General features: G+C 40.7%; 3 protein-coding genes across 7 annotated transcripts in view; 1 reads left to right on the top strand and 2 right to left on the bottom strand.

Moving 5' to 3' along the window:
* The window catches only part of g6pd (glucose-6-phosphate dehydrogenase), a 17,599-nt gene extending 9,802 nt beyond the window's left edge, over nucleotides 1–7,797 (bottom strand). The window contains exons 1-4 of one of the 2 annotated variants that reach the window (XM_049580044.1): nucleotides 7,740–7,797; nucleotides 5,060–5,184; nucleotides 1,890–1,927; nucleotides 1,664–1,772 (exon numbers count right to left, since the gene is read on the bottom strand). In XM_049580044.1, the coding sequence (XP_049436001.1) occupies nucleotides 1,664–1,772; nucleotides 1,890–1,927; nucleotides 5,060–5,184; nucleotides 7,740–7,761 (294 nt within the window). In that variant the 5' untranslated portion in view covers nucleotides 7,762–7,797. Of the gene's footprint in view, nucleotides 1–1,663; nucleotides 1,773–1,889; nucleotides 1,928–5,059; nucleotides 5,185–7,540; nucleotides 7,703–7,739 lie in introns of those variants that run through there. The other variant, XM_049580045.1, reaches the window with a different exon arrangement.
* A 6,671-nt stretch (nucleotides 7,798–14,468) lies between these two features.
* Nucleotides 14,469–32,482, top strand: LOC125891084 (testis-expressed protein 49-like). 3 transcript variants are annotated; one of them, XM_049580043.1, is made up of 4 exons: nucleotides 14,469–14,668; nucleotides 16,567–16,737; nucleotides 16,844–16,967; nucleotides 32,459–32,482. In XM_049580043.1, the coding sequence occupies exons 1-4, from the start codon at nucleotides 14,578–14,580 to the stop codon at nucleotides 32,463–32,465; spliced, it is 393 nt and encodes a 130-aa protein (XP_049436000.1). In that variant the 5' UTR covers nucleotides 14,469–14,577; the 3' UTR covers nucleotides 32,466–32,482. The 3 variants fall into 3 exon arrangements, with proteins under 3 accessions (XP_049436000.1, XP_049435999.1, XP_049435998.1); XM_049580042.1 differs by lacking the exon at nucleotides 32,459–32,482 and adding an exon at nucleotides 27,020–27,157; XM_049580041.1 differs by lacking the exon at nucleotides 32,459–32,482 and adding an exon at nucleotides 17,049–19,259.
* LOC125891083 (adenylate cyclase type 6-like) lies at nucleotides 22,699–71,542 on the bottom strand. 2 transcript variants are annotated; one of them, XM_049580039.1, is made up of 24 exons: nucleotides 71,323–71,542; nucleotides 66,542–66,810; nucleotides 65,514–66,453; nucleotides 38,220–38,369; nucleotides 35,377–35,498; nucleotides 34,557–34,668; nucleotides 32,775–32,902; nucleotides 32,487–32,645; nucleotides 31,837–31,978; nucleotides 29,452–29,580; nucleotides 29,345–29,373; nucleotides 29,109–29,256; nucleotides 28,893–28,990; nucleotides 27,524–27,611; nucleotides 27,317–27,433; nucleotides 27,069–27,227; nucleotides 26,714–26,889; nucleotides 25,504–25,530; nucleotides 25,357–25,386; nucleotides 25,134–25,266; nucleotides 24,659–24,922; nucleotides 24,346–24,550; nucleotides 24,127–24,251; nucleotides 22,699–23,210 (listed from the first exon to the last, which is right to left on the bottom strand). In XM_049580039.1, the coding sequence occupies exons 2-24, from the start codon at nucleotides 66,559–66,561 to the stop codon at nucleotides 23,082–23,084; spliced, it is 3,630 nt and encodes a 1,209-aa protein (XP_049435996.1). In that variant the 5' UTR covers nucleotides 66,562–66,810; nucleotides 71,323–71,542; the 3' UTR covers nucleotides 22,699–23,081. The 2 variants fall into 2 exon arrangements, with proteins under 2 accessions (XP_049435996.1, XP_049435997.1); XM_049580040.1 differs by lacking the exon at nucleotides 71,323–71,542 and adding an exon at nucleotides 69,631–69,805.
* Between the last annotated feature and the right edge of the window lie 547 nt (nucleotides 71,543–72,089).

The following is a 72,089-nucleotide window of genomic DNA, read 5'->3' as shown; positions in this document are numbered from 1 at the left end:
GTGGTCTGGGATGTATGCCCACATTCTTTCAGCAGTGTGTACGTTAATGTGTCCTGGGCCACATTTAAGGACTCAGCTGCATCGCCGAAGGACGGACTCCAGAGCTACTCTTTTCCCAGCAAACATTCAGTTCAATATCTGCCTGTTTAGCACAAACTCACACCAACACCAAAACAGCCCAGCTCTGTCATTATACCCGTTAATACTGTCTGGTTCTCCTCAGGAAACAACAACTCTATGAGAGACTGCTGGTAACCTTCTACTGCTGCTCTGTGTTTGGTTTGCCAGCTGCGCAGCTGCAGACAGGTGAGCACTCCAGAAAGTCATCAACACTGCCCAGAAGATCATCGGCTGCCCTCTCCCCTCACTGGAAGAACTGTACAGTTCCCGATGCCTCAGTAAAGCCAGGAACATACTGAGGGACTCATCTCACCCTGGGCACCCTCTGTTCGAACTGCTGCCATCAGGCAGGAGATACAGGACTCACAATTCAAAAACAAACAGACTAAAGAACAGTTTTTATCCCAGAGCCATTGTTGCCCTGAATAATGCTGAATAATGTAATACCTTCGAACCTGCTAAGAACTTGCGCAACAGCTGCAGGACGGTTGTTTGTGTGTGTGTGTGTGTGTGTGTGTGTGTGTGTGTGTGTAAGATGTATTTTTAGTATTAAGTCTAGTACTTATGTACTTTTATTTATTGCACCATGATTGCACTTAATTTTGTTGTACTCATACAATGACAATAAAGATTCTATTCTATTCTATTCTATTCTATTCACACTAGCCATGATGCTAACAGTTAGCTCTCTCACTGTGTGTGTGCGGGCCGACTCTCACCAACTGTCCCTGCCATGGGGCTCACACTCAAGCAGCAGTAGTTTCCTAGTAGTGGGTAATGAGGCGGAGCAACATCAGGGTGCACTGGCTTATCTCATCTCAACACAAATGGCCTTTGCAAACACATATAATGTAGCCTACATGTTTATTTGCATACAGAGCAGGGAAGAGATCTGATCATGAGTGCTCACTTGAGACGCATGTGAGGACACAGTGTAATGCCAGGTGTGAGCTGACAAAGCTGTCCACTTGTGATGTATCACCCAAGAAAGGCTCGTAGTGTTAACCTGCAATAGGTGATTTTTTTTTCGTCCACTTGGGGGCCAAAAACAACACTGACACATAGTCACCTTTTAAGTTGACATGACATTGTTAGCTCTTTTATAATTTAGCCACTACAATAAAGGCCTTTTAATACATCCTTTCTGTGTGAACTTTTTAGACCATTTTGGCTGAATAAAGCTGCTTGCTGTTAACCAAACTAGTAAAGTTGCTGGCCAGACAGCTAAACAATGAGCTGAATCTCACTATAAAGCTCCGTAAAGCCAGGTGGAGCTGCAGATTAAGGTGATAATTCTCCGTAGGTTCAACACTTCACAGATTAAGCCACTGGCAGAGGGAAGAGGAGCGGAGGGGATGGGATGGAGGAATGATGGATGGACGAGCACACTATTTTCTTGCTTTGAGATGTTTTTATTTACATAGTTTGTATATTAGTTTGCTACTATCTGCTGTGAATGCCTCCATCTGCCCTCCAAAATAATAATAGTAATAAAAATCAGTCTGATATTTAATCTGTCAAAATCTCAAAGATCCAGTTTTACCTTCAGGTAAGGCATGCAGTTCTTCCGGATGGCATCAACTGTCAAGTCAGAGCGAGCAAACCCAACAAAATATGTCTGCTCAGGGAGGAGGCCGTCTCTGTACAACCACCTGAGAGAGCAGAGGAACATATGGTTCAAACCTCAGAGGCCCCAGTCCCGATCTTTCCTCAGCCTTTGCTGTGTTACTGATATAAAAGCCTTTCAGCCAGGTCAGAAGTTCACTCACCATAGAGTTGGGTAGATTTTCTTCTTAGCCAGATCCCCCTGCAGGTGCAAACACACAGTCAGAAATATGATTCCACCTCAAAAATACAGGTCACAAACACAATCATTAAGTGCTGACGCTGTGTTTTGGAGTTACTGTGCAGCTTATTTATCCTGTGCACTGCCAGAGTGGTAATTATTTTCCATGACACAAGATGCTGCAGGTCACTCCGTCTGGCAACAGGTAAGAAGGCTGCTTTGGCTGAATTGCGCAACCTTAGTGGTAATCCCATTGAGATCAAGTGCCAACCCCCAACACACAGAGTGGAGACAATAACGCTGTTCTGTAAATCATGCTGAAGAACCTGTTGCTTAGTGCCTTAACTGTGACAGCTAACAGATTCAGCTTCTGAGAGTGTTTGACACGTTTAACAAGACAACACAAGGCCATGTAGACATTGTGACATTGTGAGAAGGAGCTCAGAAATAAAAAATGACCTTAGGTAAACCTCAAATCAATACTAAGGACAACAAGGGACATTAGCAGTCAACTTAATTAAAAGTAATTCCCATAACAGTATCCTGTGGCCTAAATCACAATCTGACGTCTCCCCTTAAGACACTATTCCTCAGCTGGGAGTTCAACTCAAGTTATAACCCTGCGTCTTTGTTTAAGATTGTGTGTTATAAATAACTCTAAGTGAAATATACTGAGCAGAAATGTGTCTTTAATGTCACACTTTAGATAAGAAGTTGGTCATTCATTTAATCTGGTGCCACGCACAATGTCCTCTAACCGAAGCAAAGGACAAACCCGTTAAACAAACCTTTTGTATCATCATGAAGCTGAACAGCCCTCACTGTTGAATTAGTAGCGGTAAGTAAATGTTTTTAAAATTTGGCATGACTGTATGTATTCAAATGAAAGAGCTGTTTTAAAAAATAAAAGCTTGCAGCAAGCCCGTTTAATCAGCTGCAGCTACACACACACATGCACACATATCAATGAAACCAGTATAACCAGAGTGAGACTGCACAAAGCCCAGCCCTTCCCACTGACCTGGCTGTGTATCACACTGAAAGAAAAACGCTGACAGTCAGTGACACTGCAAAAATCAGCAACAGCGCCACACTCTCTTTTCCCCAGAGCAAACAGTGCAAGAGAAAGAGGGACACAGCCAGTAAATGACTGTAGCCTGGCTACATGTTCAAAAAAAAAAACAGAACCAACACCATCTGTTTTGCACAAATGATGACAAAAAAAGATAAGAAAGTGGTTCTTTTGGAAACATATTTTGCAGGAAATATTGTTTGAGCAGTGAAAGCATTTACATTTTCTCATACATACAGCCATGTTTCTGTAAAATGTTTTCATTTATGATTCTGATAGGCACCTCTTATTTAAATTAAAGAAACAAATGAAAGAGAAAAGACACATTTGGATAGACTGCAGCCCTGGTAGAAAAGGAGAAGGCAAAAAGAGACACATTATGTAAAAAAAAGAAATGAGGAAACAAGTCTATAAAGTTTCAGAAAGCCTGAAATGGTTTTAGTTCCTGAACTTGACACCTGACCAGTATGAGGAAACAGTGAAGCAGTGAAAAGGGTAATTTCTTTTGAAATTACTGCGGTGGATCGACTTATTATTCAGTTTATTGTAGCAGTAAAAGAAATGAACTTTGATTAAGATGAGGCATGTGCATCACCAATAATTTTCAAGAAATAACTGAAATGATTTTACCACTGTAAACTGTACTGTTCAACTGTCTGCAGCTAATCTTGCAAACCATTCAGCCTAATATTTTGTGTGCACATTTCTGACTATTTGCTCAAGGATCTCTCGTAGTTGCGATGATTCACAATTGTTGAAAAATTTTATATCGTCACAGACCGCTGACTCCTCATTGCTTTTAACTGGCCAGTGGGAGGCGCAAGTTTTTCAGAAATCGGCTAAGCTAAAAACAAGAAGCCTTACCCTCTATCATGGCTCAAAAACTGACGTCCATAGAAAAGTTTGGTCTTATTTTGAACCAGAGCATTGGCAGATTAATTTCATACCCAACAGTTCCTGTTTTTTTAGCTTCTCCACCATCTTTACTGTAAAGGAGTCGGGAGGGACAGCTCTCTGTGCTCTCCAGTTTTGTTCTGTTCGCCACATATGTCATAGTAGCCTATACTGGGAGCATTTTAGAAGTGGAGGGTTTTGCCTGACAGATTTTGGGATTTTTTATCATCATTTTTCATTAATATTTGTGTTCCTACCTTAAGTAAGTAAGTAGGCAGTTAAATGTTTTCTTTCTGTGTCTGTTTTAGTTGTACTTCTTTTTTTATTCCTCCTTTGTTGTGCCGTAGCCTACACACAAAGTAAATACAGTCCAAAGTCCAGTTATGATGACATGGATCAATGATTTGTGGTTTTGTTTTAGTCATTAAAAGTACATTCACCCTCATAATTATGGTGTATCTATATTTCACATACAGTGCCTGTTATCAGGAAATGCACCTGCTCCGTGCAATATGCAACAACTTTGTCAAAAATGGACAAGGCGTGTATTTTTATTAGCCTCTAAAACGTGTGCGTCTGCTGATATTGCCAGTATTGCAATCAGCTCAGGTGGCTGCCTGGCAGAGACTTGCACTCAACTGAGAGCACTTTTCTGGTTCTCTACTGTTTTTCCAGTTAAGCAAAGCTGTCACACACAACTGGAGGGATGTGTTTTATTCATTAAATAAACACAATTATGTTTCTGATTATACAAAGTAAGGTCTTAAGCCAGTCAAAGGTATCGCACACTATTGAAATGATAAGCAAAGAGGAACCTTGGATCAATTTAGCCTCAATTTAAGGCTTAAGCTCGGATGACTGAGAGGTTTGAGTGCTTGTTTGCAGAAGCTTGGTGAAATCAGTTTCAACATTTCCTCAAATCACACACATCGTGTGCAATTATTGCAGTACTTTTAAAGATTTCAACACACTTTCTGTGTAATTATGGCCAACCGTTATTGCCTCAGTGACCTGCACTGTAAATGTGCCAAATATAATGATAAGGGAACACAGAGAAACTTACATGCTGAATCATTTTCTGATTCATGTATTACAGTTTGTGTCATCCAAACCATTGGCTTTCATTTCATTCTCAAGTGTACTTTGCATTATCAGTTACAATTTTTACAACCCTCCCCTGCTCTCACCGAGGCTCCCATGATGATGAAGACGTGAGCGTCGGACTGACGGAACTCTTTGTCTTCATGCAGCTCCTTCCTCAGCTCCCCAAAAACCTCCGAGCGAGAGAGGGGGATGTTTGACGTCATCTTCTCTAAAGGGCAGACAAAATAAAAGTCCAAAAAAAGAGACATTTAACAATATTCTTTTACATGTTAACCAAAAGGTCAAAGGTTAAGAAGACAAATACAGAATTCATCCTACCTAACAGGTATTTCCCAGTTCCTCCAGGCCTGCTTAACAATTAGTATGCAACACAACAGGAAACTAACAAACATTTGGCTGGCGGAGGGACTATGTTGCATACAATAACAACAATTACAACAATGTGAAGTTTTAGTAATATTTTGGCTGACCTTTGTCAAATACATGTTTTACAGTTTTAGTGTTTTGGATACATCTTTCCTTCTGTTCAAGGGAGCTATTGATTTCTGTTTACTTCTGTATATTAAGAAAATCTGTTAACATCCTATTAAAGGTTGTAATGATTTAATAAAAACTGAATGCTGCTTAGATTAGAAGATTAATCAGTTAAATGACAGACAAGACAACAAATAAAGCATCACAGATTTTGATAACTGATTCATCATTTCAGTGTTTATTTTTCAAGCAACAAAAATTCCTGGTTTTAGCCTCGCAAGTTTGAGTATTTGCAGCTTTTCTCTGTTTTACAAAATTGTGAATTGAATATTTTTGGGTTTAAAAAACATTTTCTGATATTTTAAAGACATAAATACACTGCCAATTTTTTATTTAAGTGATTAATCAAAAAAATGATAATTTACTGATTATTAACTGATTTACCTGGACCTGCAATGATTAGTCGATTAAACAGAAATTAATTGTTTTTAAGTCTTTTTTTTTTTCTCTTAAGAAAAAAAATACCAAAGTTCTCTGGTTCCAGCTTCATATACATGAATATTTGCTGGTTTCCTTATTCTTCTACGATTGTAAACTGAATATCTTTTCCATTCTGGAAAAAAAACAAAAAAACTTGAGAAAATTGGTATGGACTTTCTTTTTCTTTTTTTCTTTTTTTTTTTTTACCATTTTCTGATATATTACACACAAAGAAATTAATTGAGAAAACAATCGGAAGAAATAATAAAAAATATAAAAAATAGTTAGTGGCATCACTACAATGTAAACCAATGCATGCCTGAAGACGAAGTATTATATTTTATTTCATTTTTTAAATGAAAAAATGAAATAAAATATTTCATTCCTGTATTTACCTTATACATTATGTTTTATGCCTTCTATCTTGTATCTGTTTAACTTGCATGTTTTTATTATATTTTTTTTAAACATTTTGCAGTATCATCATTGAAGTGAGCCTGAGAATAAGAATTTAACTGCCAACAACTGCTCCCCTGTTGTTATTGTGCATATGACAAAAGCCTTGAAACCTGAAACACAGCATGACTGTTTAAAAAGGGTCAGCTGTGATGTAAAGCACTTGTGATTTTTTTCTAAATGGGCCGTAACAGGAACAGCCACTGGCACTGGTCCTGTACTTCCTCCATTACCCAAGATCCAAAGATAAGGAGCAACAGATCTCAGACTTAGATTTCCTTGTGACTCATTTAATGTGGTGAATGAGCCAGGAAATCAGGAAGAACTTCGTTTTTTCAGTGCTTTCACAACTGACCTCTTAATTTTCATATTTACTGTATAACTAAGCCTTCAGGCTGCACTGATGATGACACATTTCTGACAAGCTCTATGACAATTAACAAATATTCAGAGATAGAAATTAACTTTTTGTCCACCTGCCACTGTGGCTGATGATGGTGCCCAAAATCTACAGCCACTCACAGATCAACACAGATTTTCATTTTGGTTGATGAGTGGAGCAAACCTAGCAGCCACCAGCATATTTTATCAGCATCTGACTGGTTGCTGCACACAGTCATGACAGGTTAAGGTTACAGACACATGCCATCACTGCCATAAAACAACAACACTCAGAGGAAAAGCACGTGGATTTCTGTCAGATGGTCACTAGCTCCCAGACCCGGCCTGACCCACAACAAACCATAATGATATTAGTCAAATCCTCCACTAAACCCTGTATTTAGAGGGCTAATCATTACTGCAGAGCACCGTGATCAAGCTAAATACGTTCGGCTAACGCATCAATATAACACGGGCTGACATTTTGTTGTTCATGGACAGTTAGCCACCAACATACAGGGTGAAACATCTCGCATAATGCTACTTTTAAACTGAGCTACAGCAGCTTTTATCCTCGCTGCATGCACACTGGGCTAACTAACACTAAAACCGCCCTGTCTTCAGCACTTAGCTTCACAGGCTGTTGTGCCAACATGACTTGACAAGCAGCAAACTGCCGCTTCACAGCAGCTAGCAAACAGCACCTAGCTAACATAGCTACATGTAACCAACGGTAAAGTTAGCGCCACAAAGGTAAAACTGCTGCTACTCACAAAGTCCGTTAACGAGAGGAGATAAACCCGGCGGTTAAACCCTGGACCAAACCCGACGACAGGGTACAGCCTTTACACACACACTCACAGCAGACAACAGTGGAGGCTGTGTGTGTGAGCCCTGCCTACTAGCGTTACTTCCCTGTTCAAGTGACAACGAAGAAACCGAGAGATTTTTATTGGTTTGGGAGAAACTCACCAGCGCTCGCTCGAGTTCCCATCACTGTCGAGTCCAGTGACGTCACGGAGTCTGCAGGTGGGCGTGGCTTAACTGTACGCACCCCCTCACGCACAGCGCCACACCGGAACACAATGAGGAAGAGTATGAGGAAACAAAGTGAGGAATGAGGAAGGAAACAAACAAAAAAAACCTTTTTCTTTTCTTTATTTAAAACCTACAGTCTCTCAGTTTGTGACTCTTTTCCATTTGATAATAAACGCATAAAAAGTACTTTAAAAAATTATAGGTTCATACAGTTTTGAGTCTGTTTTAAAGGAAAATGCTCGTGATCATCTGTATCCAGTGGTGGAAAAAGTATTCTGATCCTTTACTCCATCTTGTGAAGGGCTCATTGCATAAGTGAAGTATACTCTAAATCAAAAAAGTATAAAATGCAAGTTTCTTTCAAAAGCAGTCCAAGACACACTTAGGGTTTGTGCAATCCTGAGTCCTGACTCTGAGACCCTGTGTCCTCATACGTGGACATCACATTTTGGGTTTACTTGACCCTATACTTCATTCTACTTAAAGGATAACTTTGGCATTTTTCAACCTGCGCCCTATTTCCCCATGTGTATGTGTGCGTATGATTCATAGGTACAACTCGTTTTAAAACTGGTTCAGTATTGAGGGAGGTGGATGCAACCGGGAGTCGCGAAACGAGCTAAAACGGTAACGGGGGCAAATGCGTCCCATATAAGTTTGCACGTTAAAAGTGCTTTTTTTTCGCCACTGACCGGTTCAGATCACCAGTGCTATCTCTGTAAATAGCATAGTAAACATTTCCCTTACCTCTGGGCTGTGTGACGTCATCTCGCGAGAGCTTTGCTCCACTGTGTCTGTAGCTCTCTCTACTCGTGGGACAGCCATTTTCTTGAGGAAGAGGTGTTTCCAGATTGGATGTCTTCTCTTGTTCGACTGGCAGTAGTCATCTTGGGAGAAATGAGCACTGCAGACCTGATGGTCTGCGCTAACTCATACGGGACGCATTTGCCCCTGTTACTGTTTTAGCTCGTTTTGCGGCTGCCGGCTGCATCTGCCTCCCTCAATACTGAACCAATTTTTTTTTTTTAAGATATTTTTTGGGGGTATTTTCAGCCTTTAATGGATAGGACAGACAAGTGTGAAGGGGAGAGAGAGAGAGAGGGAGTGACATGCAGCAAAGGGCCACAGGCTGGAGTCAAACCCGGGCTGCTGCGGCAACAGCCTTGTACATGGGGCGCCTGCTCTACCACTAAGCCACCGACGCCCCCTGAACCAATTTTAAAATGAGTTGTAGCCTACCTATGAATCATATGCACACATACACATGGGGAAATAGAGCCCAGGTTGAAAAATACCGAAGTTATCCTTTAACTTAGACCTGTTGTCCTTGTTCGTGGACACTTGATGTGCCATTAGTCGTGTCTGCAGCTGATCCCGACACAAAAGTGGACAAGGTCCAAAAGCTGATCACATTTTATTGTTGAAACTTGTTTATTTGTGATTAATAATGTTTGTAGTTTGATATGGCAGCAAATTTGATTAATTATAGCAACAGTAAGAAGCTAAGGCACTTAATTAGTAAGTACTCGTTTGAAGACATTGGGACTTTATCACTGTTGACAGTGTTTAGGTTTTTATACTTATCGGATCCTACTGATCTCAAATAGCGAGGAGAAATTAAAAATGCATACCAAAAAAAAAGTTTGGGTCTCAGGAGGATAAAGATTAAAAAGACCAACAAATTGCAATTCACAGATGTTTCCTTTTTATATGCTTTGATTGATGGATGGAGCTCTATGACACAGAGGAACATGATATATCAGGCTTTGTTTATGCAGGATATGAAGTGCAGCAGACGTTTATTTGTAGGCTAACACAGAAGTTAGCATCGCCCTGGTTCCCTCTACAAAAATTTGGTTAGTGCAGAAAATAACTTCTGTGGCAAACAAAACTTCCATGTTTTGCTCAGCAACATATTCATAACAAATAAAAAACACTTTTATGATTTTTGAAGCATTGATGCAATTGCCAGAAGTTAAAAGCTAACATCAGGCTATAAACAGTCTACACTGGTCACATCACTTCATGGCCACCTGTTCAGTGTGATGTCATCCTGTAGTCTCATTTAGCCACTTATTAGCAACTCCCTTTTTTTAAGACACACAAACGCTTCAAAATTCACGTGTGGGGCATTTACTGATGTATTTTATGTCATAGTAGAAAAAGAGAAAGTCTCTTAAGCATGTGTCAACCACAGACCTTATTTTAGGCATCTAACCAAACCCATTCAAAAAACTCCTGACACTGGGATGAGGGAACCTGGAATGCTAAAATGCCAGCTCATCTCTTTTCAGGACTCATTTCTGCAGCACTCTACAGGTAGTAGTGGTAGAATCTTTGTTGGTTTGAAAAATTGTATACCTACAGCCTCAAATGTACACTGAAAGCAAGAGTTATTGGGCGCTGTAATGATTCCTCCTGTTGATATTGACTGTAAAATGATGCCCTCTTAGTGTGACTCATCCATTCTGTGTAAAAATGCCTATTCAAGTTCAGCCGACACTAATATGAGGCCACGGTAGTCTGAGCTAGTCAGACCCTGAGGGTATTTTACATAAAGTGACAAAATCCCTTCTTTGTGTTTAGACAGAGGTTCTTTTGTCAGTTGCGGCAGAGGGACGTTAACACAGAGAGGAAAGATATAATTTAATCTCACACTGCTGAAGGCTCATATTATCTTTGGCTGAACTTTAACTGGTGTTTTTGAGGACAGTGGATTAATTTCCCATCTTTTACCTTAAGAGGTACACCAGGAGGGATTCCTTCACAACTAGTATGGACGGGGGGAACAATTACAAGGACCAATAACTCTTTGAATGCACTTAAGGGCAAGTGAGAATTGTATTGAGATAGATTTGTAATAATCTAAAGTCAACATATAGAAAATCTTGACTAGAGTCAGATAAAGCTTAGCTGACTTTTGTGGATTTGCAGGCACATTTCCTTCTGTTTTCTTCTGATGATGACAGACACAGATGGTTTGTCAGAGAAGAACAATATAAACTCTGTGATACACATCTTCTGTAAAGCAAACTTAGAGGTACAGTGACAAGAATGAGGAAATGGAAATGTATTTCCGTGTGCAGCTGGGGCGGTGTTGTAACATGAGTTGCTGCAGAGTTTGAGTTGATGTGGAAATATATGTTGTACCTGTCTGGTGAAGATCCACGTTTGCTCAGGTGCTGCTTCCCCCTTCAATCGGCAGCATTCAGGACATACCAGGGGTTGCATGTATACACAAGTCAAGGCTGGGCTGTACTTCTTGCTAGAATATGTACTTAAAATACTACAGTGTCAAAGAAAACACATTGTGTTTTTAAGATGGGGTAAAATAATACCTGATCACATGACCCTAATTTCACCTTTATTGTAGTTTATCATGTTCAGCTAACACAGTGACTCTCAGCCTTACTGGCTTCCCTGTCAGATTGTTGCATTTGAAGAATATATAGTCCTGAGAGGCTGAAAGTATTGTGTATTTTAACAAGAAAAGAACAAAAATTTGGAGAAAAATCTGGAAAATAGAAATCATTATGTATAACAGAAGACAACTGACGATTAGGTTGGGAACAACTGTTGTAAGACAAGTTAGCGTACCTGTGCACCACTGATCACTACATATGAGTGAGTACATATAGGTTGGGAAAACTGGACTCAGCAACCGCTGGCTGGTTAGCTTAGCTTAGCACAAAGACAGGAAACAGGAGGAAGTCCAGAAACCCCATACAGAAATATTCCTGAATGTAACCCTTGTAAAAGAGAAAGTATACAGACTTGAAAGCAGTGTCAGTCTTCTGATCTTACTCTTAGTAAGAAAGCAAATGAGCGTATTTCCCAAGATGATAAACTATTTTGTTTCCACACATTTAAAGGGAATTTAGAAGATAAAAAAGGCTGTGGGTCCACAATGCACTGCATAAAAAGCCCTTATATTACTAGTCATGATAATGGTATGCTCCAAAAATCATGTTTGACATCATCCAGTCTGCATGATTATCAATCACTATGTGTATCTGATTTGTATGTATAGCCTACTTATATCTAGCTACCTGATAGAATATGTCCCATTCTTCTTTTGCCTCTTCCCCTCTTTGAGAAATGAGCTCCCATCCAAACTTGAGCAGCCAGTCAAAGGGCCTCAGCAGGAATGTTGGAGGCAGGAGCGACATTTGTCTGTCAGTAAAAATAGTCTTCACAGCCAGGGGTGTAACTCGGAGGTTAACAGTCAAATGTAGTGATTACAGGCCCTCTGATTGTTTCTTAATTGTTCCCTTCCATCATGTACTTTAATTGTGTGCTGAACCCTCAGAAAAAGACAACACTGTTACTCATTTCAGGCACTATCATCATCATTTTCACCTGTTTGAAACAACCAACTGATTCCTCAACCCAAGGCAGGAGCTTTTTTTTTTTTTTTTTTTTGCATAATGTTGCTTTAACCTGTAGCTACAGCCATGTTGGTGTCCTTAACTGTTCAAACCAGCTTGTGAACTCAATCCTCAGCTGTAATAAACCGGCCAGGCTACATCGCATTACACATCACATTAATTATTCACATTAAGGGTAAGATTTCCAAGTGGCAGCCATGACATACACCCCTCCCATTTTTGCAAATAATTCATTATATCTTTTCATGGGACAACACTATAGAAATGACACTTTGATATAACTTAAAGTAGTCAGTGTACAGCTTGCATCATAGTATAGATTTACCTTCCTCTGAAAATTACTCAAAACACAGCCATCAACATCTAAACAGCTGGCAACATAAGTGAGTACACTCCACAGTGAACATGTCCAAACTGTGCCTAAAGTGTCAATATTTTGTGTGCCAACCATTATCTAGCACTGCCTTAACCCTTTTGGGCATGGAATTCACCAGAGCTCACAGGTTGCTTCAGGAATCCTCTCCCACTCCTCCATGATGACATCATGGAGCAGATGGATGTGAAGACACCTTGCGCTCCTCCACCTTCAGCTTGAGGATGGCTCACAGGTGCACAGGTGAGTTTAGGGCTGGATACATACTTGGCCAGTCCATCACCTTCACCTTCAGCTTCCTCAGCAAGGCAGTTGTCATCTACTAGGTGTGTTTTGGGTCATTATCATGTTGGAAAACGGCATTGTGGCTCAGTTTCCGAAGAGGGGCGATCATGCTCTGCTTGGAATTCATGTTTCCCTAAATGAACCGAGCTCCCCAGAGCCGGCAGCACTCATGCAGCCCCAAACCATGATGCTGCCACCACTATACTTGACTGTAGACAAGGGACAGTTGTCTTGGTACTCTTCACCAAGGTGCCACACATGCTGAAAGAGCACCAAGACAACTGTCCACTGTTTTCATTATCAAGTTTTCCAACATGATAATGACCCAAAACACACCTAGTAGATGACAACTGCCTTGCTGAGGAAGCTGAAGGTGAAGGTGATGGACTGGCCAAGTATGTACCCAGCCCTAAACTCACCTGTGCACCTGTGGGGCATCCTCAAGCTGAAGGTGGAGGAGCGCAAGGTGTCTTCACATCCATTTGCTCCATGATGTCATCATGGAGGAGTGGGAGAGGATTCCTGAAGCAACCTGTGAGCTCTGGTGAATTCCATGCCCAAAAGGGTTAAGGCAGTGCTAGATAATGGTTGGCACATAAAATATTGACACTTGAGGCACAGTTTGGACATGTTCACTGTGGGGTGTACTCACTTATGTTGCCAGCTGTTTAGATGTTGATGGCTGTGTTTTGAGTAATTTTCAGAGGAAGGTAAATCTATACTACTATACAAGCTGTACACTGACTACTTTAGTTATATCAAAGTGTCATTTCTATAGTGTTGTCCCATGAAAAGATATAATAAAATATTTCCAAAAATGGGAGGGGTGTACTCACTTATGTGAGATACTGTAAGTAAAATCAGCGATAGCATAAGCTGTCACATTTGATTAGGTTGCTATAGTAATGGTAGTGTAAGCTGGGAAAAAAACCCACTTTGGAGTGACTATATCTTTTGCTCTGTATGGTTTAAAAACATTAAATGTGGTTTTTTTTTATTTCAGTTTAATTAAATGGTTTGATTGTGCCCTGTTTTTCTTTTATTAGTATATATTTTATTTTTGTATTTTTCATTTGTTGTTTTATTTTCATCATTTTGTATCTGGTTATTATACTTTTTTTGCTCAACCTAAGGCAGGGGCTATTTGATGAAGAGGACTTGAAAATGTGCCTTGATTGGTTTATCATAAAGAAAAAAAAACAAAATAAAATAAAATGTGTGTGTGTGTGTGTGTGTGTACTCGTGTCTATTTTATTTATTTATTTATTTATTTATTTATTCATTCATTCATTCATTCATTTATTGTCTGGTTTTGTATGATAACATCTATGAAGTTTGTTCTTGTTTGTCACATTAGTTTAATTTGTAATTTTTGGTCATTGCTTTCCACATTATATACAAACTGAATGTATTGACCACTACATGCATTGTATTGAAACTGTTATACACTGATAAATAGAATAAAATAAAATACAACAAATTAAATTACATTAAAATAAATTAGATTACATTAAATATATAAATAAGTTGGTTTGTCTGTGTATGTTTTTAGTTCCAGTTGAGTTTTCAACAGTTCCCTCGAGACACCGCGGTGGGCGGGGCTTGTTGCCACGGTTACACCTAAACCAAAAGTTGTGATTTATTTACAGGCTGTCTGTCTCACTGTTTCTGGTGTGTCCGTCTCTGTCTCGACTGTTATAATCTCGTTTATCGGATCTTCGGCACCATGGCCTTCTTCGGTTTAACACACCTGGGCTATCAGAACCCAGTGGGCGATAAACTGAGAGTGAGTCCCAGAGGAGCGTCTCATCGCCGGGGTAAGAGGAGCTGGACTCTCCCTTAGCTCGTCACTGACCGTTTGTCGGTTATATTTCACCTTACTAACCTTTAGCTACACCCTCAGTGAAAAAAGAGCCTTTAGCTTGTTTATTGCTGACAGGAACACTTATTCAATCCCTCAAAAGTCTGCAGGTTTTAATAATACCAAGCTACATGTAGCTAACGTTAACTAGTAGTAGCCTAGGACAGTCCAGCTAGTTAATGTTTGCTAATATGAGCTAGCAAGTTGCTGTTAGTTGCTCTGGATGGGCCTTTACAACATGTGAACACCTCAAATAAAATTAACCTTGTAATATTTAACTTTATTTAGTCTTAATATCTTTTTCAAGAGAGCAAGCAGCATGAAAAGCAGTGGTCGACTCAGAAAAGTACATTTACTGGAGTAGTTACTGTACAATTTTGAGGAGTATTTCAATTGTATGCCACCCTGTGCTTGTACTCCACTGCAGATATTGTACTTGTTACTCCACTGCATTTATTTGATACTTGTAGTAACTAATTACTTTGCAGCTTTACAAAAAATAAATTATGATATACAAATAAAATTAAACTACCCAGCAGTATTTAAGGCTAATTATAAGTAGCCCCCACCTTTACTAGCTGCCACATTTAAGTGATGTAGACATATGCATCACTGCATAAAATCCAATAACATGATATCAGTGCATGGACTTGCTGGCTTTCCTCCTTCTCTGGTATCTGGATGAACTCCTCTTCATGGATAGAGAAAAAGACCTGGGACAAGCTGCGCAAAACACCTTCTGTTAAGATTTTCCTCTAAGTCCTAGTTAAGGTTTCCTCAAAATAAAATTGGTTGCACAAAACACACCTAAGGCTTCCCCTTAAGGTTTCCTGACAGTAGTCACTCAAGTATTTAGACAAGACTGTAGCAACCAAAGCAAGGTAAAATAAAACTTAGGTACCCCTGACTCTATCTTAACTGCAACATGACCAAGTTTATGGTGATAAATGGAAAAACTAAACACACCCAGAGAAAAGTGTTCTGCGTCCAGGGCAACCCAGTGAATACGCTTTTGATTTTACACTTTAGATTTGACTGAATTAATTTTTGTTGTGATTTCTTCCTACAGTCGTTTTCTGTTTTCTAGTATTTGGGGATCAAATTTACTTTGTAGTTTGTGATTTCTATGATTGTATTCCTCCAGAAGTATAATCTTTTCCTCCTTTGACCAATATGGTTTTCTTGTCTTCTTTTCTTCCTCCATTTTTTCTCTAACTATAAGCCAACATTGTAACGACGACGATAACAGGCGTCTCAAAACGTGGGTCTAAACAATCATCAACAATCTCCTTAATTTCCTTAAGGGATTCTGTGCAACTGTGTAGGTCCCTCAGCTAAAGAGAAATAAAGCCTTAAGTGTCAAACTTAAGGAGAAAACCCTGGATCTGTACCTGGGTCCTGATCTTTTACCAAGACTTTTGTATTTCTTCTGATACTTCTTCCATGAATAAATACAAGAGCTACATGTGTAGGGCAACAAAACAAGTTCATAAAAACAATCACAAGAGTCATCATATAGTGGAGCTTTAAAGGGAGAGGAAATAATCCAGCTGAATCCATATAACTTAAATGAACTTCTGCAACTAGTCCAATGCACAAAACCTTTCTTTATTTGGTGTTACCATACATAAACCCATCCAATATTAGGATGTTGTGTTCAAATGCATGTCTTTTAGGGCCTTAATACTGTATAAAAATACAGTATTTTAGTATTTTTATAAAATCTCAAGCATGGTAAAATACTAGCACACAAGTTTTAAAATGAGTTTCTTGTATCTTTTGTAGTAGCCACAGATTTATTAAAATAATCAAAATAATGATCTTTTTATACTGAAGTAACATATCCCTTTACAGACGGTGAGATAAGCAACAGAGCGGGATCATCTCTTCAAGAACAACAGGGATCCCTCAGATGTACTGACACATGCAACGTTTACCATCAGCCTTTTCCCTGCAGCACTGACATCCACCATGGGAGTCATGAGCGATACAAAGAGATGGTCAAACGGGTTCAAACACCCAGATGTAAGTAGACATGGAAAAACTACACATTAAGGGTCTGATGGACTATATTGGATCCAAATCACAGATGTACTCCTGGTGATAGGTGTCTGTCTCCTCTCGTCTTCAGCCCCTGACCAGCTGTACATAATGCCTCTGACAGACAACCAGCAGTACGGATGGGTGACGTCCAGGTGTCCTGAACCATGGACCCAAGCCAAACGGTTTCCCCGAAAGAACAGTGAGATGACAAAGTAGGCAAAACCTCCATATTCAATTTTGTATTTTTTTCATAATAGATCTCTGTGAGCTTAATCCACCTGTTGCTTTCACAGGTTTGTTGAAAAAATGTCAGTGACAGACCCAGAGTTCAGCCTGTTCTGACCAACAGCCCTTTCTTCAGTTATCACACACACACACACACACACACACACACACACACACACACACACACACACACACACACACCAGAGGCAGCGCCACTTCTGAGGAGATTAAACTGACAGTAGATCCACTTTTTGCCTCTCACTAATGTTTTTTAATGTAGTTTTTATGGTAGTTTTATCTAGAAATATAGGTTTCAACCTCTTTAGCTCACAACTTTTATAAAGGAAGTCTGAAGGTGTCGATATACAAAACATTTAAATGCACAATATTTTCTGTCGTTAGGGGTCTCTCAGCCAAAACAATGACAAACTGAGGAATAACTTCATTGCAGTTAGTTTCTCCCAGTTAGGATTTCTTCAGTGTTCAATGTTTTGAAGATTTTTACCAAGAGCTGAATTATCAGCAGAGGTCTCTTCCTCTCCAAAACAAACAGACCAGGTGATTTAAACAGGTAAAAACACAAAATAAAGCAGTTTTGTGTTAAAAATCTGTGCTTGTTTCTCTGATAATTTCAGATCCAGACATCTGATAACTAAAATCATTCATGTGTACAATGTATATAGTTAAAAATGATCAAGATATAAGAAGCGTATTGTAAAATTTTGGTTCTAAACTGGTTAAAAAGTCAATGTATGACAGCGATATGATGCCACTGTCAGGTGATAGCAACAATTACACACAGTTAGATCGTGTCCTTGATTTCTCTGGGTTTGATCGTTGTTGGATACTTTTGGGAAAATGTGATTGCACAACTCATCAAAATATAGAACACAGGTGTAATCACTTTAAGACATTTAAATGTGGAAACGTTACACATATCTCTAAGGCTGCTGAATGGGATAAAAATGTCTGTATTAAACAAGCAAAAAACAATTTTCCCAAAAAATTCAAAACTGATTTCTGCATTTATATTTTGCATCATAAGATAAAAGTCATCGTACCACCTCTCTTCTGCAGGTTCAAAGGCACTAATGGACTGGTTCATAGAGAGAGAGTGAGATCCTACTGCCCTCTAGAGGAAGTAAAAATAATTACGTCGGAATTTTGGATGATAGTGGTCTGCATGTGATTAGTTGAAAACAGAGTTTAGTAACTGGGCCATGAGGAGGTCTTTATTAGAGTCACAGCAGGTGTCCTGATTTTCTAAATTAGGAAACATAACACTGTTTGCAGATGGTTGCTCACACTTATAAGCAGCAGGAATCGAGAAACGTTGAGCTGTTCAGGAACATTTCATCACTCAGCAGCAAAAACAATGTTACATTATTGTTCCTGAAGAAATCTGTCACTAATATTTCAGTGCAGAAGGAATGAATTCTGAGGAGGTCATTAAGAACACAGGCTCGTTTTCTCAGGTCATCAAGGTAACACAAGAAGTCAAAGGTGATCAAGCTGGATTTGAACACTAACCCTCACCCTTCAAAAGGCATAAAATGTCCCAGAAAGTACTTCATAGGCTTCATTCAGAACAACAGAAACGTCAGATTAGTGTGTCAAAACACCAAAGGCTGTTACTTACCATAACTTGCCTGTAGATGGTGCAAAGTGACACATGTATATCTGTGGTACTGCTGGTCCTGCAGCTCTGCAGTTGAACACCATTGATTTGGTTTGGTCTCAGGGGACTTCCACCAGTGACAGCGTCCTTGTTTTGATGGTCCATTAATGTGGCATGTAGTCCAACCCTCCATAAGTCCAAACAAGGTGGTGACCCTGCCAAAAGAGGTTATGAGGTCTGTTTCTTTCGCAGTAAAACTGGAGACTAGTGAACAGGGAATCTTATGTTTCTTACAATTACTGTCATCTACCTTGAAGAATACATCTGTTTACAGGGTCACTGGATATTCAGTATAATGATATAATTATTAAAGGGACAGTTCACCCCCAAATCAAAACTACAGTTGTTTCCTCGTACCTGTAGCACTATTTATCAGTCTGGATTGTTTTGGTGTGAGTTGCCAAGTGCTGGAGATATTTGCCGTAGAGATGTCTGCCTTCTCTCGGATATAACAGAAGGCAGCACTCAGCTTGGGGTGCTCAAAGCATCTAAAAATACATTTGAATAACTCAACAGCAATGTCTTTTTCCAGAAATCTCAACCCCGTTATTCAAGATAATCCATAGACCTTGTTGTGAGCAGTTTCTGTTGGAACTATTTTCTATCTACTGAAATACACCCACCAACTGAAGCACTGCGCAGAGGGAAGTGTGCATCAACTGCTAGCTCACGTAGCACCACTGTGCTAGCTAATGTTATAGCTTAGTAGAAGCTTCCTTCTGTGCAGTGATTCAGTTGGCAGGTGTAGTTTGGTTGAAAGAAGATTCCTACATGTACTGCTGACAACAAGGTCTGTGGGTTATCTTGAGTAACCAGATGATTCCTAAAAGTCCAGTGTGCAGGATTTCCGGGGATATATTTGCTGAAATTGAATCAAAGTATGCTTTTTATTAGTTCATATCTCCTGAAAATAAGAATCGTGTTTTTGTTACTTTAGAAATGGGTCGTTTATATCAACACAGGGAGCAGGTTCTTGTCCATGGAGATCGCCATGTTGCACCACCATGTTTCTACCGTAGCCCAGAACAGACAAACCAAACACTGTCTGTGGATAGGACCATTTCCCATTCATTCATGAAACTGCTTTATTCTGTGTCTTTACTGATTTTATTAACCTTGCTTGTTTTTTGGGGGGAGCACAAGACCTATTTGGATAATTTGGTCCTGGTAAAAACCTCCTGAATGTCTGGATCAACAAAAAGCAGAGCACACACCAAGTTATCAGAGAAAGTAGTTAGCACACAAGACCAGGTGCTGGGCAAACGGCCCCTATGAGATGTGCCAAACAGCATTTGAGAAATGCTGATTTTATAACATGAAACTGCTTCATTCAGCATTTTTACCGGTTGAAATCACCTGGTTGGTTTGCTTTGGAGAGGAAGAGACCTCAGCAAGTAATTCGGCTCCCGGTAAAAACCTCCTGAATAATTAACACTGAAGGAATCCTGACCAGGAGTTCACGCTTGGCACATGGGACAAGTTTCAGCTGGTTGCAATCTGCAATCCTCACCGCTAGATGTCACTAAATCTTCCTAAATTTTATACACTGTTCCTTTAAGTACGTTTATATTAGCAGGTAAACCACTAACTTGTCCTGTAAATATGAGGAATAAGTTATTGAGTTATTTATGATGGGCCTGTTCCTATAAAAACATATCAGCAGTACATCTAACAACATTAATGAATATATGAACACACAAAACAGCCATTGATTTTTTTTATTTTTTTCTTCAAGGGGAAATGTTATTTTTCTCTTTGTCATAGTCCTCAACTCTTCTTGTCCTTCAGCTTTGCAAAACACTCCCCTTTCAACTCCTCCAACTCAGGGAAAATACAAATAAAACAAAAACAAATACGGAAGGATTCATCAGGCCTGAGCAAAACACTGTTTCAGTAGTATGGGGGACAACCCTCCTCCCCTCTCCTGTTCCCCCCGAAACATCCCAAGAGTTAACAATCAACACAAGTCTATGGACAGCCAATAGAAATAGAATACATACAATGCACATTTTTATAAACTCATGTCCGTTCTATAAACCCTTTGCTTATATGAATCACTCTTCATTGGTCACAGTTCACTTGATAGTTGGTGATCTCCATTACATTACTGTCCTCTGGTGCTCCCACCACGCCCCGAGGCCTAATATCATTGCACGGGAGGGGACCAATAGCACAAGGCTGCGTGAGCTGGCTTTGGTACAAACATGATCAACTGTTGGTTGCCAGTGTTGTGTGTGGCGGAAGAGCTAAATCAGGGCTGATTCTCCCTATTAGAGAAGTTTAAGTCGGAGAAACCGAGACTGTTTCGACGATGTTCACTGGGAATTATTCTCGACGAGCCTTTATCCCTTTCTCTCCATCCAAACATCAGCAGTCCAGACAGGGCAAGCAGGCACTGTTCCTGTTCAGTGTTATTCTATGATTCGTTTAGTTTAACTTAAGGCAATCAAACTCAGCTATTAGTACTTCCACTGAGTTGGGGGGAAAATAATACAGGAAATATATGTGTGAGTTTATTAATTCTATCCGTTTCACATGGTGTAACACCAGAGATGTCATTTGTTACTACTGAGAAGTGAATGTGTGGGAGGGAGAGGTCACCTTAAAGCCTGACTGAGATTTACAATACTGCAGTAGTGGCATAAATAAAAAAAAGCACAGTGAATCATCTGTATATGTGTGTGTTTACTGCTATGCTTATGTGAGCATACACCCCTCGGGCTCTGCTGCAAAGGCAGCTAATGGTTATTACTTACTATACATGATCACACCTATCGCCAGCTGAAATACTGTATTGTACATCAAGGTTGAACAGCAGAATTCATTGGCTGCAGTTGATCAGTTGGTACCAGTGAGCTTGAGCTTTTAACAACTGGCATTTTACAAGAAAGCGTGCTGGTCTTTGATCCTTTTTCACTGGAATGGAATCATCATAATAAGCATAATAATTAATCAGAATCATCATAATAATAATAATAATAATAATAATAATAACAACATTAAGAATATACAAATGATGGATACAGAAGTGATACAAAATACCCTACGTTAAAACAAACAGAAATGAAAACAGGATACCACAATCAGACATGCTTCAAAGCGGTTATGTTTGGCAAGAAAGCAGTTTTTGTTGTATCATAAAAACCTCACAGTGAAAATAGTTATGCCCCTTCAGGATTACAAAGCACAGTATTCAGTCAAAATCAATATATATTTCTTTCCTTCATCTATTTCTTCTTCATAGAAGAATCAGGCTGTGTGGTACCACTGCGATGAAATCCGAGGTTTCCCCCCCGATGGCTCTGGATCTAAGTTCCTTCATTTCCGTTTGCACCAAAAAATACTTCTCTGAAAGGGAAGGAGCAGTCGATGACACGATACTGTAACAGCAGATCAGCTGCACACTGGCTGCTCAAGCTCTAAGAAATCAATCTGACATGAAATGAGGATGAAGAGGATCCTAATCCCAGCTGGAGCTACTTCTACTCCTCACAGATAAAAATATAGATTTCAGATATCACCATCTTATAACATCCTTAGTCGTCTTTAGTAATTTTGTTTAGAGGTTGAGGGTAACGTCATAATTTAGAGTTAAAGTGATCAGCTCGTTGCTGCCTGGGTGACAGACATAATAAATTAAATGTACATATTTTATGAAAACAACGAAGCAGCCTGTGCTGCCAGCAGTTGGCCAAAAAGACAGAGGGTTCGGGCCTTCTGCCGAAAAACCAGAGGCGGTGATCATTGCTGACTTTAGCGAGAACATATCAAACATGTCTTGCCTTGCTTTTAGTAAATACTTTAGTCTTTGGTCAATATATTCCTCCTCAGTTTATACATATATTCATACACACACAAATATGCATGTACATACACACTTATAAACGTGTAATAAACTGGATATTTGTGCACGTATGTATTCACACTTTTTCATAAAGGACCTTTTGCACAAAACATCAAGATCAAAATAAATAATTAATCCAGAAACAAAATATGAGTACCTGTTCATAATTCATGTGAATTAAAAAAAATATACTGGGAAAAAAAAAAAAAACACAAAGTAAAAATAAAAAGTAGCCTTATGTACAGCGTTAATCTTCTTTTGACACAGGCTAAAAGGCGTTGTTTTAAATAAACAGACTTTGCATCTTTCAAGAAGCCTGAGAGAGAGGCTAGACATGAGAAAAACACGTGTCCTTCAACATGTATGTGAGCCAAAATGGCTGCCGAACGAGAACATTTTCCTCTCATCAAGAACACTTTCCTTTTTGAAGTCTTTAAAGTTTATTTTTTCCTCTTTACTTGGGATTCAAGTGATGGCATCTCAAGTTTTTTAGCCATTCGCTCACACTGTGAGTCCTTGCTCACTGGTGCTGTGTCCTTGCAGTGGGGATCGTCCCGACATCTGCTGCTGCCACGGCTGCTAACTGTTGGGCGGTCCATCGTTCAGGAAGTAGGTCGTCATTTCCCCTTTACCTTTGACCTTAACCACCCCGCGACACTCCAGCACGTACCCTTTGTTTGCAAGCACCTGGTACAGGTCTGTAGTCACCTGAGAGCAGAACGGAAAAAGATTTGTATGAAACTGGATCAATATTTAGCTAATGAAACTGTTACGTTGTTATGCTGTGTTATATTTAGAGATGTTTCAATAATATTCTCTCCCCCTCAATATAATGTCATCCAATACACCATCTTTAACTACGGCCTTAGTAATAAACATAGAATTTAATTTACAGAGATCACCAATCAACAAAACTCAACATTGTGAACTTCATAAAGAATTAAAGCTGTTGCATTTAACAGCAACAAATTTCACAGGTGTACCTAATAAAGTGGCCACTGAATGTAATGTTTTTCAAACACTGGGCCTCATGCAGGAAGCGATACATGAACAAATGTTCTTTTATTTTTGTTTGTATCCACAATTGTTCTTATTTTGTTACTACACACTGATTTCTGAGATTCACCAATAGTTGGGAGCACTCTCACCAAGATAAGTTTTATATCGTCATTAACAGCCACGCCTCTTTCACATAAATGTGCTCGTGGCTGGATAGGAAAATCCAGAGTTGACAGAACTGGTTGATAACCAGCTTTGTAGTACCAGTTATCCATATGGACAATCTTAGGGTTAGTCAAACCAGAGAATGAAAAGATATCCTGGGTAAGTTGAACTGGCCTCTCAGAACAGGCCTCTGGTAAGAGCAGATTTAAATGGTTAAGGATGTTTAGTGTGTCTGGAATTGATGTCTCTTATTTATTTTTACAGAAGATTAAGAGAAAATATGAGATTTAACAGCATGTTGCTGCATGAGGCCTCATGTTTCATAAATATTATTGCAATCTTTTTTTAATACTTAAGTATGTCCATTTTAAATCTTTACATAAAACCCGTCTACTGACAGCTCGACTTCAACTTAAAAACCTGTTTTGACTGAATTACATTAGCTGTTACAGACGCCTACCTGTATGCAGTCAGGTACACCTGTGCTGTCCATACGACTGGCCACATTGACTGTGTTTCCCCAGATGTCATATTGAGGCTTCCGCGCACCAATAACCCCTGCTACCACCGGTCCAATGTTCAGACCTGAGAATTAGAGACAAAAACATTTTACGGAATCAACACAGCTGCTTCAAACTTTTAAATCTTGAGCTGGAAATTCAACATGCTGTCTCCGTACCTATCTTCATCTGGAAGTTGTTGAAGGAATGCTCGTTGATGTACTTCATCTGCTCCCTCAGCCTCATGGCGTAGTCGGCCAGTGCAGTAATGTGTGAGCGGCCCTCCTTGTCATAGGTAGAGTCATTGAGACCGGAGGCCGCCATGTAGGTGGAACCAATGGTCTTGATCTTCTCTAGCTGCCTGTACTTCTCTTCACTGATGATCTGAGAACAGGAAGTGATCACATTTGAGCAACTCAGACATTTCTCTTTAAAGTTAGCTGTGAGCAAAGGTAAAAGGTACGACACACTGAGCTTTACAACAGACTTTACCTCATCGAAGTCAGCGATGATCTCGTTGAGCAGTCGGAGACACTCCACTCCCTCGTTGTTGGCCTCCAGCTCCACGTAGAACTCAGAGAAATTGCTGATGGAGGCGAACATGACGGCCACACACTCACAAGACTGGTAGTATAGCTCGTCGTTACGCCGCTCACGAGCCAAAAAGTGAGCGGCTACGTCCTTAGGCAGAATATTATGGAGGAGGCGACGATTGTAGGCTTGCAGTTCCTCCATCTCCTCCTTCTCCTCTGTGGCCTGGGAATGGAGGTGATATATATTTAGCTGTTATGATGCTGTAATAAAATGTCTGTCGGTCGAGGTGAAGACAAGGCTGCAGATATTCTATTATAGGACATTAATAAATCGTGAGACAGCTCAATCATCTTCAGCTTTTGCAGAAATGTGAAGAGCTTGTGTTTATAGCGCACATGGTGAGACGACGCCCTCTAGTGGACGCTGCACTTACCTGTAATTTCCACAGGAAGTCGAGGCGTGCAGTAGATTCGACCTGCTGGGCGTGCAGGTACAGTGCCAGGACAAAGACTGTGAGGATTACTGGAGTCATGACCCTCAGGGACACTTTGGTCACAACAAATGGGCTGCAAAGAGACGGACACATGGTCACATTACTGGAAATAAAGCTTTGAAACGATCGAACAGGAGATAAGTAACACTGAATGTGATCTTACCACTGGTTTGTAGTTTCATTGAAACTGGACCTAAGAGTACAAACATAAAAAATACATTCTGGTCAATACAAATAAAGCAAATAATAATGATAATATTTATTTATTAAAAGTATTTCCATTGAGTCAAATACAAATTTAAATTCTTACCATTGAGCACTAGTTTCATTTAAATCACTAAAAAGGAAAAAAAAAAACCATCAGAACAAATGGTGAGAATATAAAAAGTGTGAAATATGACTAAAATAAAAATATATATTTAAAGTCATACATGCTTTAATTCATGGCACAAATAGGGACATCATCCAAAAAGAGTTGTATATTGTTTTAAAACGTTTGATACCTCAGTTTTGATTCTGATACTTTTTTTAATACCTTAGTTCTGGGATTATGAGCATGTTAAAACACTTATATTTATTAAACAAAATCTGCCAAACTGCTGCATGGATCAAGGCTAGTAGGCGACTTGTTAAATTTAAACATGGTGGATGGACCCTCCCACCTTTTATTTTCTGTCCCAGTTAATTAGGATCTGAGTGGGTATGTTTGCTCAGAAGATCCTCTGTGCTTTGTCTCGTAGTGGTGCTTCACAATGCTGCTTAATAATCGCCACGCAACATATAGTGAAATGGACACGAGTGTGTCCATTTTTGATTAAAAGCTCTGTTTGTACTGTCTACGTTTCTCTCTTTAGGACGCTTCCTGTGAGATTACTTCTCTTTGACTCTCATATCTCAGACTGTTTTCTCTCGTTTCATCTCCCCCATGTGTGTATCTCACTCACTTGAGTCGTAACGCACAGATTTGATTGGGTAGGTAGCATCATGTTAGATAATTTAACACGTTCAATTGGTCTGCGAGTTTCCTGGTCGCAAAACCAGTGCTACAAAAGCTATGCCGGTTAAAAAAGAAACGCTCCGTCAAAATGTAATAATTCTCTAAAATGTTAGGGTCTGTTCTGGGCCCGGGAAAAGAAGAGGGATGGCAGCTGTACAAGGGGTCACATCTTGGTCATTTTGCTAACAAAAGGGATGGCATCACCCCTAAAATCGCCTACTGATCAGGGCTGACATTTTCCACAATAAAACAAAGCCTCCTAAAGTTGGTAAAGTCTCCTAATTTAGACCAGGACATGTCTGATAAAACAAAAAATAAAAAAGAAGGACAGAGCTTTCAACACCAGCTTTTGTTAGACTTAAACCCACTGACAAGTAATGCTATTGAAATTTGCTCGGTATTCACAAAGTAAGCTCTACATTCATACATGAAAAAAAATGCTCACTAGTTTTATACATACAACATTATCCCCCTCCCACCCCCACCACCCTCTACATTAGTATTCCCAGCCTGTGGTACTTACATGGCATTGGAGGTGACAAAGAGGTCTGCGTTGTCGAATAGTGCTACTTGTGGCCACTCCACCAGCAGCAGGAAGGTGAGCTGGATGAGCAGCATGAGGGCCAGCTTCCCTATGCTGCTGATCTGCAGGAACACTGAGCAGGCCAGCAGCGTCAGCAGCACACTGTAGCTGAAATACTGGAGAGAGCGGCATAACAAAGAGGCATTATCAACAATAGATCTCGAGAGAAAAAAAAAAAAAAAAAAAACCCCAAAAAAACACAAATGCAAATGTGACATTTTCTTCTTTTTGAATTGGTTTGACCAGCCGTGCGGGGAGCACCAACAGTGGAGTGGTGACATAATGATGAACTCACCTCAGGAAAGGGGCAGGAGGGGCCTTCGCTCGGACAGATCTCTAGACCCCCTTCAATGGACACATTCAAGCTGCGGATCACACAGGGCGTCACCAGATCTGCGGAGGTGTTCAGCTTCTCGGCGACACATTGTGTCAAGCTCTTGGTGTCACAGGCAAACTGCAGTGAAGGCAAACACATGTATTCAGCATGATTTAGACATGTATGAACATGTATACTGAATGAATATTCTGCCACTTGAATCTCACCATATTAACAAAGGCAGAGATGAAGACGAGGATGATGGTAAATACTCCAACCAGGGTGCTGTTGGTGCGGGACTGAACAATCTTCTTTGAAACAGTTTGCATTGCACCTGGAAAGAGCTACGAGAGGAGGGGAGAGGCAGGTACAGTAAATGCACATATGGACACATAAGTAAAATATCTGTCAGAGTTTTAATAAAGCTCCACTACCTTGATGCATGAATATATGGCACAGATGAAAAGGATGTTGGCGAGTATGACGAAGATACTGATATAGATTCCCAGCATGACCGGGGTGCTGCAAGGTAGAATACAGAAACACAGTTATACAGAAACATGTAGGGTGCTCTCACATCTAAAGCTTCAATCAAACTCTTGCAGAGTATATATTTATTCTAGATCATTTGGTAACCATGGTAACACATATGCACAGGGATTTCCCCTTATTGATCCAACAGTGGAAAGCTCTGAAGACAGAGGTGTGTTGTTTCGTACTGTATTTTAGCACTTTGCCGATAAAAAGTGACACATATCCAAACAGTAAATTTCCACCTGTAGTATTATGGAACTTTATTTTTCCTGATTCTCCGAGGACATGCACATATATGAGGTCTTGTTGCAGTCTACACTAATAATTCAAATAATCATTCTTTTATATCTCTTTAAAAATAAATATACACAAATGAACCAAGCTGCAGATTTGTACGCATCTTTAAAGGGACAGTTCACCCCCAAATCAAAGATACATATTTTTTTCCTCTTACATGTAGTGCTATTCATTGATCTAGATTGTTTTGGTGTGAGTTGCTGAGTGTTGGAGATATCAGCCGTGGACATGTCTGCCTTCTCTCCAATATAATGGAACTAGGTTGCACTCAGCTTGTGGTGCTCAAAGTGCCAAAAAAATACATTTAAAAAACTCAGCAGCAATGTCTCTTTCCAGAAATCATGACCTTGTTACTCAAGATAATCCACAGATTTATGTAGGAACTGTTTTCTTTCTACTGAACTACACCTGCTAACTGTATCACTGGGCAGAAGGAAGCGTACATCTACTCATGGATAAGAGGCCTGTGCTTGTGAAACCGCGAGATGTTAATATTAGTGGCGTCCTCCTCAGCTGAGCTGTAGTGTTAGCTAGCTCAGTGGTGCTAGATGAGCTAGCAGTAGATGCACACTTCCTTCTAAGCAGTGATACGGTTGGTGGGTGTAGTTCAGAAGAAAAAAATAGTTCCTACATGAAACTGCTCAAACAAAGTCTGTGGATTATCTTGAGTAACCAGGTCACGATGTCTGTAAAGAGACATTGCTGTTGAGTTTTTAAAATGTATTTTTTGGCACTTTGAGCACCACAAGCAGAGTGCCATCTAGTTCCATTATGTTGGAGAGAAGGCAGACATCTCTATGGCTGATATTTCCAACACTTGGCAACTCACGTCGAAACAATCTAGACTGATCAACAGCGCTACATGCAAGAGGAAAATATGTATTTTACATTTTTTTTGGGTGAACTGTCCCTTTAAAAAAATTACAGTACATACTGAACGATCTACAATATGTGAACATGTGAAGTACTCACTGTGGAAAGACAACAATCTGTATGAAGGATATGAAGCAGAATACTAGTAGCGTGCAAGCAACGTAGCCTCCGAAGCGATCATCCACCTTCTTGGAATACTGCAACAGGAAAAAGCAGAAGAAGAGAGTCAGATATGAGCAGCAGCCGGTTCCCTCCTCCATTCATTCATTATATTTAAGTTGAAGCAAAGACAGTTCTCTGGTTATTAGTTTGAACCTTTTTCTCCAGGCTTGATGTCTGGAAGGTGAGCAGGAACTTTTTTACGTGGTCTTTTCTCAGCTGGTCGATGCTGCGAGCATCGATGGCTCGCCCCAGAAATTCATCCACCTCATCCTCCGGGTTCATGGCCTCCTGAACGCCACGGCTGTGAAACCATAATGGTTGTTAATAAAATCTGAAACTGTAATGCAGCAGTGTTCACACGCATGTAAGCATCATGAGTCAGTACTTACTTGTCTTTACTGGAGCTCTCATCAATCCCCTGAAGAAGAAAGAGAAAGAAAATATGAGTCCCACAGACTCCATCACCATAAAGGAGTGTGTTGGTGTTGAGTCTCACCATTTGTCTGAAGACTTTGGAGTCTTTGGTCCTGGAGAAGGTTCTGTCGGGGACCCAGCGTGGCATCAGACCCTCATTAGAGTTGGCTCTCGTCCGCTGCATCTTCGCCATCATCGCCTTCTCCTCCTTCTGCTCAGAGGGAAAAACATGAAGGCTTGACCAACTGTTCTCATACAGCACAGTCAATGACAATATAAGTGACTAAATACACTGGAAGAGCTTCTTTTTATTCTTTTATTACACCCACGAAGGAAGCGCACAGTCAGTTCAGGATCTGGAGAGATGACTTCATTCACAAATCTGTCCACTCTCATCTGTTCAGATCATGCCTTCTTCACAATCTAGACCCCGCTTTGTTATGCAGCAATGTATCTGACAATCAGTTTTCCACCCTAGACTGGGAGACTTTGATCAATATTTCATTTTAAAGGATACTTTTCACATTTGTAAATTATGACTTGAAAACACGAGAATATCAAACTTAATTCTGAGAATATGAGGTATTTTTAAATATGGAATAATAGTCTAAGACCAAAGAAAACTTGATACTAAGAAATAAAGGTATGACAATATTGAATGCAACTGAAAATGCTAACTAGACAATCTTGCGTGTGCACATGTATGTGCTTTGTTTATACTCTCCCTCCTCTCTGTGAGCTATGCGCATGCACAGAGACGTTTATGTTCAATGTGTTGTTCGTGCACAATATGCTCCGAAACGCCAGGGGGCACACATACAAAATGTTCTATGAGTCAACAAGAGGTTAACAAATGTTGTTGTTATCGGAAAAGTTGGCTGCCTGGCAACAGTAGTAAACACTGATGTATCACCAAACATTTGTCTACTGTGATTAGTACGTTTTGCTCTGTGTCAAAAAGCCTCTTCTGTCTCCAGTCCAGCAGCTATTTCTTTGTAATAATTCAAAGCCATTTGACTTTGCCTGTGGTCTCTAAATGAAGAGTCATACAAATATCTGTACAGGCAAACCTGCTCGGCCAGTGTTCGCCCAAGCAGGATCCATGTTGAAATTAAAAGGCAGCACCTAGTTACAAAAAATCCTGTGACCTTACAGCAAGCATAAATCAGGCTTAGTGTTGGCTGTGTTAAATTCTTTACAAATTCTTTTTTGTCTTTATTGACAAAGATTGTTGTCTTAGTGGAAAAGAAACATAATGGCTGGATATTATTTGCTGATGCAAAACTTATGACAACAGCAGAGAAATTACTTTACACTTCCTACAACATGATGGCCATTGCAGAAATGTTGCGTTGACGGTTTAAATTTGTAGATACATTTCCTCATTATGCTGTCATGTGACCTGTGTGGTAGTCACAATCTATCTGAAACAAAAGACGGTGTCATCACTGTATTTAAACAAATACGCTTCAGTCTGTATTCTCAGACTTTTATTCTATATTCAAGTATTTCCATTTTAAGTTTTAAAGAGCTGTTTGACACATACTCATATTTTCATTATGGTCAAACGTTGGGGTGGCATACTCTCAAAGTGTGGTTTGCACTCTTCTTAGTGTCCCAGGTGTGAGCTTTGCATGCTAGAAAATGACAATCACCTCATTCACATAGAGCAGAAAGGCTCCAAAAGTTGCCACAGTGCTTGGTTGTGCACCCCTGAATTTTTGTCACTAAGTGCCCACTGTGCTCGCTGCACTTTTCAGTTCAGCATTGATGCCTTTGAGAGAAGACTGGCCGAGCATGTTCGCCTGTCCAGACATCTCTAATGATCTCTAATGACAACTTCTCATTGAGAGACCACAGGGACAGTTAAACGGCATTAATTATTGGAAAGAAAGAGCCACTACACTCCACAGAGGAGAGGCTTTTTAGCGAGGAGTGTGGAAAAACATGAGAGGTTACTGTAAAAGCTAAAAATCTGCCTCATGGAAAGAGTGGCAACCCAGAGGGACTTTGGGGTAGGCATAGAGTTACAATTACACTACAGAAATACAATGCATGTATGGTGGTACGTATAGTGTTTACTGGTGTTGCCAGGCAACCTGCTATCACGATAACATTCTTCCAGTATCACTTGTTGACCTCTTGCTTATCCACAGAATACTTTTTATAAGCTGCCCAGAGTTTCAGAGCATATTGCAGGAATTAGCGTGTTGGGCATAAACACCTCTGTGCATGCTCATAGCTCATGCACCATCTACGAAGGCCCGTGCCACAGTGTCTCACGCTAGTATGAACAATTTTTAAGGATTTGCTAAAAGGTTAAAGTGTACTAATAATATCAATTAAAATAGATATTTTTTTCAATATAGGAAACAATGTAAAATATTTTGATTTTCTTAAAAAAATGTTTTTTTTCCTTAACTGCATGCCATAAAAATGATTATATCTTGTGTTTTTGTGCACTGACCCGTTTCTGGCTGCAGCCGAGAACCAGGAAGGTCTCGATGCTGTTCTCCTTCAGATACGCGTTCCTCTCACCTCCAAAGCCTGGCTCCACCTCATAGTCTCCATTCAGATACTGCAAGGTGGCTTTAGTGATGTGGATCCGCCTACACAGACAAAAACACAAAGGACTGTATATCAAACCTGCATGTGTGTGTATTTCAGTGTGCAAATGGTTGTGAATTTTTCAATTTTTTACAACTTTATTGGTATATGCAGAACTTGGGAATGCCAGACATACTTCTGAACAAACGTAGCAGCTGCAGATGCACCGTTTAACATAAGTCAGGGAATTTATAAGAAATAAATTACATGAATTATAATAAAAAATAATAGAATGTGTTTCAAGATGTCCTCCACAAAAGTAGTAGTTCTTTGTATCTTTATATTTACTGATATATCAGTTTGTTAGTTATGCAGCATTTGAAGTGAACCTCTTTCACTGTATTTGTTATAAAGAATCTTAAAGGGTCTTTTCAAACATGTTTTTATCAAGTAAAGGAAATTCACTGAGAGCTATTCTACATTGTGATGTTTCCTATTATATGCAAACTGTAACTGTGTTTGTGTGTGTGTGTGTGTGTGAGAATGTGAACCTGTGTTCATTTCCCTCACCCTGCTTTGCCTCCCGCCTCCATGTGATTGGCCAGCGTGACATCATTTGACCACACGTCAAACTGCCACTTCCTGAGTCCCAGCACGCCGCAGTGCACACGCCCACTGTGGATCCCAACACGCATGTTAACGTTGACCCCTGTCACCTCTCGCACCAGCCTGCAGGCACACCGCCCAGAAGATCAGCGTCTCCTCCACAGCGGGAGGACAAAACTTTGCAAAAGACTTCAAACAAACTAACAAAACAAACGAACAAACACTGTGCACACAACAACTGTGTGTACTCACGAGATCGCCTCTATCATGTCGACGCCCATCTCCACACAGCAGTGGGCGTGGTCAGCCCGGGGCTCAGGCAGCCCGGACACACAATAATAACAATCACCCAAAATTTTAATACGTAGACAGTGATTCTCCTGAGAAAGAGAGAGAAAGGAGAAGACAAAAGATTAGAAGTAAATACATATAATATGTATATAAATAAAGCAATAGAGGAATAGTTAAGACATTTTGGGAAATATGTTTCTTCACTTTCTTAATACCACTGTCATATCTGTCTGCTAGGATGATGCTTGAGACAGGAGACCATTAGCTGAGCTTAGTGTAAAGACTGGAAGTTGCGGGAAAACCTTTAATTTTTTTTCCTGTTAAAGTCGGGGTATGCCGTTTTCTGGAAAAGACAAAAAATAAATAAATAAACAGCAGACTTTGAAAATACACCCTCCTCCTGCAGCTCTTCCCTCTCTGTGCTAAGCTCCTCCCACCAGACGACCATGGGCATATGCATGTGCTTCATACAGTAACCCAGTGTTTTCTATGCATTAAATAATTTAATTATGTTTCATTAAACAGTCATGCACAGCACATTCACTCAGCCCCTCCTTGCCCCCTCTCTCTATTAGACCACAAATCAGAGAAGAATTAGCTAGCTAGCACTCTGCGGCCCCTTCGCCTTAATCCCTGCTGAAGGAGGAGAGCAGGCAGTGGCTCAGTTACTGGCTGTAGTGGTTCGAATTTGGCCATCACAAACCCACCAGCGCCAGGTGTCATAGCAGTCTGGTGGCCAGCAGCAGTTCTAACCTGTTTAATGGCAGACACAGAATGTTTGTTGATCTGACCTGAGCACCATGGTCCACTAGCACTGGCTGAATTCAGGTTGCTGTGGGCGCTGACTAAGGGACTGTTTCCGGAGCTGCTGCCTGCTCTGAGGTGAGGACAGGAGTGAGGCTGAGGACACACTTCGAGGCTCTAGCTAATGTTAGCTAATGTAAAAGTGAACTTGAATCCGCAGCAGAGAGCTTTTGACCAATCAGCAGAAGGCTAAATTATGAGCAACATTTTTTCTCCATCTCTGAAAGGCTTCACCAATACTGACATGTTTTGTTTATTGTCAGACGCTCTTTTAGACTCTGTTTTTGATAAGTCCCGCTTCCTTTTTTGCGGTTGCTTTGCAGTGTAGCCATTTGTTGCTAATGCTGTAACATCAAATGTTTCTGCAGGATTCTCCGCCATTGATTCAGGCTTTAACCAGCCGAAGGGACGTGCACGCACAGCTGCATTAGTAGAAAAGCCAATTGGAACACCTTCTCGCTGAAATGACCTGTTATTGGCCAAAGTCTTCCGTCACAGCCTATATTTTTTAAAGCCTGAAACAGAGCCAAGAGGAGGTGCAGAAGTCTGGTGTTCTCTCAGACCAGTTCAATTACAATATGCTCAAAGATTATCATGGGAGTTTTGCCCAATGACACCAACATAAAACTGTCTACCCCAGCTTGAAAGGTTTTTTTGGGGAGGGTCTTTACTTATCAGAATCGAGGATCTAAGGGTAGAGAGTGATGTATGCTGTACAGACTGTAAAACCCCTTGAGGCAAATTTGTGATTTGTGATATTGGACTATGTGAACAAACCTGCCCTGATTTGACTAACCTGGACCTGGTAACAAAAATCTAACTATCAACACCTCTAAAGCTACTTCATGTCCCAAAATGTCAAACTATTCCTCTAGAGAACACAACGTAACATGAGAAGGTCGAGACATATATAGGAGAAAGGACGCTGTGGATCCTTACTGATGCCAGCTTGTCGAAACGGGCAAAGAGTTCATTGAGTGTCATGACCAGCTCCTGAGCCGTGCACTGAGAGGCCAGGCTGGTGAAACCCTCGATGTCTGCAAACAGAATACTGAGGACGACATAAAACAGGTGGAAAAGACAGACAAGAAAACACAGTTAGGCCTCGGCAAATCCTGTCAAGCATCTTTATTTAGGTTCAGTGTTAAAGTTTGAGCGTGAGCAGCTGATTATATTTTCAGTTATACGGCATATTGCAGTGTGTTACTATCAGGGCTGCTGACCTTGAGAGAGGCAGGAAGTTTGACCTTAAAGTCTTCTGAAGGAGATCTATGCCAGTGTGTGTGTGTGTGTGTGTGTGTGTGTGTTTGTGTGTGAGGGACAGAGGGACTGTGTGCAGTGCGTTTGCTCAGTGCTGTAATTGAATGTGTGCTGAAGCTCTCCATCTTTGGGGATTATCTTATCTTGGCTGCTGGTGATTAAGTATTCCCTCACTAGTGTTAATTAGCCTCCACTCTGCCAAACCACTCTACCCTCTTATGACTCTGTGAGCACGCTTGTGTGTGTGTGTGTGTGTGTACAAATGTGTTGTGAATCATTCTCAGGGAAAATTTTGAGAAAAAAAATTGGTTTGTGATCAATTTTACGGGATTTAGCGCCACATGTATTTTTATGTTTTGAGGATGACATGATATGCTACACTGTGGTACATCATATCATGTACTCTATTACTACTACGACTGTAAGAGAAAACAAGGTGGGTAAAATAGGTGACGTTCTAATTCATGGGTAAAACATGGAATGAAGTGTCCCGGCTGACCTGACATTGTCGTGTTTCTGGATATAGATTTTGTGGAACATCATGTCTTCCTTCTTGGCATTGATGTCAGCCTTCATCTCCATGGCAACGTGCCTTGGCAACACTGAAAGCAACAGACGTTCCTGGAAAAACACACACACACACACACACACACACACACACACACACACACACAAAAAAGAAACAAAATGCAGATCGTGTCATTCACAATGTTACTGTTTATGCGCAACATGTCAAGTGTATGTGTTTGTATGTTAATCACAGGGCAACGGCTAGTTCCAGGAGCGAGTTCAGGAAATGTGATTTGGAATAAATAACAAACAGGACGAGGCAAAAGTTAAAAGACAAGTGTGCCAACTAATCCCATGAAGAGAAAAACAATACATTAATCCTCTAACAAAGTCTGTGTATCCAAAGACTGATGTATCTTGCCATGGAGCTCCACTGTTGTCCCAAAACTATTACAAACAGATCAGCGAGCCACACTGTTGCACCGGCTGACATGTTCCTTCATTATGATGAGCATCAGCGCTGTAGTTCATTTTGAGTTGACCCAATATACACCGTCCTGATGCTGTTAATATTCACCAGAACACCACGTGTTTTATTATGTGGGTGAAAGCTGTTTCAGAAAATCGGAGCCTTTTTAAAAATGAAAAACAAATCTGTGACCCATTTACAAACATTAATATCTTGAGAATCTTGGGTTTCAGGCGTACTGAGACTACTGTTGGTTTTGGTCTCTTCATGGGATTTGTTAATCATAACAAGCTCATAGATTACGGCCAGTCTTATAGTCTTAAAGTACAAAGATCCCTTAATTAAGTAAAGGTACCAGTACAGTAGTGTAAACATTCTCCATAACAAATAAGAGTCCTGCTTTAAAATTTTACTGAAAGAAGATGTTCACTGCTGGAAAGATGGTCTTTTCCTAAAACTGGCACACTGACACAAATACTTTTGAAACTGGTGCTACATGAGCAGAGAAAACAGAGAAAAAGGACTCTCGCACTTGCTTTTGCTCTAAAGGGTAGAAAACCTACAACCACCAGAGTTCACTGTGCCGCACCAGACCGATAAATGCTCCTGCTGGTGGGTGACGTAATGCAAGTTGCCAGTCATCTTTAACATCTTAAATATACAACAGACGTTCTAAATACAGGCAACATAAATACAGAATCTTGTTTCATAGCTAATCAGCACTGCTTTGTTGTACTGTTTGATCTCAGTTTTTCAGCCTCTGTTTTTACAATACAGCAAACAGTTTGCCGTCCACTTCCTGTCCACAAATTTTCATAATAAAGCCAAACAGTAAACTAAAATATGTTCCTATTGTACTAAGTACAATATGTAGTTCAAACCACAGCCCCAGAGCCAATGAAAATTTGAGCTGGGGCATGAGCAGGCAGATCTGAGCACTTGTGAGACAGGGAAGTTTAACATAGTTTATTTCAGGGCTGTCAGCATTAATACCTTAATCACAATGCGATTAAGGTACAAACATAAGGCAATACTTTTTTTTTATTGAAATCAAATGCTGCTATTTTGTCCCTTTAATGCACCCTTACTTGTAGTCAAGTTGTCATAGTGGCTTCCGGCTTCCTGCTTCCACATTTATGGAAAATAAGACATTACTGCGCTTCTGAATGGCTCCTTTCACTTTAAAAATCTGCCAGACAGCTCAGTTGCCAAATCAGAAGTAATATGCAACTGTCAAACAGAATTAAAATATCATCAAAGTACTTCAAGTATGAGCTGCCACCTACGAGCTGAGCACACAGGTGCAGCAAATCAGACTGGTGTCTGCAGGCAACTACATCACCAGAGCTATTTTGGAGTTTGGGAATTGACACAGACCTGTGGAACAAACTAAATCAAAGAAGTTAACTACAGCGCTTGCTAAGTGGGTGACAACTGACTGCAGACCAGTCAACTCAGGTTGGCATGTTGTCACCAGTCATGTGCCTCGCTGTTGTGGGGAACAATAGTGTCACACATACAGGACCCGTATGAATCAGAGAAACTAAAGCAACTAAACTGGAACTCTCGCATAAACCATGGATCACTGGACACCAGTGAGAATTCAAAATGATCTCAGAGTAACTAAGCATCTTATTGTCACTGAAAGAAATTAACCTATAAGTCAAGATAATGAAGTAAATTTCTTTGCATTCATTTGATTCCCTATAAAGATACTGTGGTAAGAACTGCTTTACATTGTTGATATGGACTTCAAAATGGTTTCAAATGCAAAATAATGGAATTTTAAACATGCGATTAGATTGTGATTTATTTTGATTACCTATTGAAAATTAATTGTCTAACAGCCCTAGTTTATTCACACATACTAACCATACTGTTACGATACACAGCTGGTTGCAAATCAGCAAAGTATCCCTTTAAGGTTGCTAGGCTAGCTGGTTGTTTAAAGTCCATTCACAGTGTGTCATTTGGAGTTAATCCAGTTTAACCTATGAGAGTTTGAAAGCTTGTGTTCATAAAATAAGTGATGTCTTTACTGCAAAAACAGACCAGAGACTGAATCATGCGTCCATTTGCCAAAAATATCACTGAACTGTCACGATAAAGAGTTTGAACGGACAAAAAGCAAACAGCAAGTAACAGCCTCCAAGAGCCCGACAGGAGAGTGTGCGAGTACCAGAATTAGCTGTTCTTAAAAACATACATTGACAAGCTACATAACTGTAAGATTTATGTTCTGCTTTAATGAGAGTATTTCATGTTTTAATTTTATGAGAGAAAAGGCTTCAAGGATGAGGACACGTGGTAAAGCTCTTATGTTCGGGCCGGTAATATCATACAAAAAATGTGTGTGGGCCAACCTGTTGTTGATTCTCCCTCTGCAGGTGGAGTCTGGCCTGGATGTATCCTCTGGTCTCCTGGAAGGCTTGTCTCTGGGAAACCTCAGCGGGGTAGTGGGTACAGATACCGATGATGTTAGTGCACAGGAAGATCAGGACATTAGCGCTCACCTGGAGAGACGAGGGAAGAGGTTGTTAAGCTTAAAACACGAGGAAGGAAGGAAGGAAGGAAGGAGCCAATAACATCAGATAATAGTAACTGAATCGTGATTTAAACCTAAAGGGAAGTATTTGTAAAATAAAACAGATCACTGAGAGCACTTTCATTTACCAGACAAGACAAATAATTCATTTATTATGTGCCAGTGTTGCTGTTGTTTTTACTTCCTGGAGAAAATGGTTTCATGAATCAAAACGTCAGTCATTACTAAGAGAGATAAGTACACAGGAAGTGCACATTTAAAATAGTGCACATTAAAGATTATAAAAAAAGTGTGTTTAACCTTAAACAGCGGTTTAAGTGTCTGACAGCAAGAGGAACAGCGACGTTGACAGACACAGAGATACAGCACATCTCGAGTGCTTGACTTTACTTGAAAATCTTTGCATAAAAAGAAAATAAAAACATGAACTGGTGACAGGCTTTTATTGCACTCCTTGTAAGGGTTAAATTATGATACCAGTGGCTTGAATTTTATTCCCCTGTTTACGTCTTTTCTCAAGCACTTCCGTTCCCCATCTCTCCCGAGAGACTCAAGACATGATGTATGTGCATTAAGGCCATTTTACACTGAGGGACTCTGGGCCGACAGTCGTGAGAGAAACGTTGTCGCAATTCAATTCCGGTCCAAGATCACACACTGTGAGACACGTCCGCTGAAGACCAGGACCCTCCACATGATAACAGCTAACACATGTAAAAATCAAACTACTGATCTGTCTTACTATTATTTTTCATTCTATCCTTACAATTACTACCCAGATGTTTTATTTCATTTTTTCAAAAATATGTATGACTATTTACAATCATCATTTACATTATTGTTATTCAAAAAACATCTGAAAAGGACTCATTTGACTCACTGATTCATTTGTAATTTGTTTGTTTGTTTTGTAAATTGTACATGTCTAATAATTTTGTATTACTTCTTAGTCTGTAACTCTTGTTCAATTACGCAATGTTCGCTTTTATCTTTTTCTTTTTTCTTATGTATGACTGTTGTTATTTAATAGGGGAGGTAACCTCTCTTGCACAATGTTTTAACTTTGAATTTCTTTTTTTCCTGTATTTTCTATACATGTATGTGCACATAAACTAAACTGAACTAAACAATTATCATAGTTTTATTATATGTATTATTGTTATTATACAAATGTGTCATGTTTTACATCAATTAAGAAAAACAAACATTAAATCATTACAGAGAATACACTGATCTGTGCATCATTTTATAAGCTACACTTTGAATACACACATTTTAGAGGATAAAAAACCCCACACAAACCAATATGATGGAGGCAAAATGAAAAAAGGTTTTTGGCCAGACCTTCTTCATTGTTTTGCTGCTTTTTGAGATAGATAACATGAGCTGATTTTGTGTCTCTGCTCTCATGTCATTGAACAATCAGAGACTACTGAAGGTGACAGACTTCTACAAAGATTTTATGAGACACTTCTCACACTGATATGCAGTAAACATGCATGATGGTTGTCATTGACCATGTCAGCAAAACTAGAAGACAATGTCCTCAGAAGATGTATTCAGCTGTGGATCGGTTAATGAGAACATAAATATTTATCCAAATATTTGTGTCAAAGCATTTCATGAATATGAAATATTATTTATATTCTTTTAATTTCAGTTTAACTTTACCATACCATCATCTCTGTATCTTTCTAATTCATAAATTGAACTTGCAATAATCAATGATTATTAAACAGGATAGGCAAAAATAAGCCTCGGCTTCAGCCTATTCCTTTTTCGGTTAAAGAGCTTGTTAAATTTTGTTGTGAGAAAATGCGTAGTGCAAACACGTATGTAAATGTTTTGTCAGTTGATTGCACACAATTTAAGTATTGTATATTGTAACCGAAATAAACCATTCATTCATTCATTCATTCATTCATTCATTCGGTGTTCAGTTTTCGGCTTGACTATTTCCAACATAACAGCCACACACACTTCCCAATTTTCAGCTCAACAGTTGTAGTAGAAAGGGGGAAAGCAAAGAAAAAGGACAGAACAGCCCTTTAAAATCCTGACAAGGGAGGAAAGTAGAGAGTGAGAAGAGATCATTTAGGCACAGCTGTCAGCTTGTGGACGGGGGAAATACACCAATAAACCGCATGAAGGTTTGCAATTTGTTGGTTGATTTATTTAAAGGACCTTTAAATGTCTGTTTTGGACTGGTATTGGTTTCCAGAATATATTCTTTGTTTTTTAATTAATAGGAAATTGATGTGTGAAATCTTAAATAATTTGATGTGAGTCTGTTTTGGGTTGAATATAAAGTAGTTTAATTGAAGAGTGAAATGAGGATTCACGCTTTGTAGTGGTGGACACTAGCTATCGGGGCTAATTCCCCAGCTAGTTTGAATTAATATTTTTCTAAAAAATGACAGTGTAGGAATCTTTCCTCTTCTTTTCCTTCTCAAGTTTTTTTGATCCATACTGAGACAGTATGTTGGTATGTAGCCAGAAACTTTTACACACTGACCTCTCCTGGGTAAAAATGGAAATACAGAAAAAGGCCAAGAGGTTCTCATAAACTTGCTGTAATACTGCACCTTCTTTTCACATCTTAAACATTAAGTACACACAGCAAACAGAAAAAACACAACACATTAATAGAAAGGATAGCATTTGTTATAATGTACTTATAATTGATCACAATCGTTTTTGAATACAGGTTAATAAATGTATATAAAGGGGATTCACATAGTCTCATTTTAATTATGTAAATGTCCAAAGAACTTGATAATCTGAAATAACCTTCACTACTTTTTTGTGATGTGTTGGATGTACTTTTTGGGGGGCAAAGGTGTCATAAGAACAAACTCCTTGAAATTTGTGTAATTCCTCCAGAGAAGCATCTCTAAACTTCCTCTGCTTCCTTTCTTGACTGAAACACTCCAAATTCATTTAGGGTACAATCAAATAATCTATAATGACTGGAATTTACATTATTTTCATTTACATGTGAAAAGTCAAAACTAAGGGTCGAGCTATTAACTGTTTTCTGATTATTCTCTGTGGTGATACTGTATATCATGATTCTTAAATTTTACATAAGAATTAATTTTTCTTTGGTACCTGTAGAAGTTTCCCAAATACATTTAAATTATCAGTATTTTCTCACATGTAATTTGTGATCCAAACTACTGGTGTTAACCCTTTATCTAAATAAATAAACAGCTTCCAATATGAATCTAAACCTGGACAGATGTTTGAAATGGTGCAACATAATACTGTTTCATTATCTGATAAACTAACTGTATTATACTACTGTATATATGTAAACCATGGTCTGGATGAATATCTGAGTCTGAATGGCTGCATGGTGTCTATTACTTCCTGATAATGGACATCTACTACGTGGTTCCAGTAAAACTGCCTGTCCACTTTTCTAAATTAATGTTCTGGCTACATAATACTATCAGCCTGTATCTAATATGAGTAACCATAGCAACAGGGTCAAACCCTCCGTTTCACAATTTACTTACAACACGTTAAAAGCTACATCTAATTACAAGTCTTGTTGTTAAACATACCGTCAAATTATATTTTCTGTTTGTCAACCGCATGCTTTGATATTGACTTTGAACCTTGCTAACATAATGTTAGCTTTCTGGCTAACAGCTGGGCCAAAGGGTTCAATGAGCTGCGTGGACTAGATATATATCCTGTTATCAAGTCCTATCGAAGGTTCGTCCTGTTTACCGGAGTAGTGCAGAATGTTTCTATTGCATAAGAACTAATGGGACGGTAATAATTGTTTCAGGTATTAGCCAAACTCTCAGGTGTTACTAGGGAGGTAAATTTTGTGAAAAATTAAAACTTATGATTAAAAAAAAATAGATTTTAATTGCAAAATGCATGAAAATATAAATGATTGGTCTTAATTTTTTCCTTTGCATGTGACCATGGGATAAGTAGGATAACGTCCCTTAAGGTGCCCATTATGGGGAATTGTCAGACTCCACAGAGGCAACCATGTGGCGTGAATGCCTCCCCATCCATTAATTCCTGATAATGGATACCTCGTTGGGCATTATCCCTGACAGACATCAGACCTTTGAGAAGTAACATGCTTCATTTGGACTTGAGGACTAAATGTCATTAAACTATATTTACGACATAAAGGACTGAAGATTAGATTTATCACAGTAAGAGACTGTATCAGAAACAGTATCTTCATCAATTTAGGGGCTTTGTTAAAATTTGAATCAGAGAGGTAAAAACTGGAGAGAACTGATGCTGCCTTTACGACAAATTTTAATAATCAAGGAAACACAGTAAAACCTCTGAAATGGAGAAAAGTATTGGAACATGTCTGAAAGGTTGTAGGAAATTTTCTTATTCCAGCCCTAAAGACTGGTCTTGAGAAAAGTTCATCCCACATAGCCCATGTTGAATCTACAATACTTCAGTCATTTCTGGACTGCCTGTCTGTACTATGGACTTTTACACTAAGTGAGCCACTCGCTGTTTTTTATCTTCAAATGACTCTTTGCCCCATCCTTGAAGAGCACCTGCCTTTTTTACAACTAACTACACAGAGCCTTAACCCAGTGCAGCACTCCCTATTTTGCCTCATTATCAGTGACCCTTATCAGCATGATCCTGGATGCTTTGGGTTACTTAAGTACCTTTTATTGCGAACATAGATTGTTCTTTCTTAGATATTTGTCACTGCTGATCCTAATGTGCTTTGATCACCAAGCTTCCTTTACTTTTTTTAAAAGTTGATCCAAAAAGTGTATAAAAACAGTCTTAATGTTATATTTTAGAATATCGGGCCCTAAATTTTGATCTGAACATGCTCGTTTAGTGGATTTCCTGCACCTTTACCTTATTGTGCCGCACTTTCTAAAATTTCAATAAATCTGTTAATATTGTGTATATGATCCCTTTTTCGAGTATATACAAGAGCTGGACTTTCCAGATTCCTTAATGATTGATCGTGTATTTTATAGACATTAAATTGTGATGTGACAGGCAGATGTCTGACCAACAATCACTATATAATGTTTTAGTATTTTGTGTTACTTTTACCATCATACACGCATTTCCACATATTTTTATATTTTAATTTTATGTTGTTTTGTACTTTGTCTCGTCTTAGTCCTGTCTTGGTTTTGTATTGTTCTTATTTTACTTACTACTTACTTTTTTGTTGTGTCAATATTAGGATTGATCAAATATTACTGTGTTTTCAGGTGCAGGGGGGCTTTACTGAAATACTTTCATAACCTTCAGTCAAACTGAGTACATACTTTCTCATTCTCTTCTTGTCCTACTGTTAATCCATGTCAATAATACAATCTGTGTAAGTTTAGCAATTTCTGAACACCCCTCCTCTTATTTATTCATCCATTTTTCATTTCTTTCTTTTCTAAATATAAAACCAGACTTCGGGCAATTGTATATATTACTCCCAGGATGAACCACCCTTTAATATATGAAATTCTGTCTTCTTGACGGGGCTAACTGGGGTGAGGGATGATTGGGACAAGCCTGAATGTTGTGTTCCTAAACTATGGTTGTGTTCTGCTACATTGATATATTTCAATTCAATTCAATTCAATTCAATAGAACTTTATCCTGAAGGAAATTCTTGGGCCAGAGATTGCTTGCAAAAAATACAGCTACACAAGATAAGAAGTGTTTTCAAGATGCAGAAGCAAAAAACAGTGCCTAATAGAGTAACAATAGGAGTACAGTAAGTACAAGGGTTACTAAACAGGATGGGGGTCACGTCTGCTATGTTTGCACTCCTGGGTCAACAACAGGGCTAAAAAAATACTCCTGATAATCAGTATTATACTGAATTTAACAATTAAAAATAGTGTTGCACATGACTGAAAAAATGCTATTACACTTCATAAGTGAACATGATATTGAAGGATAATATTTTTGTGCACTTTACAATGCTGTGTTTATATTGTACACTTGTTAAAAATATAATAAAGAATCTTGAGGGGTGAAACATGGTGCAAACTTAACGAGAGCTTTTCTTCTGTCCTAATGTTAATCAAACCAAACAGGAGACTTTGCATGTAAATAAAGGAGCTTGAATGAATGGAAATGTATGGTGGCTACAAAAAGAATAACGAGAACAGAGGACAAAGGTGACCTAAGGTAACATGGTTTACAGAGTATCACAGACACAAGAATAGAAACAGATGGGTAATGGGCAGATGAGCTTAAAAAGAAAGCAAACAAGGCGTGGGGTAAAAAATAGCCCAGCAGCATAATAGACAGCACAGATAAAATGGGAGACTGACAGATGTTGAGGGTAGGAAGGAAATAAGTGCAAAAGGCACAGGATGAGGAAGGAAAGGGACAATGTGAGGATGACAAGAGGAAGACGAGTGCAAGTGAGTGAGATCTGCAGAGAGAGCGAGAGAGCAGGACAGATATGGGCCACAGTGACATTAGGCAGATGGCTCAGAGCGCTCAGCTCTGTTTACATTACTCTCACTGATCAAGCAAAAACAGCCATGAGACAAAAGTGAAACCTGCAGCACGGTGTGTGTTTGCAGGTGAACGCCTCCTGTCAGTCTATATGTGTGTGTGTGTGTGTGTGTGTGTGTGTGTGTGTGTGCAGTCGAATTTGCTGAGTGTTTTCTCTCCAAATGCAACGAGCTGCAGCTACTCTAAGTATTTATCTGTTGAGATTCGCTTGACGTCCGTATCACACTCCATGTGTCTGCGCTCACAGACTCGAGCTAATTGCTTGCTTTTCTCAAGAGGGCAAGGGCTAGTGGGTTTACAGAGTACACAGTAAGGTCCTGTGTTTACGCAACAGCACTCCACCTCTTTAGGAGCTCTGCTTGGCAGCGTTTACCTGCTACCTGTACTCGCTGCCACGCTCCCAGTGCCGAGCCGCTGCACCTGCTCCTCTGTGCTCAACAACACACTCATTTATCTAAACTCATCACTTATTACCTTTTCCTGCCCGGCCTCTCCTGCGCTGGTTTGGTCCAGCACCATTATAATCATACCACTATGCATTATGATCTGCATTGCTCACTCCCTGTCAGGTAGAGTTCATGACTGAGTTACCAATATGATTATGGCCCACTAAAAGGGTTATGTTCGGTTTGTGGAGACTAAAATAAACCAGGAATTGAAGATCACGTCACTGGAACATCACATAGTTTGTTTGTTTTTTGCCATAAAAGCAGTCGTCATTTCCCCTCGGGGGGGGGGGGGGGGGGGACGACATGATGGAAGCAGCCAGCCAGTCTGTAGAGAGAGGACCTCGGCCTAATCCCTGGATATCAAAATGGCATTATGTAAGAGCTGCTCTGATCTAGACAGGACAGGCAAAACAGCAGTAATACTGGCTATTCAGCACGACGTTAGATTAAAATGTGTTTTTATTTTTCCACAAAAAGCCGCCAGCAGCTTAGGGAGGATGTGCAGGCTTAATCAATAAATGATCAACATGGCTCTATGGATGCACTGCTGAATAAATGACCACCTTTGTGATTCGCAAGTACGACTGCTGCATACCTGAAATACCTCCACAGCAAAGTTAAAATACACACATTTACTGTCAGACATGATCTGAGATATTTAGAAGACCGAATACATTAAAGACAGAAGAGGTTAAAAGTGCTTCAACCACCTCTCAGTGTAGGGCAACCTTGTATCAGGAGAGATCTCAGAGTATACTGCGGCACAGGGACATGAGGCAACAAACTTTATTTGAGGTCTAATGCGATCAGTAGGAGGTCGCTGCTTAGCCTGAACCACACTGGCGGACTGACTGACTGATTAACACTGGATCCCCAGAGCCACAAAGCTAGCATGGCTAGTAGTGGACGTCTTAACAAAAAAGTGACAACTGCAACAATGACATCCACCTGTCCATCACTGGTAAAGCCTCAGCAGCAACACAACACTTTCACTCCACATCCAAACACTCATCACCAGTCTACGCCTCATGAAACCCTTCTGAAACTACCGTCACAGATTTGGACCGAGCAGGCGAGGACAAGAGGGGTGCTAATGGAACATTCAGAAACTTTATTTATAATTTTTCTCCTCTTTATGATGGATTTAGCACAGCAGTCATTTACTTTAGCAGGAAGTCTCTGGTCCTGACAGTAAGACTATAAACATTGACTTTTAAGGCCATCAGGCCCCTTTTTGGACTGGGAAAGAGTGTTCTTTGAGGAGGAGAGAGCAATGTGAGAGAACATGGACAAATGAGACATTTAACAGCGTCATACAGGACAGACACAAATGCACATGGATATGATTATCCAAGCATCCTTAGTTTTACAGGGCTTTACAGCATCTTTTAGCTCATTGTTTTGGTTTCTGGCCCACAACTTCACCATTTTGGTTCACTCTCATTGATCTCATAACATTGTTTTTTTTAGCCAAAGCAGGCAGACAGACAAAGTTAGAGACTAGCTGGTGAACGTAGTGGAGCATTTAGCAGCTACAGAGCCAGATATTTTCCTAAGTAGGTGGTAGAGAACAAAACAGAGCTAAAAGAGAGTGAATATTGGACTTAAATTCGCCAAATCAAAAAACATCCAAACACACAACTCCAAATGAATGATGATGTTGCTCCATGACTGCTGTATGTGTAAATAAACAACTGTTTACTCAAACGAAAAAAATCGATCTCAGTAAGCCATCTTGAAGGTTGGCTCAATTTCTAAAAATGCATCTTGAGGAGAGAGGAGGCCTGCCGGAGGAGCTATGAGCGAGGATGCACAGGTGTATCTTTTTACTTTTACTGTTACTGGTGTCTCTTCAACACCAGTAACATAGTAAAGAGATGTGACGATGCAGCTGTGCCACACATCATATTTAAAAGTGATGTAACAATCCATCAATCAGGAGCTATGTATCGATTCAATAATCAACTATCCAATACCATTAATGCAAAGTGAAAACATCGATCCTGTTACTACATTTAAGATCCGCCTTTTATTTCAAAATTCCCACGTGTGTGACACTGCCAAATAGCACCAGACAAAAAATAGCAAGCAGCCAAGAAAACTCAATGATTTACTCCGCTCTTTAGGAATAAATCAGCAATGTGGAAATATTTTGGATTTTAGAGAGAAGAGACTGGTCAACAAACAAAGCACATGCCATATGAACAATGCCATTACAGGATAAAATACCTGGGAAACACGCCAAATCTGGCATCTATGCTATATATGCTAATCTATGCTAACTTGTTGCTCTTGTTACAGCAACATTAGCTGCTCTGTTTCAACAATGTTAGGCTGAAAAAACATGCCTGCAGGCTGCAATTAAACCCTGCTGTTCTGTCAGGAGATGCTGCAACTTAAATCAACAGTGAGTAAGAAAAAATAAATGGTACATGTAATTTGTTGAGCTGTAAGAAGAGGAAAAGTCTGCTAGTTGCTAGGCTAATCTATGCAATGTAAAAATACTGAAGCTAATAATGGTGTCGAATAAAAAACATTTGTTTTGTCTATGAACTTTGACAGTTTATATTGAGCCAAATTTTGTACTTCTGTTAAATGTTCTTGTTGTTGAGCTGAATTGAAAAGTCAAAAGCGTAAAATCAAAAGTGTAGCCTCTGGGGGCAGACCTCCGATTTTTTGGCATTCCGGTTTGATTTGGGTGGAGGAAGCGAATTTCCGTTTCCGACTTCCGTTTATCTGTAAGTAAATATGCTGAACCATTGTGATGGATTCAGAGTTTGCAGTGACGGCAATTATGTTCCGCCTCGTTAGTTCACCGCACGAACTGTTTAACCTGGCAACAACTGCAGCCGGTTCAAACGTAATTGGTCAATATCACGGGGACTACAAAAAGCCTACAACTGGAAACCAAGGCTCTTCCGCTCTTCTTCCGGAGGCAAGATCGCCGGGGTTTGCCTACAGACTCTACATTTTTACTTTGTGATATCAGCAAGTATGGTATCACTGTCCCAAGAATCTATATTATATTGTATCATGATGAAACTTGCGATTCACACCCTTATCATTCAATTGATGTTGCTTTAAAATGACTGCTCTGAAGCACAGATGTCTCATTTTGTTACATGCCTGTTGCCTCCTTTCCTCTCTCCTCTGCTTGAATCTCAGGTGTGAGGGACTAAGAAGCCAGGAGAGGAGATGAGGAAAGGCATCAAGGATGTACAAAATAAGAAATGACAAAAGCCTGTTGTGTTCTCCACTTTGTTTCCGCTGCCCTCAAGTGGCCTATTAAAAACTGTTTGCAGGTTAAAGGGCGAACATACAGGAAAACTGATCAACAGGAAAAACAAATATAGTCTGTCTGTGCAACGGAGCAACTAAACAATCCTCTCTGAGGCAGACAGTAGGATGTGACTAATAGTCCGCACTCACAAGCCAATTCCATTTCAAACCAAACAATCTTAATCAAACTGGCTGGTTTCCGGATAGTGCGCAGTCCTTCTTACAGAACGTCAGTCGAGCATCTCTTTTCTTTTTTTCTCAGCATGTTCGCACAGCAGCAGGCGACCTGACCTCTGCTTTAATCCCTCCATCCTGCTCTCCAACAACCAGCACTGATCACAGGAAGGTGTGTGTGTGTGTGCATACATACATGCAAATGCCAAAATTAGCAGGTCAGGGATGATGCCTGGTGCTACTACTGTACCCCTCAGACCCCTTACAAGTCTGTTGACAGAATGAAAACTACAGAGGCTTAAAGATGAAATGAGTCTGTAGCCCAAAGGCTCTTTCAAGACATGCATATTTACACTTTAAATCCCTTCAGGTCAATAAAAACATGCTTTGTCTCTCTTCAATCATTGGCACAGTCAGTTTGTAAAGTGTTGATATGCAAAAACAAGCGTTTCTATAATGTGTATGCAGGTATTATGTTCACTTTCCTGACTAAATATTCCTGTTAGAGAGCTCATTTTGAAGCCAGTAGTCATTATAGACCTCTTATGCGTGGAAGATGGAGATGTGATGATGGTGGTGATTTTATATATAACCCAATGTTGTTGAAGTCTCTCCCTCTCTCTCTCTCTCCCTGTGCTTCTTTCTCAGTCTTGTGAAAGGTTCTGCTTAGTGTTGGCCCGAGACTCACACCCACGGAGACTGTGAATTATCAGAGATGGCAGCGCAGCTTTCACTTAGCAACTATCACCCACATTCCACAGGCTCCCTCCAAAGACCTGCAGTCCCCCACCCAGGTTCAGGGAGGGTGCATCGTGGGGACCAGCTGCGGAGGGAGGGTGGGGGCTAGTGGTTGCAGAGGGACTGATGATGACTTTGTCTTACAGGCTCATTACGCTGACATACCACAGTCAGAACACGTTGTATTCTCTTGGTGTTCGCTCTGTGCCAACAAAATGTTTACACTAGCAATAAATAAATGTAACATGTCAAATGTCATATTTAGAGAAAAAATGTCCATGTTAACAGAGTCCAAATCCCAACCGTCACTGCTACACCTGTCAAACTTCACTCTGGCACAGCACTTACCAGCATTTACCATCAAAATGCTGACTAATTCTTGATACAATCTGCTCTTGATTTCAGACAAAGACAAAAGCATGCTTCAAATTTCTAGCCATTAAACGGCAATCTTGCTAGTTGAAATGACAACTGTCACCTGCAGATAGTTAATTATGGCAACATTAGTTTTTTGATGTCGGTTGAAAACACCATCTCCAGCTGACTCGTTTTAATCAGAACCAGAATCCAGTTCATTGCCAAGTAGGTTTTCACATACAAGGAATTTGCTTTGGTGTATTGATGCATAACATGAAGACAGTGAGAGAAAAAAACAGTACTGCAAGTATCAAGAGACATTAATATAGAATAGAATAAAGTTAGAATAAAAATATGAAGGAATACTATAGAAAAATATGTACAGTATGTCTGAACTAAAACCAAAGAGCTACAAAATTGTCACAGGAATGTGCAGAGGGTTACAGTATTAAGTATAAAAAGAATATACAGAGCTATAGTGCAGAAGATGTGCACTAATGTAATGCATATACATGTGTGTAAAGATGAAAGTGTCAATGGGGGCGAGCTCAGGGTCCTTTAATATATATATGGATGATGATGGTCAAAGACTGAGGCTAAAGCTGCATGACCCAGGCTAAAGTCTGGGTCCTTATCGGTCGTTAATCCATGCAGAAGATAAAGGAGTTAAGAAAACACAATAGATTTTGCACTGAGCTAGTTAGTCCTGGTATTATTAAGAAAAATGTAAGATAACAAACTAACGTGTTTGTCAAACATTACGGTTTTCTCAGGTAACACTAGCTGAGGCTGCTGGAGTCTGAACTTCCCCAAATCCAACAAGGAGAGGGACAGAGCAGTTAAACTTTCTTAGCATCTGGGACTGGCTTCCACACAGTGGATGTGCTCGTCATAGCAAGCCAAGACCTGAGTGCTCACACTGTACGTGTAAAATAGACAATAAAATGGCCAGTCAGCCCCTGTGGACCATTCTGGCTATTGAGAATTGTCAATAAAGATTCATTTTAGAGCTCCGAGGCAGGTAGAAGTTTATTTGCTAGCAGAGGTCTGTAACGATACACCAGTACGATTCATAATAACACATTACTGCCACAGCTTGACCACCCTGGCCAATATATTTTCCAACCACATGACGTGTTGTGTTGCCATGACACTTTTAGATTCTCTCTATTTCAGACTACTTTTGGCTTTTTGCCTTTATTTGACAGGACAAAGTTAAGTGTCACAGGGGAAAGAGAGGGGGAATCAAACCCACAGCCACTGTGGCAAGGACAACGCCTTTGTATATGGGACGCCCGCCCTGACCACTGAACCACTAGGTGCCCAGATGCTTTCTCTATTTGCCACACAGATGCAGTGAGAAAAAAAACACTGATTTTGGAAATGATCTCATGGCTCTGCTTCAAATGTGCGAGAGCCTGATGACGGCCTACCAAAATTTGTAACGTGTCAGAAATGTATTCGAACAGCCGACGAAGCTGAAATTAGATCAGAGTTTAAGAAGAGTTATGCGTCTTAAACCGGGTCAGGAATGGGCTCAACAGTGTATGCCCAGCTTTACGTAATTTGTTAATGATATGCTAAGTTATGGTAGCACTTGATTACTGCTGTGGGTAGTAAGCCAGTCTGACGTGCTAACACTTCTTCTCATGTTTTTGGATTTCGATAGGTGATCAATCGTCAGACTTTATAAATAATACAAACACTGCTTCAATATGTGGAGATATCAAAAGCTTTACAGGCCTGCCATGCCTAGTTACAATTGCTAAGCTATGATTGGACAATCGCTGCTCTGTCAGTTAACCGACTAATCCTTTCATCACTGTTAAACTTGAAATGGTCTGGAGTTGACTTGGAGTACTGGGTCATTTACACAGAAAACAAATATTTCATGCTTACATGGAAAAAAAATCATTTTCAAGAAAACTGCGCGGAGAACAGGACACTGAATTTTTAAGACCTTTTCCCAGAGGGAGCAACGACTGATGGGATATTGTTGTTGAAACGGGGCCAGCAAGAGTGCAAGTCAGAGCTCATCGGCCTTTGAGGAGCATCTGGAACTCTTTAGAACATCTGTGTTAGATCAGGCTCTGTAAAACACACTCCAGCACCCCAAACACAATGACAGGGCTTTACTCGTGACAAAACATAAGAGTCTCCCCCGTAGGTTGCCCCTTATCTTTCCCTGAGAGCGTTGGTTATTTATTTCCATATTCTTTCATTTATTTTTTCCTGCCTTCTCCCGCTCTGACTTGCGCTCACTGTCACTTTTAGCCTTTGTGAAAGCGTCTGTGTGTGAGTGTGTGTGTGTGTGTGTGCGGTGCCAGGCAGCTGCTGGGTTTGTGTACTCAGCCTGAGCCTCATGTCTACACACAGCTCGCACTGCCCTTATCTGAAATGACCAGAACCACATCAACAGATAAAGAGTCGAGCCCCGCCTGCGCACTCTGCCGGGTGGTCTATACACTGCCTGGAGGTGGCCGTCGACCAGCTGCTGCTAACTGAGATGCACTACAATCGAACATTTTGTGTCCTACAGTGACAAAACTTGGCAAACAATAAAAAACAAATGATCTTTTAAGCTGTGGTGAAAAGATATTTTGCAGCCCGTCACCTGCATAGTCTTGTCATGTCTGTAATTTGTGATGAACAGCAGAGAGAGTTTTGTTCTTTCTCAGGAAATCATTTTTCCAGTGTAACATCGATCAAACTGTTCAAACTGGAATTCTTAGTTTCTAAAGTCTGTCTTTATTGCGAATGACATGAAGCAGTGTCATTTAAACAAAACAAAACAGCACCACTGCACAAAATTTAATCATTTTTGCTTCAACATAATTGAATTTTACCAGTTCCTCAATTTCACTTATATTTTGTTTCCATTGTGGTAAAAAGCCAGTCTTTTGATTTACAGGGAAAATGTAGCAGGAAATGTTTTAAGGAGATTTTTATGCTCGGTAGCGGGTTCAAACTTGTATAAGATTCCTACAATGACTTTAACAGAGAATAGTGGTACTGTTTACCATCAAATATCACCAATAAAAGCTTCTCAACACAACCAGACACATTCCAGCAGGAATATGATCCAAAACTGGGGAGAAATTAACAACGTCGGCAACCAAGTTTACATGTTTTCCTGATGTTAGCATGTAGCTACTAGGGGTGTAACGATCCACTGATCTGGATCAATTTATCGATGTAATGAACAACGATCTAGTTTGATTGATGCAAAGTGAAAACATCGATCCATACCATCATCTTTAGGATATGCTTTTATTTTGAAAGTCTGTCACCAACTGTAGTAGGCAGATAATGGTGAGCTGCCAAGAGACACGGTGAGGATAAGGTTATCTAGTCAGGAAACAACTCAGCAGTGTGGAAATATTTTGGATTATGGAGAAAATACGGGTCAACAGACAAAGCATGCCCTCACCAGACAAAACACAACATAACGTTACCTGCCCGGACAAGCATCTCACTCCACTAACTTCTTATTATAGCAGTATCAGCTGCTCAGATTCAACAATCTTGGGCTGAAAAAACGTGCATGCAGGCAGAAATTCAACTGAGCTGTTCTGTCTGGAGATGCAGTGACTTAAACCAACAGTTAGTAAGAAAAATAATAATGTTACATGTAATTTGTTAAGCTATGAGTAGAGGAAAAAAAATCAGCTAGCCGCTAGATTAATTTATGAAATGTAAACATGCTTAAGTTAATGATGTGTGACCTGGACCTTGACAGTTATTACTGAGTTGAATGTGATACTTTTGTTGAATGAACTTGTTTTAATCCATGTTTTTTGGCTGTTGGGAGAAGTTTGCCTTCAGGTCTTTAAGCCAGGCAGACCTGATAGGAAAAACATGATGGTTTGGGTTAAAATTAAAGGTCTCTCTGACAGAAAGCCCAAAAAGTTCACTTATCCCATGGGCTGTTTTATGTGTTAGTGGAGCCGATCCCAGGTGACATTGGTCGAGAGGTGGGGTACACCCTGGACAGGTCACAAGACTATCACTGGGCTGACCGGACCGGACTAAACTCACACGCCTAACTGGCACTGCCGCAAAAATCATCGGTCTTCACACACCCAACCGCATTAACAGGGCTATCACACGTATCGCAACCTCAATAGAACAGGACACAGGTATAAAACACTGAGGTGCAGAAGGGCTCGCTTCAGGAAAAGCCTGATTCCTGCAGCCGTAGCTGCTCTGAACAACAGGCCCCGTTAATTGTATCGTGTTTATATGCTGTATATATGTCTTTACTTTTTATGTGCAGCTCGCCAGTATGATATATTCTGATGGTGTCAGTGTTTGTATGTCATTGTTTTTCATGCTGAGTCCAACAAGTACAGTGCTGTGGAAGAGAATTTCCCCTTGGGGACAATAAAACCTAACTAACTAACTAACTAACTAACTAACTGACACATAGAGACAGACAACTATTCACACTCACATTCACATCTACTGACAATTTAGAGTCACCAGTTAACCTGCGTGTCTTTGGACTGTTGGAGGAAGCTGGAGAACACGGAGAAAACTCACACTGGCAGAGGGAGAACATGCAAACTCCACACAAAAGAGCTCTCAGACCCTAGAGTTCAAACCCCCTAAGCCTTGGTTCAAACCAGGAACCCTGTTGCTGTGAGCCAGCAATGCTAACCACTGCACCACCGCACAGAGTATCAGAATGATCTGAGGTATTTGTTCACGGAGACTACTTGAAGACTACTTGAAGGTATGTTTACCTCATTGTTAGAAACTTTGGCCATGTTTAATATGAACGTTCTCCATTGTAACAATATAAATACAACACAATATATGAAAAAGTATCAGAATAACATCCTATTTCACATGGAAAGATTGTGACAAAGTCCAGTCCACACACACACACACACACACACACACACACACACACACACACACACGCCCTTTATTTCTGGTAAAGAAACAAACAAAAGGAAGGTTAACATGGAAACTTTTCATTACATTGCTCAGATCTGTCTCCAAAATCCTCCAATCCTCCCCCGACATTAACTATTTCCTGTAATAACACTCAGTAGTTCACTCTGTACGATGGTTTATTCTATAATGAGCTGTAAATTGAGATTTTACATCATGGGATTGTTAGCAGACAGTACTTTTTTCATTCTATCATGGGAATATTTTATAGGCCCTATATGGAGCATAAATTTCACATTGGGACAGACAGCAGCATATACAGTGCACTTTAGAGTAAATACAGAGAGATATCAGACATAGCCTTTGTCTGACATTTCCCTTATTGTAGCTCCAGAAATAATTTACACAAGGATAAATAAAACACCTAGTTATTTCTTCTAATCCACCCATCTAATAGACACAGTTTACTGTGGACTGCATTAGCAGCTGGAATCTTGCAATCTGTGGAGGGAGCAATGTATTTTTGTGTATTTAAGTAAAAAATATGAGTCTAAACAAATCTGTGATGCTAAGATAAATCACAAAAGAGCAGGATGTGGGGGGATGATATTATATCTATGTTCCTTTAAAACAGGAAATGTTATGAATGTTCGACAATTGTTTCTCCTCCCTGAAGAGTGATTTACTCAAAAAGTCAGTCGCATTATTACAACAAGGTTTTTTTTCCAAGTCCTCCTCCAAAGAAAATCAAGGATTTAACCTTGTTAACATGTCCACAGGATGTTTTTATATGCTACAAGACATATCATAAGCGAAATAGCAGGAAACAGTTAATGCCATGGCTGAGCATTTCCACCTTGGAACTGCCAACACGCTCTCACTCCCCACTCATCAAATACAGCAGCTTGATCGCTCTAGGTAGCCCTCTAGCGTCAATTTCTGACACTCACGGATTCTGTGTCAATTTTTGGCTCATTACATGAAAAATGTCTTTTTAAGGCAAACTTTGTGTTGACAGGAAACATGGCTGTGTGTCATTAACACTATAGGTTTAAGCAAAAATACATTACTTGCTCAGGTTTAGAAAAAAGATCATGGTTTGGGTTAAAATAAGTGTGTTTGTTATGTAACTTTACTCAGTAAATAACAATGATGTCATGTGACACGCATATTACATGATGTTAACTATGCAACAAAGTTAAAAAGTATCAGCCTTGACTTTTGGTTTCACATGGGACACAAACAGCGGTCTCCTGGGTGAAAGTCCTGTTTGTTTGACTCATCCACCTCCACTCTCCCTCCCACTCTGAGGTTACTCTCTCGCTTGCCGTGGATGGGTTTACATTAGCTGTGTCTCAGTTCAGGGGCTGCAGCCTTCAAAGGCTGCATTTGAAGACCAATTGCCAACACAATGGCGCGACCAAGGCTGTAACATTTCTAAGGCTCCTTCAAATGCGGCCAAGAAATGCAGCCTTCTTTCCTAGAATTTGGAGGATGCAACGGATGAATCCTTCCTGACCCAGCCATCCCAAGATGCATTGCGCCGGTGACGATTATATATTAAGTTAGGTTAACTAACAGTTGTTAACTAGCTATAGTTTTACTGTTGTTAACATTCCAATTAGCTAGCAAGTTAACTCCGTCTTTCGTCAAGCACAGCTGATTGCTAGGTTACAGTAATGCCAACTAGTTGGGGCGAACAACTGGTGATGCAACCAGGACATCCTCTGCAGACCAGACTGTCCCATTTCGGAAACCGTTCGGTTTGGCTTATGCGGCCTTTAAAGAACGTTGCCGACATCGACCACGAAGGCCATGTCCTTCAAAGGTTGCAGCCCCTGAATGGAGACACAGCTATTGTAGTTGAAAGCCCAGTGCGTGTAATACAGATGCTTAAGGGTGTCTTGTGCATTGAAATCAGATGCCCACAGCTACTTATCAAACTGCTGTATTTGGCCCCCTGGAAATGAGAACAGGCTGGAGCTGCAGTGCACCAATGACAGCCTGAGAAACAGATTCAGACAGCCGGGGTTTGTTACATCACAAAGTTAAGGAACCAATCCCGTCAACTTGTGACACGAAGGGCATCAGATGAAAACCCAGGCAGTGAAGTAGTTTCATTTTCACTTCAGCTTGTAAGAGCTGGTGATCAAGAACAAGGTTAATCTAACACTTCATGAGCTGTTTGATAACGTTTTGTGTCTAATGTTGTAGAGGGCGATGAGCAGAGGGCGGGTACTTATATTCAAAATAATAGATCCGCACATACTGTACTAAAAGAGGCAAACGTGTAGGTCACATCTAAGAAATTTCAAGGCATTAAAGGATTTTTTCATGCAAAAACATCTAAATATGTAATTTTAATAAACTGATATGAGTTTTTTGGGGTTCAAGCAATGCCTGGAGGAAAACTTCAAGATAATAAACACTGTAACTGTCCTCCCCATCACCACTGGTAATTGTGAAGATATTTTTTCTTATCTATCACCATAAAAGTATGAATGATGACACAAAGATTTCTATAAATAGTTCTGTTTGTTCACTTTTCTGCAATTCCATCTGCTGTTTTAGATATATTTTAGTATTTTAGAGGCTGAGCACTGAAACACGAGCCCACACACATTACAAAAATAACGTACAGCCGGATCTGGAACAATGACTTGTGAAGTAAAGCCAGTTATCCCGATCAACACTGACCACGTTCATACTCATTGTTCCTCAGTCATGTTTCTGTAAACAGGGACGTGCTGGGGGTCCCAACACCGAAAAACTACACACCACACATACACACTCCTGCTGGCAACCAGGCGGGTGTGACTTCTGTGGAGAGAGTGTGACTATTAAAGTATTTTGGCATTGGAGTCGTAGACGTGTTTTTATTTAAAGAAAAACAAAAAGTGGGAAGCTCGAGATGACGAAAACCCTTTTTTTGACAGTATCAAAGATTTTCTGGAAGGCATGGGACCCCTGCAAGGACGCTGGGCCTTACATGCCGTGGACAGACAACAGGTTCAGGGATAACTGCTGTCATTAAGGAAAAAGCATGTCAACATTAGAGGAACGTAAAGGAGTCGTAATTAGCATTAAAAACAATATCTTTGCCAGAAAAGGAAATGTATATGAATAACAGAACCATACAAGGTCAATTATTGAAGCCAGAGAGCTTTCTTTAAAAAGTGTGGCCTATAAACACATCTAGCAATACAGACATGCACAGTCATAGTGAGCTGACCAGAGATAAGCTTCCCTGAACCACACAACTGGCAAACAACATCCTGTGCATCCCTCCCTCTCGACTCCCCACCACCTCCACTCATATGACCTCTTCTCTGTCATCGCCATGTTTAATTATGGACCGTCTCATTTCGACAGCAGGGGGGGAGGAAAACAAAGCACAGATCTTTCTGCGCAGCCAAACAGCAGCGTGTCTAGAAAGCTTGCCACCCCGCCAACATCGAGGTCCTCGAGCGTTCTGATTCTCAGAAGGAGAAAGTGAACAGCAGAAATCAATTTTGACCTGATTTTTTTTTCTTTTTTTTTTTTTACTTGAAGCAACGGTTACCAAACTGTACGCCAGCAGGCTGCACTGGGTCTGCTGGCTGCTTGAGTCGTAGTTGTTTCCATGGCAACCGCTGGACCAACTGAACACAAGCACTGAGGAGACACTTAGCAATGCTGTTTATTCCCCATCATTCTCAGAAGTGATGCTAAACTGATAACTCATTTTTCCAGCGCTCTCATTGGTCCACAGATTGGCGGTGGTGGTATGTGTGTGTGTCTTGAGTGTGTGTGCGCATAAAACTGTATCCATGTAATCCTCATGCAAGTAAATACAGGCAACTAATGAAATGTATTTTTGTGGAGAAACAATTACGCAACGAGGGACCATATCACATTCAGGTGTATTAATGCTTCAATTTTGATACACTGCAGCCTATCTGAATCCTCTGAGTAAAAGGTGTGGTGCGTGTGAGTGTGTGTGTGTGGGTGATCCCATCAGTCAGCACCCATCCTGGTCGTGAGCAAAGTGTACATGTGACAGGTATCCTTGTTAAAATGCTGCTGCTGCGTTAAACACACAAATTATTTATCAAGAAGGCTGTGGAAAGGACTGCGTGGAGTGAATATCGGATTCTCCTCCGATCACACCGCCTCCTCCTTTGCTTATACAGGGTGTCTTATTCTATAGCTGCGGCTGTGCACAGGTGATCATTGCACGCTGACACTTCCTCCACTGGGACCCAAGCACCAGTCCCATCTTAATGCATGATGCACACAAGGTTATTCCAGCACCAGGAGCTGCTGTGAAACTGTGAACAGCTGATACAGTTGATACGGTGTGAGATTTGCTCTGATTAAAATGCCTCGCTGTGTAACATCCTGGAAATGTGAAAACTGAGTAAACAACCATTTGGAAAGTTTGACGTGAGCGGACTAAGCGCATTACTACATAAGCAGTACATTATTATTTAAACTCTATTCCCTTATCTTATCTACTGAATTAAAAAATAAATAAAACCACACTTTAAACACTTAGTGGGAGCTTGACAAGGAGACCAGTGAAACATATTGACTGTCCCCTGACCCAGAGTCCACGTCGAGGCCTGATTTGCCCTCTGTGCTATTTAATGGGCTTTTAGGGGCCTAACCCACCATCTCTGCTGTGGCCAAAGATCAAAGATCCATCCCAAAATGCATTAGCTTACGCTTCATTAACATGCCATAGAAAAGGATAAAGAAATCGTTGTAGTATCTGTGAATGTACAGTATTAGCCTTCGAGGTGTGTGAAAACCCAGGCCCATGTGTATGCAGAGAAAAGGGGGTTAGAGTGACCTGCCTGTTGCTCTGACGCAGGCTCTGATAAGACTGTCCCATGTGACGCAACAGTTAGCAGAAACGCCAAGGGCTGGGTATTTTTAGGAACCAGTCTTTGACCTCTCACAGCACTTGTGTCAACAGCATCCACACAACAATGCTGGCCGTTGTCGGGGACCATAAAGCAAACAACGTTGGGGTGAGGAATACACAATTATGAGTCTCAGTGACAAAATCAGCAAAACAATGGCTTTGACAAACCTGTCGGCAGTGATCAAAGTGTGTGAAAAGCAGCGGAGCGGCGTCTATAAAACGTGCTTTACTGGTGCATTTTTCAGATTTAATCCTGGACAGAAGCACGTTCTGTACTGTACATGTCAGTTTTCACACTCAAACAGACACCCACACATACAGGCAGGACAATAGTTTTGTGATGTTACTTCCCAAAGAAAAACAAACAGCAGCAATTCTGACAAACATTCAATAGAGACTATAAGGGAAGGTGACAACCACAACAAAGCATGGGCTGGTGTGTGTGTGCGTGTGCGTGTGTGTGTGTGTATTGATGGGTGGCTGGGTGGGACGTGCACATGTGTATGTACTGTACTGCTATGGCTAATTGATTTCAGCTGAGGAGTCTGAGGATCACCAACATGGCAACAGAAACAGCAGAGTGAAGCGAACATGACGTCTCCATTACAAAACCACTTTGATTAGAGTTTGTTTTGAAAGCAGTCCTGTGTGTTACAAGGTGGTTCGGGCTCTTAAATACTGTAGTTTATGGTGTGAGTGTGTACAATATGACACTCGCAGTGAAGCTATGAACAGACACGCAATTCTACTGTATGCAGCTGCAAAAATAGACATACCAACCAACGCCAAGAGAAATACAGATTAGGAAAAACGCAGATGGACTGCATGTGATGTGAAAGGTTTGAAGGGATTAAAGGTCCATAAATTTCAAGAGTCAAACATGAAATACTCCTCATGTGGCGGGCAGACACCATTGAAATGTCTGCAGGAGCCTCAGTTTGCTCCGGTCTAATGTGACATAATAAAAACACGATAACAACTCTGAAAAGAAATCTATTACTCATACTAATACATGTTGTCATCTACAAACATTACGCAATTATATAACCGTATATTTTGGCAAAGAAATCATGATAATGATATTTTTAAAAGTTCTAAAATAAACTATTTTAAGATTAAATATTTATGACTACATATGCAACTAGTTTGTAAACAATAAACTCTTAATTTATTATAAGGATGCTTAACAGTCAATAACTCAGTTAATCTGCCTTTTCAGGAATGTGTGAGTGTGCTTTGAACACATTTGATTGACTGTGACTGGGCAACATAAGCAAACATACGGGACATCACCTTTTTCCAAGTGAACCTCCACTTCAAACCAGTAAAAGGGGTGCAGAGAAATATACATAACCACACAGAAAATCTCTCATGTGAAGTGACTTTAATTATTGTCATTTAAAATGTTGTCTTCATGTCCAGGGATACTTAACTTGCTATGCTCAGGAGCCACATGTGTAAAATGACAGGAGGCCAGAGGCCAGTTAATGAGCAAACATTAATAATATTGATCAGATAAAATGAATCAACATGAAAAGGCCCATAACTCATCTGTCTTTGAGAAGTATTTGTTTTTAAATTAAATGGTTTAGTATTGGCTTGAGGTGGCAAAATGAAGGCAAATTCATAAGTCCATTTTTAATTGAATAACATGTTCTCAAGCTTTTGACATTTGCTGTCCTTAGTCGTCTTTGCCAAGAGGTAAAACCATTTACAGGTGTATGCAGGGGTGCTTCTAGGATATCTTTCCCTTGCACTTTTTTTGACAGATAAGCTCTATTTTGATGCCTTTTTATATATCCCAGAAATAGAAAAGGAGTCTTATTTACATTCGCAATACAAAAAGGAATTTTCAGTCGTTCACTTGTATATGAATAACCTATTAATTGACAGGTTATTGGAGTATCGTGTTTATGTGTTTGAGCATGTAAATATCAAATCCAGGTCACAAAAAACAGGATAAGGCCTTATCCTGTTTACGAGAAACCTGAATATGCAAGGTGAAGTACTCCAATAGAAACTGGGATACTGTAGCATGTATACACCTTATTCCAGTTATTGATGGCTGCCAATTATCTGCTCAGGTGCAGCTGATACCTTACTTACATGGAATCCGTTTATCTTCATTATGAATTGGAAAATGGTTGGCGTAGGATGTGGCTCATGATGAAACTGGTTTTTAGGGCCTTAAAAGAATCTTTAATGAGGTTCTCCTCAGTCTTTTTAAGGTCGTCACAGAGCTGCCGACCCAGATGTGGTGATAAGAAGCACCACTGACACTGACCCCTGACCTTTTGCCCCATGTTTCTGAGGCATTTAGGTCGGGTGAAGAAGTGTCGAAGCTCTCTCAACAAGGTGTCCATAAATTTTTGTGCATTTATGATTTTTTTTTTTTTTTTTTTTTTGCATTTTGTGTGTGTGATCCTCATGTCTCAGGCATTTCTGCTTTTACTGAGTTTGAAATAAATAAAAGTGCATTCAAGAACCACACACAGCTGGTCACTGATTTAACTCCACTCCACTCAGCTCATAAAACTACAGTCTGATATACAAATACAATAAAGTATTTACTTTACAGATGATGGATTAATCTATCCACTCACTCACTCAGCTACTCATACTTTTCCTGTAATCAACTCATAAGGAGGGGGGAGAAACCCGACTACACAGATTCCCTTTCAATTCCCCGTTTAAATCTGCAGTGCCGTCAAACAGAAGTTGGCAATGAAAAGACGACAGAAAAGCAGATCTGCATTTACATCATTCTTCACACACAACTTTATCATCATCCATACCCGTGAACACCAACCGAAACCCTGTGAGGTTAATGAGTTATCGGAGAAAGAGGAAATACTTGCACACAAGCGTGAAACAGTGATTGATGGCACTGTTTTACTGTGTCACATATACTACACTGGTGACCTTAGGAATAAACAGCATGGCCGGGCTGCAGCTATCTCATGACATTCATTCACTTAACGACGGCAAACAATGTTTGAGCCTGTGATGGATTGCACTACGGTACATCATGTATGATGTTACAGAACACACAGCACTTACTGAGTTCCCATGAATCCCTAACCTCTTCCTGTAGTTCAGTAATTAATTTATAATCACAATATTATAACAAAGTGATCTGTCTTTACAGGACTTGTATGGGTTGTAGTCCAGCTACCACGTGAGAGGATATGTTACTGATTGCATACCTTACAGTCATGGCAGAGACATTAAAGTGACACTCAGTGATTTACAATTAGGTCTAATATCCCCCTATTGTTTTCATCTAATGGCCTTCCCATTATGTTTTCCATAACTCTTCCCCAAGGAGATGACAGTTATGAAACATCTATGGCTGCACAGAAAGCGAGCAGCCACCATACCCGCCCCCCACGACACCACCACCAGTCGACCTCACCCTTGTCACCCCACCCTTGGAGAAAAGTACAAAGCGTCCCTTGTGTGAGAGCACAGAGACCTGAGTGATACTGCTTTATATCATGGTATTCTCCCACTGTCACACAACAGTACACACTCACACACATACAGCCGGCCAGCCGGGGCAGCTCATTCAGCCCGCTGACCTTCAGCGAGCCCCTAGGTCCTTGGCATGACGCACAAACAACACACTGTACAGAAAGACGTATAAGCTCCAGAATATATGTAAATACACATATACAACATAGCGACAAAACACAGAAGAGCAACACTGCGTCCGCTGTGTTGCTAGTTCTCACGGTACAACACCACGCTATCATAAACACCATGACAGGAGATGTTTTTAATGCGTTCAGACTTGTAGTTCTGTAATAGTGTGTACAGTTCAGTTAAATTACAGCTATAACTTACTACTATATGTCACAAATGACAGTTTTCTGATGTACTCAATTACTTATCAACTACTTTAACCTCAGTGTTTCCAGGTTTTTGTAGCACTTAAAGTAGATTCATATTTTAAAGAAACATTTCAGGCATGTAACTAATAATTATTTTGTTATCGTTAACTCTGCCGATTATTTTCACGATTAATCAATCCATAGTTTGATCTACAGTGTCAGAAAATCATGAAGAATGACCATCAAAATTTAATAAAGCCTAGAACTAGATGGCACTTGACTTGTGGTACTAAAAGTGCCAAAAATAAATAGATAAATAAAAGAAAAACTGCAATGATTCTTTCCAGAAACCATGATCCACTCACACAAGATACTCCACAGACCTTGTCGTGAGCAGTTTAATTTAGGAACTTTTTTCTTTCTACTGTACTACATCCGCCAAACGTATCACCCCACAGAAGGAAGCGTGCATCTTTTCATGGACGAGAGGGTCGTGCTCTTGACAGAGCAAGATATAAACATTAATGACATCTTCATGGGCAGTTAACATTGGCTAGCTCAGTGCTGCCAACAGCAGATGCGTGCTTCCTTTTGTGCAGTGATACAATTGGCGGGTGAAGTTCAGTAACGAGAAAATAGTTCCGACATGAACCTGCTCACAACAAGGGATGAACTGTGCCTTTAAGTAAAGAAAAATAATCATGTGTGTAATTCATTACATGACATATTTTGTACCTCAGAAAAGTTGAAAGGAGTCGCTCACAGTGACCAAAGACTGTAAAAATATTGGGTGTAGCTACCGTGATGTCACCCATTGGTTTGTGGACTCCTGTTTTATAGCTTTGAGTTTGGCATTCTGGTTGTCACCATCTTGGTTTTTTGGAGCCAGAAGTGACCAGATGTGGGCGAGTCACTGGTGCGGTGTAGGAGTGAAGGGTGGATCTGACAGAGAAGCCAAGGGCGCTATCAGCAGACAACCTGTCACTCAGTGGCTCAAGTGGCCTGCCCTTATGTGTTTAAGCTCTAATAAAATGTAAAAGTTATGTGTAAATTCAACCCCCATAGAGTTGTTATAACAGGGTAAACTAGCTACTGAGACCAAAACTGTTTTATGTGCTATACTGTAAACATGTTTATTTCTACTGTGAAGTTGGGCATTCTAACATGGGGGTCTATGGGGGTTGACCGACTTCTGGATCCAGCTTCAAGTGGGCATTCAAAGAACTGCAGATGTGGGCACTTCCGTGTTGGCTTCATTTTTCAACCCCGGAGGTAGCAGCTTGATAGACACACACACGATGACCACATGTCTCTGAAATTCCTCTTAGCAGTGTGTTTGGCATCTTTCAGCTCGTGTTTTGGTTTTGCAGCCTGTAACTTCATTGTTTCAATTCCGTTTCACAGTGCTCATCAACCCTGTTTTCAGCCACAGAAGGTAGCAAAAATCTATAATAAACCTGTAGCACTACATGGCCCACAGATAAAGCTAGTACCTAGCTGGTGAACATAGGGAAGGATTTTGCAAAATGATTGCTAATGATGCTCAGTGTCAGCTGGGTGTGTGAGGACTGAATCATACAGACTGAATAGAGATGAATCTATTGCAAAGTCCAAAACCTGTTCATCAGGAGAGAGTTATCAGCTTGATGCAGGCAGTTTAAACGTCTACACAGCCACGTCTTACCCTTATGAAAACATGCTTTATGTTGAAACATTACTTGCTACATGTTATCAAAAACCTCCAACTATAAGTTTTTTCTAGACCCCATAATGCTAGATCCTTTGGAGAAAGTTATCTTGAACAATGCTTAGCTACGCAACACACATCTGCACAGATGGAAACACCAAAGGGTCAGTGAATTAGAAGAGGTAAAACCCAACTTGATCAGAGTATGATGAGTCTCCACCCTGTTCAATGTCAGTGTCAGTTCAAGTCAACCAATAAACAGTCAAACAGTCAGACATCAAGGCTCCCTTACCTGTTTCCAGAGGAACTGGTCTTCCTGATTGATCTGCCAGGTGGTGACCACGTGTATGATGGACAGCACTGCTCCACTCAGCACCGCCGCCCTCATCCTCACAGGCAGCAGAGTGTAGATGATGTAGATGAAGAACACTGACCACCAGATACCTTCTGAGGCGCTCCTGGGTGCCACCATGAACACCCCGAACACCTGTACCGTCAGCAAGACTCCGATCACCAGGTAACTGACCATCCACATGTAGTCCTGGTGGAAGCCGTTGCGGTTGCACACCACCATAAGAGCCATGAAGAGTGCCATCGCCACCGACAGGGTTGACGAATAGGCCACGTGAGGGGCGGCGTGGACACAGTGGAAGGTCAGCATGATGCCGCACACGATCACAAGTACCCCCATGAGCATGGTCAAGGAGCTCTGGTTCAGCCTGAAGAAGTAACGCTGGTAGAGGCGCTCCAGCTTGCGGGACTGGAATTTTTTCGACTGGAACACCTGCACCACCCTGAGCCAGCAGTCCGCAGCCGTCATCACTCCTGCTGCGCCGTTGGGACCGTCATCGCCCATGTCCCCACTTCCTCCATTACATCCCCCTTTCCTGCCTTTCAGCTCCCCGTCCTCAAAGCCCAAGTCGACCGATTTCAGCCCCACCCCTTCCCCGGGAGCCCCTCCCCTCTTGCCGTAGTGGTCCTCCTGCCATCCACAACGGACGCCGAAGTTGCCCCCGCCTCCCACGGCTCCCGCCACCCCTCCGCGGTGGTGCTGATGGAGGGGGGCTCCAGAGGGGGGCTCCATAGCATCTGGGTCCCGCAGACAGCTCATGTAACGCGGGTTGCAGAGAGATGAACCTCCCTTCCGTTTGGATTTCTTGCCATTGCGCTCCCCCCACGCAGTCTTGCGGTCGTCCACTCTGGCAACTAGGAAACCACTGAACCAGGACATTCTGTGAGAGCAGAGAGGAATGTTCAGTACAAACAGGTCAAAGATAGATTACAGCTACAGCACTGATACCATGTGGGGGGACCATTTACCTGTTGGGGTTCTGGTACATGTCCCAGCCCTTTCCCTTACAGCCGGTTCACTCATTTATCCCCTTGGACGAAATTTTGAAGAAGTGAGGAGGGGTTTGTAGAGGCCACACTGCAGGGCCGCAGGGTGGGACTGGCTGGATGGGGTCAAAAGGCGCACCAGTCGCTTCACAATGCTCCAGATGTTTGTGCCAGGGCCAGTGATCAGAGACGAAGGTTAATGAGAGGACCAGTCTCTGCTGCCAGGCCTATCTCCACGGCTTCTGCTGGGTCTGGAGGAAAAATCAAACATGTACAGTAGATTGTGTAAAAGACAATGCACAAATAGATCTACGTAGTAGTGAGATCAAGTGAGAAACATCTGATCATGATGCTAATGTGGATGTCTTGTCCAGCCAGTTGATGCTAATACTCATATGAATGAAGAGGCTGGACTCACATTTAGCTCTTTAGTTTGTTGGCATCTCCATCCCAAATCTCACAGGAAATAAAAAGCATCCTTGTCTGCTAAACAAAATAAATCTCATTTCCTGGATACCCAGACATACTTCAGATTTCCTCTCATAAAAACTGAGACAGATTCAAAGAAGAAGAGACTTCCAAATCTACGGGGGAGGAGAGGGGGAGGATAGGACCCAAAATAGCTTGAAGGCTTGGGTTTTTTAAGGTGAACCAGAACTTGCTCGATTTGACCCCCTTGCAAAAACACACCCTCTGGTATAAACACACACAACAGTCAGGTTGGCTGAAGATAAAGAGCGACTCCTTCGAGCTCTGTTTATTATCACAATCGATGATAAACGACGAGTAATAAATACAGATAAATGCAACTGGACAACAGGACACTGTCAAGAGAAATATCAAGCCAGTAATGGGAAACACAGCATGACAGGATCTGTGGGCCCTGCAGCGTTGATCCAAAAGTTGTTTAGAAATTACTAGAAAATCAGGCTACTTTCCTTTTAGCATTATATAACATATATCACAGATGTACATATAATTACATCAGTCTGTTGTTGCTGGATTAAATCTATACGTTAAGATGCTCTTTGAGTACCAGAAGGACAGAGAGCGTCACCTGTGAATGAAACAAGTTTTTAAAATTTACTGTCCATTTCATCATAATCTTTAAATTAATCTTGCTCTTAAAAAGTGTCTGCTGGACGTCCCCGTCTGTTCGACATGACAGATAATGTAGATGGTTTAAATACACTGTGACTTCAGTTCTTGTTAAAGGGACAGTTCATCAACAAAAGGGGACACATATCTAAACAGTAACTTTCCATCTGTAATACTAAGGAACAAGGCATCTTTTGTCTTGTTGCAGTCTCGACTAATAATTCTCATAATCATTCTTTTATATCTCTTTAAAAATAAATACACACACAAATGAACCAAGCTGCAGGTGTGAAGGCAACTTTAAGGGGAAAGTTCACCCCAAAATCAAAGATACATATTTTTCCTCTTACCTGCAGTGCTATTTATCAGTCTAGATTGTCTTGGTATAAGTTGCCAACTGTTGGAGATATCAGTCATAGAGATGTCTGCTTTCTCTCAAGCATAATGGAACTAGACGGCACTCGGTCTGTGGTGCTTAAAGTGCCACAAAATATTTGTGTCTCTCTATTCAAGATAATCCACAGACCTTGTTGTGAACAGTTTTATGTAGGAAACATTTTCTTTCATCCATACTACACCTGCCGACAGTATCACTGTGCAGAAGGAAGCGTGCATCTACTTGTGCTTGTGATAGCGCGAGATGTAAATATTAATGGCATCCTCCTCGGGTGTGCTGTAACATTAGCTAGCTCAGTGGTGCTAGGTGAGCTAGCTGTAGATGCACGCTTCCTACTTTGCTTTCATAAAGTTAGCAGGTGTAGTTCAGTAGAAGGAAAATAGTGCCTACATGAAACTGTTCACAACAAGGTCTGTGGATTATCTTGAGTAACTGGGTCATGATTTCTGGCATCTTTTTGCTGCTTTGAGTACCACAAGCTGAGTGAAATCTAGTTCCATTATGTTGGAGAGAAAACAGACGTCTCTACGGCGGATCTCCAACACTCAGAAGCTCACACAACAATATAGACTGCTAAACAGCACTACAGATAAGGGGAAAAATGCTTTTGTTTTTGGGGTGAACTGTCCTTTTAAATATGTGCTATCAGTGTATTAAACCTTACATCTGATGCACAATTTTTATTTTTTTTTTTAAAGATTTTTTTGGGCCATTTTGCCTTAAATGGACAGGACAGGTAAGCGTGAAGGAGGGAGAGAGAGAGGGGATGACATGCAGCAAAGGGCCACAGGCTGAATTCGAACCTGGGCCGCTGCGGCAACAGCCTTGTACATGGGGCACCTGCTCTACCACTAAGCCACCGACACCCCCTGATGCACAATATTTGATAGAAACTGCTTATTTCTTGCTGCTGTGTGTGTAAAGTAAGTTGTGTCTTGTCAGTCTGTGTGGGCCGGGAACCTCTGAGTGTATGACAGTCATTTGTCTATGAGTAAGGATGCACTGAGACGACACTGCCCTTTCAAAGCGGACCAGGTATTGACCAGACGGGACTGATCTACATTAAATACCGTTCTTTTGCGTTGCTGTTATCACTTGTATTTATTCAGTTGTGGTGGGCCGACACTGGCTCCTTTAAACACGACGATGCCTGCCTTCATTTTGCTTTACAAGAGAATATGAGTTCCACACAGCAAGATATATAGATTGAAATGTGGTAAAAGAGAGCATGTGATTGGCAGATATCCTGGGTTGAGGTATGGTATTGAGAGAGAAAGTCAGATTTATGAAGCTATATTTAAGTTGTGGTCATAGTTGTGATAGAAAATACCTAAAATATTCTTCAAATGTCCTCTAGGGAGTTAAAGTAAGCATGTATTTGATATCTAGGTTTATATATGTAAGTTTAATCTGACCTTATTAATAGTATTAAGACCTCCAATATTACTATAGTAACACTACAGCATTTTTAAATAAGAGTTAATATAATAATAGTGTTGTAATGTGCTCCTTCTCGTCCCGATTGAGTTATAAAACGTCCACATATGCCTGAGCAACTGTTACCAGCTGATCTTACCAGGCCTCCAGACGCCCTGAGCTTCACACAGTGCAGAGAGACACGCAAACGCAACGCAGCCGCTTGTGCTGCCACCACAGCCGCCTCCTCGACCGGCATTTTCACCAGAGAAGTGCGCTGTGTTGTTGAAGCAAAAATAGCATTTCCTCGCTATATCTTGTCTGCATGCGCCTTCTCTGGCACGTATCCCTCCTCCCTGGCAGCGGATCGACAAGACTCAAGGAGAACCAGCCCCCCCCTTCTCTCTCTCTCTCTCTCTCTCTCTCTCTCTCTCTCTCTCTCTCACACACACACACACACCTCCCCTCTCCTCCCACCTCCACCACCACCTCCTCCCCTCCACCTCCCCGGCTGCGTCCCTCACTCCCCTGCACAAGGTCGACCAGCTTGTACCCATTTGCAAACGTCGCGGTGTTGCCAGTCGCTTGGTGTGTGTGTTTGCATGGTGCTTGGCTGTACTCTCCGGTTTCCCCCACTAGCGTTAGGAGAGGGGAGGGGAAGCGGGGAAGCGGAGCAGGGAAGGCGGGGGTGACTGACTATTCCTAGGGGACATTTTCAACCGGACAGCCGCTACACTGGCGTTACAGCGAGCGGAAAGTCATTCATTGTGGGCTTGTTCCAGTTTGACAAGTCCGAAGCTGTGCATGCATCTACCTCTCTGTGTGTGTTTGTGTGTGTGTGTGTGTGTGTGTGTGTGTGTGTGTGTGTGTGTGTGTCAGCCAGATGATACACAGATGCGAAAACAGATCAACCAATTAGGGGAAATCAAAGGTATGCAACGCGCTGAGCTGTATTTTTCTTCCCTTTTCTTCATCATGTGCGGATGATGTGTTTGCGATCCGGTGTATAAATGCCATGCACAGGCAGGCCGTGTGTGAGGGCCCGCATTCAAACAGCGTAGGCTTCTTGTTACATAACACCATGGCCTATGTGACAACCATAGCGGGGACCATAAAACCGTGCCGATGAGTCCGGTTGTCCAAGTTGAGACGAAAACACGCATCTGTCAGCGATTTATTTTAGTGCAAATGTCCTTCAGCCTGCAGCAAAAGCAATAGCTCGCAGTTTAAGTGCACTGACAAACATGAGTCCTGGGTAAATAAACAGATACAAACATGTTATTGCTGCTGCACATTCCTCAGCATCAGTCAGTGGATGGAGGGCTGGCGGTGAATTATTCTCTAAACCCCATCATCTACAACCCCCATGTGTCTCTATAGAGGTAAGCAGGGCATACATGGAGGTGTTTAGTTTAAGTTGTGTTATGGAATATTATCTGCGGCTGATGTGGATCATTAAGAGCATCAGATGCGACCTGCAAGCGGCTCCAGCCTCCGATTGTAGCCCATTAAGATCCCCCAGTACTGTCAGCTGTAATAAGAAACACAATGATGCAGCTCATCCTTTTCCCCTCCTCACAGATATGTTGTTATTGGCCGCCAGTGGAAAACATGTACTGACCGTGTATCCTCTGCCACCACCACCAGTGTGAAGCGGAGGCCTTACAGCAACTGTTGCCAGCTATGTCATTCACTCCAGCAGACGTGGTGTATTGACAGAGAGGTGGCAGAGGCGTCTACGGCTCTGTGCAACAGCGTTTGAGACGTTTGTGTGACAGGAGAACATATATTATATATGTCGGCCTGCAGTGTGCAGCAGCAGCAGCAGTTACAGTGAGAATGACGGACTCACCGTGATCATCTTCTGTTTCCCCGACAGGACCGCAGCAGACAATCCGATTCTGTGTGGTCGCCGGTCGGAGCGGCCAGGGTGGAGGACCATTTGTAGCCTTGCTGCCCAAGGATGGTCCGGTTAAATTGGTCACCCTGTGGTGGATCTCCTCCTGTCGTCTTCTCGCTCCACTCCCTTTCCTCTCCTCCCCCTGACCCTCTCGGCTCCAAGCACCACTGTCAAGACGGGGGAAATACCAACATCACACTTCCGGTTACCGTTTTCAAATTAAACCCGTCACAACCGGCAGTTGTGGCGGAAGTACTCGCATCCTTTAAGTAAATTAGCATTCACGTGAAGAAATTCTAAATGGAAACATCAACTGTCATCTCTGTCCATTAAATGTAACGCTACGGCCAGCAGACCGTAGCTTAGCTTAGCTTGCCTTAGCTTAGCATAAAAATAAAAAGACCGGCAACAGCTAAGTTAACCAAAAACCTAAGTTTAAAAACCAAATTTCACATTTTACACGATACTATATGTTTGACTGTTGCAATACCTCATTACTGTTGTAATATAACAGCCAGCAGCCGTTTAACTTAGTTTAGCAAAAGACTGTGAACAAGGAGGAGACAGCTAGCCTAAAACCAAAGTGTAGAAATTAGCATCCGGTTCGGACCGGTAACTTCCTGGAGTCTAAATTGGTTGCCTGGCAACTGCCAAGTGCCGCAAAACAGCCTGGCACAGAACCATCGCATTATATTTACACCTCTGTGTTTGTACGGATT

Source organism: Epinephelus fuscoguttatus, linkage group LG7, assembly GCF_011397635.1.
Source record: "Epinephelus fuscoguttatus linkage group LG7, E.fuscoguttatus.final_Chr_v1".
Classification (NCBI taxonomy): domain Eukaryota; kingdom Metazoa; phylum Chordata; class Actinopteri; order Perciformes; family Serranidae; genus Epinephelus; species Epinephelus fuscoguttatus.
The sequence above is the reverse complement of the archived record's forward strand: the minus strand, read 5'-3'. Positions and strand labels throughout refer to the sequence as shown.

What these genes read in the sequence shown, in the direction of transcription:
- LOC125891084 (XM_049580041.1), top strand. Translation starts at nt 14,578, where the DNA reads ATGGCCTTCTTCGGTTTAACACACCTGGGCTATCAGAACCCAGTGGGC. An exon ending in AGGAGCGTCTCATCGCCGGG is followed by an intron (nt 14,669 to 16,566) that starts GTAAGAGGAGCT and finishes ATCCCTTTACAG; the next exon opens with ACGGTGAGATAAGCAACAGA. An exon ending in AAGAACAGTGAGATGACAAA is followed by an intron (nt 16,968 to 17,048) that starts GTAGGCAAAACC and finishes TTGCTTTCACAG; the next exon opens with GTTTGTTGAAAAAATGTCAG.
- LOC125891083 (XM_049580039.1), bottom strand. Translation starts at nt 66,561, where the DNA reads ATGTACCAGAACCCCAACAG. An exon ending in ACTTCCTGTGGAAATTACAG is followed by an intron (nt 24,923 to 25,133) that starts GTAAGTGCAGCG and finishes CTCCATTCCCAG; the next exon opens with GCCACAGAGGAGAAGGAGGA. An exon ending in CAACTTCCAGATGAAGATAG is followed by an intron (nt 24,252 to 24,345) that starts GTACGGAGACAG and finishes TCTAATTCTCAG; the next exon opens with GTCTGAACATTGGACCGGTG.